We start from the raw sequence: 61,258 nt of genomic DNA on the forward strand, positions 1-61,258 counted from the left end.
ATTTGTGGATTTATGGGTGGCATATAGAGATTTTTAGGTTGCTTTTGTATCCTGCAGCTTTGCTGATTTTTTTAAGGTTGATTTTGTATTTTGCCACTTAACCAATTTTGTTAATCAGCTCTAGTAGTCTTTTGGCTTACTTTTTTGATTTTTTTCTAGATATAGGATTATGTCATCTGCAAATAAAGATAATTTTAAATCTATTTTTCTTATTTGAGTTCCTTTGATATACTTCTCTTGTCTTATTGCTCTGGCAAGAGTCATGAGGACTATATTGAAAATGAGTAGTGATAGTGGGCATTTTTGTTTCTGATTTTTAGAGAAAAATTTTGTGGCTTTTTATTTAATATGATGTTGTCTATAGGTTTATTGTATATTGCTTAATGGTGCTGAGATATATTCCTTATATTCAAATTTTTTGAGGTACTGGAGATGTAACCCAGGGGAAGTCTAACTTTGAGCATCACCCCTATTCCTATTTTTTATTCTTTAGTTTGAAACAGGGTCTCACTGAATTGCAAAGGGTCTCACTAAGTAGCTGAGGCTGTCCATGAATCCATATTCTCTTGTCTCAGTTTCCTGAATGCTGGGATTACAAGCGTGTGCAATCATGCTTGGCTTTTTTGCAATTTTTTTAGACAGGAATAAGTTCTGAATTTCATCAAATGCTTTTTCAGCTATATTGATATAATTATGTGATTTTTGTTTTTAGTTTTATTTATGTGGTGAGTAACATGTATTGATTTGCGTATGTTGAAGCAGCCTTGCATTCCTGAAATGAAGCCAACTTGGTCATGGTGTATAATTTTTTGATATGGTTTTGAATGTGCATGGCTAGTTTTGTTTAGATTTTTTGCATGTATGTTCATTAATGATATTGGTCAGTAATTTTCTTTTTTTGAAATGTATTTATTTGGTTTTGGTATTAATGTAATGCTGACCTCATAGAAGGAGTTTGGAAAAATTCCATCTCTTTTGATTTCAACGAATAACTTGTGAAGCATTGAGTTTAGTTCTTCTGTGAAAGTTTTGCAGAATTCAGCTTGGAACCTGTCTGGACCTGGGTTTTTCTTTGATGACAGAATTTTTAAAATTGATTTTTATATTTCCTTGCATGCTATTTATTAGTTTAGGTTTTCTACAGCCTATTGGTTCAATATAAGTAAGTTCTAAATGTTTAGAAATCTGTCAATCTTTCATGTTTTCCAGTTTATTGAAATATAAATTTTCAAAATAATTTCTGATGATCCTCTGAGTTTCCCCACAGTCTGTGATGATATTTCCTTTTTAATTTCTGATTTTAATAACTTGGGTTGATTCTCTTTGGTTTGATTGGCTAGGGGCTTATCAATCTTGTTAATCTTTTCAAAGAACCAGGTTTTTTATTTGTTGATGTACTGTATTGTTTTTATATTGTTTCATTTAATTCTGCTTTGATTTTAATTATTTTCTGCATTTTGCTAGCTTTAGAATTAGACTGTTTCTGTTTTTCTAGGTCCTTGAGAGTTGTCATTAGGTTATTTGGTGACTTTCTGATTTTCTGATGTTAGCACACAGTGCTATAAATTTTCCTTTTATCATTGTCTTCAAAGTGTCCCATAGATTTTATTATGTCATGTTTCTGTTTTCATTTAATTCCAGGGATTTTTAATTTCTCCCCTTATTTTTTCTGATCCATTCATCATTCAAGAGTATATTATTTAGTTTCTATGGTTCTATGCAATTTCTTTTGGTCTTCCTGTTGTTGATTTCTACTTTCCTTCCATTGTTATCTGAAAATATGCAGGCAATTGTATTACATCCTTTGAATTTTCTGATGCTTGCCTTGTGGCCCAGAATGTGGTCTATTTTGGAGAAAGTTTTATGGGCAGTTAAGAAGAATGTATATTTAGCTGTTGCTGGTTGAAAATATTTGTATATGTATATTAGTTCCAATTGGTCTATAATGTTCTTTAGGTCTTAAGAATCTTTACTCATCTTTTGTCTTGATAATAGATCTAATGGTGTGAGTGGTGTGTTAAAGCCTCCCAATACTTTTGTATTTGGAACTATTTGAGACCTGATGTCCTGAAGAGTTTGTTTTAAAATTGTGGGTATGGCCACATTTGGGGAGTCAATGTTTATTATTATTATATCTTCTTGTTATATTGTTCCTTTTATTAACAAGAAGTGCCCCATTTTCTCGTCTGATGTGTTTAAGCTTAAAGTCTGTTTTCTTAGATATCAGCGTTGCTACTCCTGCTTGATTTTAGTCTTTATTTGCATAGTGTATCTTTTTTCATCCTTTCATTTTTAGCATATGAATATCTTTGGCTGTAAGGTGAGTTTCTTGCCAGTAGCATACAATTGGATTATGTTTTTTAATCCACATTGCCAGTCTATGTCTTTTATTTGGAGAGATAAGCCCTTTGAGGTTCAATGTTATTATTTTAAAAGAATTTTATTGGTGCATTGTAGTCATATATGTTTATTTTAATTATTTCTTTTGGTGGTGCTGGGGATGGAATCCAGGGAAATTCTATCTTTGAGATAACTACCAGCTCTGTTTTTTTTAGTATTTAATTTTTTATTATTTAAATTTTTATATTGGTGCATTGTATTTATTCATCATAATGAAGCAAAAACGACATAAATGCACACATCACCCAGCCAGGCCCCACCCAGTCCCCACCGCTCTCCCTCCCCAGCCCTCCCTCTCATGCTTGGCTTAGTGGTTGCCTATGATATGAATAAGTACATGGTGCAACTTAAAGAGTTTCCTTCTTCCCTCCTCCAATTCCCACTTTAAAATAAGATGTCACTGAGTTGTGAAGGACCTCGCTAAGTAGTTGAGTCTGTCTGTGAACCATGATCCTCTGGTCTCCACTTCCTGAATGCTGGGATTATAAGCATGCACCACCACTCCTGGCATTTTGTGTAGTCATATATTTTAATGGGGTACAAGATGGTACAGGTATACATGCTCACATTGCTTACTTAGCCCTTTCTCAATTCTCACTCCATTTCTTCCTCTCTTCTTTCTTCTCATGTTTGGCTTACTGGTTGATGTTTATATGTTTATACATGTATGTCATGTACATTAGGGATTTTTCCTCTTCCCTCCACCCATTTCCCCTCCCCAGTTAGGTCAACTTATTAGCTTATCTACATTTTCACCTTTTTTGCCTAGAATTCCTCCTAAGACCCTTTTTCTCCCTAGCTTCTACATATTAGAGAGCACCCAATTTGTACTTTTTGTGACTGACTACAGTGTTACTATTGATATATAATTTTTGTTTTCTGTCATTTGTGTTTTATATTTTGTTTGATGTAATGTTATTTCTCCTTTTTTTAGTTTCCCAACTAGTGGAGTCCTCTGGTTCTGGAATTTTCTTCTTTTTTCTTCTTCATGATTTATTTCTTTAAGTAGTTTTTCTAGTGCTGGCTTAGTAGTCATGAATTTTTTAAATTTTGGATTCTCCATCAATTTTGAATGATATATTTGCTGAATATAGCAGTCTTGGATGGAAGTTGTTTTTTCCCAGGTTCTGGAGTACTTCATATCAGTTTCTCCTAGAATTCATGACTTGAGTTGTGAGGTCTGGAATGATTTTTGTTTTGCTCCTGAATGTTACCTGTTCTTTTGTTCTCATTACTTTTAATATTCTTTCCTTAGCCTCTATGTTAGTTACTTTGATCATTAAGTATTATGGGGAGGTAATTTTTTTATCTTGTATTTATGGTGTTCTGTATGTCTCCTGCATGTGGATGTCAAAGTATTTTTGTATATTTAGAAAAATTTCTGAAATTATTTCTTTGAAGTGGTTTATGATTCTCTTGATTTGTACTTCTAGCCCTTCTTCAATGTCTTTTATCTGTAAGTTTGGATATTTTGTTTTGTTCCATAATTGTTGGGTGTTTAGGTTGTTTTGTTGTAATGCTTCTATATACTGTTGACTGTGCTTCAATTCATTTATTAACTTCTTCATTTTATTTAAGGCCTCTTTATGTTTTTTTCATCTTGTGGTACTGAGGATTGTTCCCAGAAGAATTCTACTTCTGAGCTACATAACAGCCCTATTTTTTATTCTTTATTTTGAAACAGGTCTCTCTAAGTTGCAGAAGGCCTCACTAAGTAGCTGAGGTCAGCTGTGTACCTGTGATCTTTCTATCTCAGACTTCTCTGGTTCTTTCTTAACACTTCAAGTTTATCTTTCACTTCCTGTATACTTTACTTGAGTCCTTTAATCATATTGAAATTCACAATTTGGAATTTTTCTCTTTATATTTCTTGTAGATCAGTATTGGTGATTTCCTTTGTGTTTGAGTTATGTAAGTTTATTGTTTCCTCATTGTTCCATGTTTTCATATTTTCAGAGTTCTTGTGTTGGTGTTTCTGTTGTCTTGACATATTCCTGTTTGTGTGTGACTTCTGTGATTATTTGTTATCCCTTTATAATAAGGTCTATGCTGAAGATATATATTGGCCCATACCAATCTGATCCAAATACTCAAAACTTTGAGTTTGTCTCTCATAGTCTTTAACTAGATATAAGTCTTACTGCAGGCAAACAGAAGAATCTGGTTGGCTGAAGTCTACTATGGTCTCCTAGTCCAAACTTCACAGGGACAGAGACTATGATGCTATTCAGGGCCTGCAGTCTACTGGTTGGGATGTAATGCATTCCAAGAGACTACTGCTGCTCTTTTGATTGTGAGCCCATGATACTGCAGAGTGCTGACCTCTGGCCTTTATGACCAGTGGGCTTAGGCTCAGCAAAGCCAGCAATTGAGAAATTTCAAACTTATGGTCCAGCTCCCTGAGCTTTGATGGCCTCTGGGACACCATTACATATCTGCTTGTTATGATCACACGAGGTATTTTCAATCACTAGCTTACATGCATGCCAGATACAAACTGTGCTGACAGAGAGAGTATTAATTCTTAGCTTTCAGCTACAATCAAGTGATACCTTGCCAGGTCTCTATACTCTTGGTGTGTTCTGGCCAAGATGGTTACTCTCTGCTCAAGGTCTAAGGTTTAGCAAGAAAATATTTCACAGTTCCAAACTGGGAGCTTGTGTGGCTCAGTTCCTTAGCCCTAGGGACATCACCCTTGTGTTGGGTGGTCATACTCCCAGGGGCTCTTGCTGCCCTTGGATGCTGGCGCTTGTGTGACCCAAACACAGCCAGGTGCAAGTTCAATGCTTTTGGAGCCTGCAACTCAACAGGCTGAGCTATGTTGCCCTGGTACCATGAGTCAATGTCCCACAGTGATCTCAAGAGACCCTACAATGGCCCCATGAAGTGCAGTTCCTCCCTCTCTTTCTCTAGAGGCTATTAATTCATGTTTCTGTTGTGTCAGATAATAGTCCCCACTTACACCTTTACAGGGGTAATTTACAAGGTCTTAAACACCCCATCAGTTTATTTCCTTGCCACATAAGTCCCTGTGGCTAGAAACATAAACTCCAGATGGAAAGTCTTGTTAACTTACCATGTTGATAGATGCTGTTCCAGTTTACTTCCAGAAGAGATGGGCTCTGCTGCAGCCATGGTGTCCAGCTGAACCATCTGTTCTGCTGTATCACTGTTGAGCATGGAGCAGAAGGCCAACTGCTTTTGCTGATGGTCTATAGCTATCAGCCTTACAACAATCCACAGTTTTTTCTTGAAGGTCTCCAGTAGTGGTGGTGCTGGCAGCCACCTGCTCCTCCAGCCTGGCATTACCAAGATGGGACTACCTCTGATCTCTGTTCCCCAGGTGGGATGACCATTATATTTTTTAAAAAATCACCAAATTTTTGCATACTTCTTACATTATCATTCATGTATTTATTTTTAATGAGAAAACCTTTTTGAAATGTGACTAACAGGTCACAAAATACACCAATTAAAAAAATATATATAAATAGAGTTGCATAACCAGCACATGATCAATAAAATGAAAATTTCAACACATGAAGAGAACTGGTAACTCATTAGTAATGGTTTACATTTTCTCCCATTTCTACCTAAGCCCCCAAAAACCATGCATGTAATCTGTCTTTGTAGATTATATAATATGTAGTTATTTCTCATGGGCTTAATCCAGTTCTCAAAGTTCATCTTTTGTGTTGCATATATCCAGACTTTTTTTTTAAAGTTTCCAGTTTAATTTGTCTTGCCAATGATTTATTAATTATGGCACTAAAAGAACAAGAAACCATATCAGAAACAGGCAAGTGGGATTGCACCACATCAAACCCAAAAGCTTCTGAACAACAAAGGAAAACAGCATGAACATGCAGTTTTCAAAAGAAAGAAAATATATCTACAGCATCTATTTGTTGAGAGGTTAATATCTAAGGAACCCCTGCAAATCAATAAAAATAATATGACAACAACAGCAACTAAAAATCAAATTACTCATTTAAAAATGTGTATAGGACTTGAACACATATTATTTCTCCAAAGAAGACATAAAGTGGTTAAAGAGTATACAAAAAAGTAAATACCATTAATCCTTAAAAAATGAAAATTAAAGTTTGTGTATGTTTATATCACTTTAAATCTCACTATGATGTGCAATTAAAAAGCACCAATAAAGTGCCAGGCATGGTGGTGCACACTTGTAATCCCCGTGCTTGGGAGACTGAGACAGGAGGATTGTGCAGGTTTGGAGCCAGCTGCACTGACTTAAGAGACCCTGTTTCCAAATAAAAAGTATAAAATTTATCTGGGAGTTTAACCCAGAGGTAGAAAGGTTTCCAGGAACCCCAGTACCAACAAAAAAAGCACCAATAAAAGTATATATAAAATAAATAAGTATACATACATACATATAAGGAAATGTATCAAAATATAGATAAATTAAAAAGACACAAGGGAGATACTACTTCACAGGATGGCTATTATAAAAAAAAGGACAAATCTTTACAGGCATGTAGAGAAACTAGAACTTTTTGTGCACTGTTAGTCTGAATGTAAGTTGTTACAATCATGATGGAAAAATATATTCTTCTACTTATCAGAAATAGAAGAACTATTTGATCCAGCACTCCTTTTTTGTGTATGTATCTCAAAAAACATTTCAAACATTTATTTTCTTTAACTTTTACTTATAAGTGGAACATATTGAAAATGGTATATATTTAGACTATGATTGGTGTCCTCCCTTCTCCGCTCCCAACAATGTGTGTCCAGATTAACCATGCTAAATTCATACTTTTACACATATTCAGATATAGCTCCTCAATCAATCAACCTCAGCCTTTTTCCTCTCCTATCCTTCCATTTTAGCTTTCCTGAGATTTCTCCTCCATTATCTGGAGTCCCTCTGGTATCTCCAATGCTGGTCCCTTCTCTTTCTGTGCTTGGATGATCTCACTTAACATGATGTTCTTCAGATCTTTCCATTTGCTTGCAAATGCCATGATTTTGTTCTTTTTTTATAGCTGAATACAATTCCATTGTGTGTATTTACTGTGATTTTGCAATCCATTTATCTGTTGATGGAGATTTAGGTTGTTTCCATGTTTTGGCTATTATGAATTGTGCTGCTATGTACATAGGTATGCATATGTTACTGTGCTTCTCTGATTTCAACCCCTTTGGAAAAATACCCAGGAGTGGTAGAGCTGGATCATATGGGGAATCTATTCCTAGTTTACTAAGAAATTTCCACACTGGTCTTCATAGCAGGTGAACTAGTCTGCATTCCCACCAACAGTGTTAAAGAGTTCCTCTTTCCCCACATCCTTGCCATCATTTGTTGTTATATGATTTCTTTATGCTTGCCACTCTGACTGGGGTTAGATGGAATCTCAGCGTGGTTTTGATTTGCATCTTCCTGATGGCTAATGATGTTGAACATCTTTTCATGTATCTCTTGGTCATTTGAATCTCTTCTTTTGTGAAGTATTTATTCAGTTCAGTTGCCCATTTCTTGATTGGGTTATTTGTTTTGCTAGTGTAGAGTCCTTTGAGCTCTTTGTATATTCTGGATATTAGCCCTCTATTAGAGTCGTGGCTGGTAAAGATATTCTCCCATTCTGTAGGCTTCCTTTTTAGGTTCTTCTTGGTTTGTTTCCTTTGATGAGAAGAACATTTTAGTTTGATGTCATCCCACTTGTTAATTCTTGCTTTAACTTCTTGGGCTTTGAAGGTCTTGTTGAGAAAGTTACTGGCTGTGTCTATATGTTGGAGTGTTGAACCTATGCCCTCCTCTAATAACCTCTCAGTCTCTGGTCTAATTTCTAAGTCTTTGATCCATCTTGAGTTGATTCCTGTGCATGGTGAGAAGTAAGGATTCAGATCCAACTTTCTACAAATGGATAGCCAGTTCTCCCAGCACCATTTGTTGGAAATGCTGTCTTTTCTCCAGCATATGAGTTTGGCCCCTTTGTCAAAGATTAATGACTATAGGTGTGTGGGTTTGTTCCTGTATTTTCTATTCTGTTCCACTGGTTGGTCTGCCTGTTGTTGTGCAAATACCATGCTGGTTTTTTTTTTTTTTACTACTATTGATCTATAGTATAATTTGAAGTCCAGGATTGTGATAGCTCCTGCATGGTTCTTATTGCTGAGAATTTTTTTTTTTTGCTATTTTGGGTCTTTTCTTTCTCCATATAAAATTACTGACTGATTTTTCTAGGTCTATGAAGAATGTTATTGGTATTTTAATGGGCATTGCATTGAATCAATAGATTACTTTTGGTAGAATGGCCATTTTGATTATATTTATTCTACCTATCCATGAGCATGGGAGGTCTTTTCATCATCCAAGGTCTTCAATTTCTTTCTTTAATGTTTTATAGTTTTCTTTATAGAGGTCTCTGGTTAGGTTTAATCCTAGATATTTCTTTTTTGGTGGTACTGGGGTTCTTGGAAGCCCTTGTAACTCTGGGCTACACTCCCAGACCTATTTTATACTTTTTATTTGGAAACAGGGTCTCCTAAGCCAGGGTGGCTGGCTTCAAACTTGTGTGATTCTCCTGTCTCCACTTCCCAAGAGCGGGGATTACAAGTGTGCGCCACCACACCTGGCATTGTTTTAGCTACTATATGATTTTAACTACTATAGATACCTGGTGGGAGTGGAATCATTTGCTATATGTTGTTTTTTGGTGAAAAGCTGATTTTGTGTAACATGATGTCTTCAAGGTTCATTCATGTTGAGATATGTGTCAAGATTTTCTTCTTTTTCAAAGGTTGTGTACGCCATGCCCAGTGATTCCTAGATATTTTATTGGATATGAGGTTATAGTGAATGGAATTGTTTTTTTTTAAATTTCTTTCATTGTGAATTCATTGTTGGCATAAAGAAGAGCGACTGCTTTCTTTAGGCTGATTTTGTATCCTGAAACTTCTGAATTGGTTAATCAGTTCCAGAAGTCTTTTGGTTGAGTTCTTTGGGTCTTCTAGATAAAGGATCATGTCATCTGCAATAAGGATAGTTTTAATTCCTCTTTTCCTATTTGAATTCCTTTGTTTTCTTTCTCTTGTCTTATTGCTGTGGCAACAGTCTCAAGGACTATATTGAAAAAGGAGTGGTGATAGTGGACATTCTTGTCTTTTTCCTGATTTTAGAGGAAATTCTTGCAGTTTTTCCCCAGCCAATATGATGTTGGCTTTGGGTTTATTGTATATTGCCATAAAGATGTTGAAATGTGTTTCTTCTATTCCAATTTCCTGCAGTGTTTTTTTTTAAACATAAATGGGTGTTGGATTTTGTCCAATTCTTTTTCAGCATCTATTGATATGATCATGTGGTTTTTGTTCTCAGGTCTATTCATGTGGTGAATAACCCATATTGATTTGCATATGTTGAACCAGCCTTGCTTTTCTGGGATGAAACCGACTTGGTCATGGTGTACATTTCTCTTGATATGGTTTTGAATGCATATAACTAGTATTTTATTTAGAATGTTTGCATCTATGTTCATTAGGGATATTGATCTGTAATTTTCCTTTTTTGAGGTATCTTTATTTGGTTTGGGGATTAATGTAATAGAAGGAATTGGGAGAATTCCATCTCTTTCAATTTCCCAGAACAATTTGTGTAGTATTGGTAATAGTTCTTCACTGAAGGTTTTGTAGAATTTGATTGGAAACCATCAGCGACTGGGCTTTTCTTTGATGGTAGAGTTTTGATTGCTGTTTGCCGGGGTCCAGCCCTAGCAAGAGTCAAGGTTCGTGTGTTGGTGAGAGGAGAGCCGAGGTCGAATGAGGGAAGATCTGTCACACGAGAACAGATTCAAATTTCTCTGCTTTATTCAGGATTTGTTACAATTTTTATATTTTCTTTTTTGGCAGAAAAGCAAGGGCATAGCCATGCAAGCAGGAACTCCAAGGACAGGGTGTCAGACATTTAAACAATCACAGAAAGTATGCTTTGTCTCACTTCGCAAGGCTGACTTGAACTTAATCTTATATATTGGCCCAAACCAAGGTCAGTTTGCATTTAATCTTTGGCCCAAACTTTATCCTTGGGAAAAAATCTTTGCTGCCTGAGTCTCTCACAAGCTGCTGCCCATCAGTTTTAGTTATAATGCTTATACATAAAATTCCAATTATACATATTGATCCAAATAATCCTAAAATAATTTTTTGAAGAAGGAAATGCTAGACATACATCATGGGGGATCTACGCCTTTGCGGGTCTCCTGATTGAGTTTTCTCAAGATCTGCATGAGATGCTGTAGCAGCTGTTTCTATTTCTTTGCTTGCTATTGGTTGGTTTAGGATTGCTATGACCTCTTGGTTCATTTTAGGTAGGTTATCAATTTCTTCCATGTTTTCCAGTCTATTAGAGTATAAATTCTCAAAATAGTTTCTGATAATCCTTTGAATTTCCCCTCTGTCTGTGGAGATGTCTCCTTTTTCATTTCTGATTTTAATAATTTCAGTTGATTCTCTCTTTCTTTTGGTTAGGTTGTCCAGGATTTTGCCAATCCTATTAATCTTTTCAAAGAGCTATCTTTTTGTTTTAGATTCTTTGAATTGTTTTTTTTTTTGCTCTCTATTTCATTTATTTCTGCTCTGATTTTAATAATTTCATGCCTTATTCTGACTTTGGGATTAGACTGTTGCAGTCTTTCTAGGTTCTTGAGTTGTGTCATTAGGTTGTTTACTTGGCGACTCTCTGTACTTCTTATGTGGGCACTCAATGCAATAAGCTTTCCTCTTATCACTGCCTTCAAAGTGTCCCATAGATTTTGGTAAGTTGTTTCTCTATTTTCATTTATTTCCAGAAATTTATTTATTTATCCCCTAATTTCCAATCTTACCCACTCATCTTTCATTAGTGTATCATTCAATCTCCATGTATTTAAGTAGTTTCTTTTGAGTTTCCTGTTGTTGATTGCTACTTTCATTCCATTATGGTCTGAAAAGATGCAGGGAATTATATTACATCTTTTGAATTTTCTGATGCTTGCTTTTTGGCCCAGAATGTGATCTATTTTGTACAAGGTTCAATGGGCTGCTGAGACGAATGTGTATTCTGTTGTTCCTGGTTGAAATATTCTGTATATGTCTATTAGGTCCATTTGGTTTAAAATTTTCTTCAGTTCTGAAGAGTCTTTACTCATCTTTTGCCTTGAAGATCGATCCAGTGGTGTGAGAGGTTTTTTGAAGTCTCCCAATATTATTGTATTTGACTTTATTTGAGATCTGATGCCCTGGAGGGTTTCTTTTACAAATGTGGCTGCACCCACATTTGGAACATAAACATTTACTATCATATCTTCTTGGTGGATTGTTCCTTTTAATAAAAGGAAGTTTCCTGCTTTGTCTCTTCTAATATGTTTTAGCTTAAAGTCTGTTTTGTTGGATATCGGTGTTGCTACCTCTGCCCATTTTTTATCTTCATTGGCATGATATTTTTTTTTCTATCCTTTCAATTTCAATCTGTGAATGTCTTTGAATAAGGTGAGATTTTTGCAAACAGCATATGTTTGAATATGCTTTTAAATCCACTTTGCCAGTCTATGTTTTTGGATTGGTGAGTTAAGTCCTTTGACATTCAGAGTTACTAGTGAAATATGATTTTTGTTTCCTGTCATTTTGTGTTCTAACTTCTGTTTGGTGTAATATTATTTCTTCTTTACTTAGATGCCCTGCTGATCAAATTCATCTCTTCTCTGGGTCTGTAACTTGCTTCTTTTTTCTTCTTTATGGTTTATTTCTTTATTTTCTCTACTTTTGACTTTGGATTTATGATTTTTTTGTGTGTGGTACTGGGGTGGAACCCAGAGACTTGCTACATTTGTGCTATACTCCCAAACCTAGTTTATATTTTATTTGGAAACAGGGTCTCATTAAGTTGCTGAGAGCCTCACTAAGTAGCTGAGGCTGGTTTTGAACCTGTGAGATTCTCTTATCTCAGCCTTCTAGGACCAAGCATTACAAATATGTGTCACCATGCCCGGAGAATTCATAAATTTTTTAAGATTCTGCTTATCTTGAAACACTTTTGTTTTTCCATCAATTTTGAATAATAATTTTGCTGTATATAGCAATTTTTGTCAAAAGTTGTTTTATTGCAGGGTCTGGATCATATCATACCAGTCCCTCCTGGCATTCATGACTGGGTTGTATAGTCTGGGGTAATTTTTCTTATTTTGCCCTTATGTCACCCATTATTTTGTTCTCACTGTTTTTGAGATTCTTCCCTTGGCCTCTGTGTTGGTAATTTTGATTATTATATTGTGTGGGAGGTCCTTTTTTGATCTTGTCTTAATGGTTTTCTGTATGTCTCCTGAACATGTAGGTCTAAGTCTCTTTCCATGTTTGAAAAATTCACTGAAATTATTTCTTTGAAGAGATTACGAATGCCCTTGGTCTGTACCATTATCTCTTATTCAATGCCTTTTATTCATAAATTAGGATGTTTCATATTGTCCCACAGTTGTTGGATGTTTAGGTTTTGGTGTTGTAATGACTTCTGTATGCTGTTGACTGTGCTTTCAGTTTTAAATGTCTTCTAACAATGATTTTCTATTTTCCACTTCATCTAATCTTACACACTTTCTTTCTATTGCTGTCTTCATTTCATTTATTGACTTTCATTTCATTCCAGAACACTTTCAGGTTCTTTCTTAGTGTTTCCCTTTACTCTTTCATTTCCTGTATGCATGATTCAAGGCCTTTCATCATATTGTATATCAGGATTCAGAATTTTTATTCTTGTATTTCTTGTAGGTCAGTATTTGTGATTTCTGTTGTTTTTTCACTGATCCTAATTCTCATATTTTCAAGGTTCTCATGCTTGCTTTTCTGATATTTTGGCATCTTTTTTGGTTATTATGTCTAATCTAGTCTTAGTAGGAATTTAGAAGTGTCAGCAGGTATGCAGTACTTTTTCCAATGGTGAGGGTTGGGTAATGATGGAGGAACTGGGATGATGGGTGCAGGATTCGGGTAATAGAGGATATGATTAGGTTGAGGAAGAGTTTAAGTATAATAAGGTAGTATCTGGTTGAGAATGGGAGAAGATTAGATAGTAGAAATCTTGTAGTTAGTAGAATATTTAAATATGGAGATATAAAATACCTTGAGTATTAAACAAGCATATATAGTAAAGAAAAAATGTTTTGAAGAAAGTAAATAGGCTAGAGTGAAGAAGTTTATAAAAGGAGTGGGGGAGGAGCAAACAAACACGAGTAAAATAACAAAACAAGATACAAAAGCTAACTATTATTCATTGAAGACAAACAAAAAAAAAGCAAAAGAAAAAAAAAGAGTAAGAAAGAGAATAAAAGGACAAAAATAAAAAGGACTAGCAACCGTGTGAGACAACAAGTAAAGCAGACAACCAAACAAACAAAAAAACCAAATTCAAGGGCTGGGACATATAAATTCTTAGGATCTGTAATTTATTCATCTGTGTTCTAGGCTGTACTTTATCTTTTGAAAATATTTAATGCACCATTGAGCAAAGATGGAGTTTTCATTAGTTTCATTCAAGGTTCTACATGTATGTGAAATTGGCTTTGTCTTAGTGTTGTTCACATCTTTTACAGTTTTTTTTTTTCGTGGTACTGGGGTTCCTGGAAGCCCTTCTACCTCTGGGGCTACACTCCCAGACCTATATTTTATATTTTTATTTGGAAAAAGGGTCTCTTAAGCCAGCATGGCTGGCTTTGAATCTGTGCAATCCTCCTGTCTCCACCTCCCAAGTGTGGGGATTACAAGCGTGAGCCACCACGCCCAGCTCTTTTACAGTTTTACTAATTGTTTTCTGTTTCATATCCCAAATTGAGAATAGTTAACTTAAATTTCCTTGCTGTTATTGTAAAATTATTATTCCTTATATATTTGTCAGTTTTAAAAATACTAAGAACTAAATTATTTCACTTTTGCAACTTGATTACATTTGTTTCTTCTTAGTAAATAATCCATGTCTGATTATTTCTTTTATTTGTGTTCTTTTAAATATTTTAATTGTAAAATTTTTTCATGTGTTATCTTTTTGTTGTTGTTTTGTTTTTGGTGGTACTGGGGGTGGAACCCAGAGGCTTTCTACCTCAAGGCTATACTCCCAAACCTTTTTTATATTTTATTTGGAAACAGGGTCTCACTAAGTTGCTGAAAGCCTCACTAAGTAGCTGAGGCTGGCTTCGAACCCATGTGATCCTCCTGTCTCAGCCTCCCAAGCGCAGGGATTACAAGCGTGCGCCACCACGCCCAGCATCATGTGTTATATTAATGTTGCTATATTTGCTTCTCTCAGCAGCATTATTTTATTAAATTCTTTAGTTTTAAGATTATTGTGTAACTCAGGTGTGGTGGTGCATGCTTAGATTCCCAGCATTTGGGAGCCTGAGACAGGAGGATGGCAGTTTGTGGACAGCCTTAGCTACTTAGTGAATCCCTTTGCAACTCAGTGAGACCATATTTCAAAATGAAGAATAAAAAATAGGCCTGGGGATATCACTCAAAGATAGAATACCCCTGGGTTCTATCCTCAGTACAGAAAACAAAAAGATTGTTGTAATACTTATCACAAAAATGAATAGATTTATTGAGATATATAGTAAAGTGCCTACTCTTATTTTAATGTGTGAGTATGAAGAGGTTTTTCAGATGAGTTCACTAGGACAGTGACAAATCTGGCTGATCTGGGAGCAGGAAAAAAGAGTGAGTCTGTCAAAGAGTGATTTTGCCAAAGAGCGAGTTTTTATACTGTTCAGAAATCCAAGGCCTTCTCATGCATAGTGATTTGGAGGATTAGAGCTTAGTATGACTGAGCTAACTTTGCAATATTGTCATTTTTGCTGGTGTCTAAAGCTGCAATTTAATGGGCTAGAAGTCTCTGATGACAACAAGATATCTACTCTAAATTTATAGATACACTTTTTCATAAGTTATGAGTATTTAAGTATATTTATTTTAAAATTTATACATTGCACTATGATTTACTTTTTGATTGCATACAATATTTTTTATCATCTCTCAGGGTAACTTATAAGAAACATAAATGTCTGTGAACCATGGTTCTATGCTGTGTACAACGATTATAGAGTTGTTTTTCATTCTAAAAACTGGAAAATATATTTGGTTATATATGTATATATTATATATATTATAATATTATGTTATAATATATTATATATATTATTTTCACATCACTTTATGTTTTATTTTTTCTGGGTCTGGGTAAAAAACCCAAGGGCATTTGACCTCTGAGCTACATCCCCTGCCTTATTTTTTATTCTTTATTTTTATTATTTTTTTTAAAATACAAATTTTTAACTAAAAGTAAACGGTATGCATTTAAACTATACTTGGTGCCCTCTCCCCCTCGCCCCCATTTTCCCTTCTCTCCCTCCCTCCAATGATTGTCCATGGTAACCATGCCATATTTCAGCCAGGAACTACAGAATACACATTCTTCTCAGCAGCCCATGGAACCTTCTCCAAAATAGACCACATCCTGGGACACAAAGCAAGCACCAGCAAATTAAAAAGATGTAATATAATTCCTTGCATCTTTTCAGACCATAATGAAATAAAAGTTGAAATCAACAACAGGAAACTCAAAAGAAATTATTCAAATACATGGAGATTAAATGATACACTATTGAATGATGAATGTGTAAGAGCGGAAATTAGGGAAGAAATAAAGAAATGTATGGAAACAAATGAAAACAGAAACACAACCTACCAAAATCTATGGGACACCATGAAGGCAGTATTAAGAGGAAAGTTTATTGCATTTAGTGCCCACATAAGAACGACAGAGAATTACCAAGTAAAGAACCTAATGACACAACTCAAGGACCTAGAAACTCTGCAACAGTCTATTCCCAAAGCCAGCATAAGGCAAGAAATCATTAAAATTAGAGCAGAAATAAATGAAATAGAGAACAAAAAAAAAAAAAAACAATTCAAAGAATCAACAAAACAAAAAGCTGGTTCTTTGAAAAGATTAATAGAATTGATAAACCCCTGGCCAGCCTAACCAAAAGAAAAAGAGAATCAACTTATTATTTATTTTGAAACAAGGTCTCACTGAGTTGGAAAGAGCCTCACTAAGTAGCTGAGGCTGTCCACGAACCACGATCCTCTGGTCAAAGCCTCCCAAATGCTGGGATTTCAAGTATGTGCCACCACGCCCGGCTTATATTCACAGCACTTTAAACAAATGATGTGGTACTAACTGGAATCCTACATGAAATAAGATTAACATTTTGATCTTTAAATGAATGAGGGACTCCAGATAATGAAGATGAAAACTCAGCAAAGCTAGAATGGAAGGATAGGAGAGGAAGAAGGCTGAGGCTACATTTGAATATGTGTAAAAGTATAAATATAGCATGGTTAATCTGTTGGGAGAGGAGAAGAGGAAGTGGGGGAAGGGCAGTCTGAATGTATGCCATTTTAAATATGTTCCACATAAAAATAAAACTAAAAATTAAAATAAATGGAGATAATAAGAAAAAAATGAACGAGCCATCGTATTTATGGTAAAACATATTCAAAATTTCTTATGACCTAGACACATCCTCTAAGCATGAAGAGAAGAGGTCCCCTGTGTGAAAGAAGTACACAGAGACATTAAAAAAAACACATAATTATAATTAAAATATCTTTAGACACTAGAGGTCAATGAACATTTCGCATGGTTTACAAGCATCATGATTAGCAAAGTAAATCCAAGGAAGACTTTACTTTTCCAGCCACCTTCTTGAATGCACTCTTGACCTCCTTGTTCCTCAGGCTGTAGACCAGAGGGTTCAGCATGGGGATGACCATGGTGTAGAACACAGATGCCATTTTATCAGTGTCCATGGAGTGACTGGAGCTGGGCTGTAAATACATGAATGTAAGAGTCCCGTAGAAGATGGAAACTGCGGTGAGGTGGGAGGCACAGGTGGAGACGGCCTTCTTCTGTCCTTCAGCTGAGTGCATCCTCAGGATGGCAATGAAAATGAACAAGTAAGAGTTCAAGATAATCAGGAGAGTGAAAAATGTATCAAATGCTGCCAGGGCAAAGAGCACAATCTCATTGGTGTAGATGTCAGAGCAAGAAAGAGCCAGAAGTGGGGGAATGTCACAGAAAAAGTGATTGATCACATTGGAATGACAGAAAGAGAGATGGAAAGTGAAGGCGACATGGACACAAGACTGCAAAATCCCACAGACATAGGAACCAGCAGCCAGCAGGACACAGGTGGTGCGTGTCATGGTGGTGGTGTAATGCAGGGGTTTACACACTGCTGCGTGCCGGTCAAAGGCCATTGAGGCCAGGAGGAAACTTTCAATAGTGACGAAGGCAGCAAAGAACATCTGGGCAGCACAAGCATTGTAGGAGATGATCTTGTCTCCTGTGAGAAACTCCACCATGACCTTGGGAGCAACAGCTGAGGCATAAATACAGTCCACCATGGAGAGGTTACTGAGGAAGAAATACATGGGAGTGTGGAGTCTGACATCCAACAGAATCAACAGCACCATCCCCAGGTTGCCAACCAGAGTGATCAAGTAAATGATAGTAAAGATGATAAATAAGGGTATCTGCAGCTCCAGGGCATCTGTTAATCCCACAAGAATAAACTCAGTCACCTCTGAAACATTCTTCATCAGAATCATTTGGGAATTATCATGAGAAGCACCTGTAGCAAGATGAGAAAATTATGTTATTTGTACATCAACATGAGATTGAGCTATTGCCAAGTTCTCTTGAACATATGGGAGCTGACTGTCCATTGCAGGATTCTGTGTAAAAGAATCTGGACTGAATTCTGGGTAGAGGTGGGAAAAGCAAGGGTGTTCATCTAGTAGTAAACAGATGTGATTTGAAATGCCTATGTTGACCTCAGCTGCCACAGTAGTACACAATATGACCTTGGGCTTATTCAAATTTGCATACTATTTTACTTTCTCTTTAAAAAACATATTGGTGCATTGTAATTACATATCATAATAAGATTCAAAGTTATTAAACATACATGCAGAGAAATTGGTATACTTCTCTCTATGTCCCACTGGTCACTATTCTCTCCCTGTACATGTTGGTGAGATTTTTAGTAATAGCTTGATATATGGACATAGTATTATTTATACTTATTAACATAAAATGTAATCAGATATGGTATTCTTTAATACACAGAACACCACAGAACAATTTTTCAGTACCTGAAATATCTTTCAAGTGAACAGAAAGTTTAATTATAAGAAATCCTTATACAGAAACATGTGGTCATCTTTTGGCATATGCTACAGATTAAATCTGTCAAATGCATGTTCCATTTCTGATAGACACCTCTTCAACATGTTCTTGTTTGCTGAAGATGTGTAATGATGAGGAGGTGCCCATATCTAGGACATTCACACTCTCTCATTTATGAGGAGTTTAATTAGGGGTTATCTTTTAAACATTGACCCTATAAAATTTTTATAATCTATGCATACGTGGTACTGAGAATTGAACTCAGGGTCCTTCTACCTCTGAGATACACCCCCAGATGTCACCTGTCAGGTGATAGCTTACTGTGCTGACTGGTTAGAGTGTGTAAGTTTTTTCAACCTGAGACACAGAAATTTTGACTCTGGGCTTTTGAGTCACAATCATCTCTCTATAACCAAGGCAGATGTGCTGCAGCCCTTGTTTTAAGGAGAGTCAAGGTGAGCATCTCTTCCCTTCTCCCTCATAGGCTTATGTCATAATGGAAAAGAACTATGTTTGAGAATCATAAATAATACTAACAATTAAGCAAGGCCATCAGAGATATTGTTTCCACAGCCTACCTCGGCTTTTCTTGACTACTGCAGAATATCCAGCCCACAATATTCAATTTTCAAACATTGAATTTCCTAAAGAAAGTAGTCTAATTATTGAGATGAACAAATAGATGTTGGAAATTTCACAAACACTAACATTTATAAACATAGCTATAATCTTCCTACTGATATGCCAATAGCATATTCTAAATACAAGAAAATTAGCATCTCCCTTCTGAGCATAGCCATCATGCCAGGCATGTCTGTTTGGCATGCCACTGAGCATGGAGGGCTGGATGCAGTACTACAGGACAGTCAGGTGAAATAAGCTATGAATATAAAGTGAAATGATTATTAGAATCTGTGTGTCTAAGTGTATCTGTTTAGTGTTTTTGGCCTTTAATTTTTTATGCTTTTATTGGTGCGTTATAGTCTTACATCATAATGTAGTTCACAGTGGTGGTGACATTCATGCGTGCAACACTCGGTGGTTAGACACTCTTTTCCCCTTATTCTAACTATTATTGAATGTTCCTGTAATACTTACATTTTTCCTAGGGACAGAAAAATGAGGGCTTTTTGAAGGAATCTGAAAAACCTTCATGTCCAGACCTTTTCCCCATAGTCCATCATGAGTAAAGCGTCATACAGGAGCTCAATGTGGTTCAAAAGAAGCTGGGCTGTGGTCTCACAAATATGAAGGCAGAAGTTGCAACCTTTCTCCACCAGTCTCAGGGGAGAAGATGCCAAGTGAGTAGTTGTCCCTGGAGCCTGCTGATCCCCCACTGGCCCTCCTAACCTGACTCTTTTTGGAAACAACAAAGGATAATGCTTGCATTTTGGCTAAGTGTACTTATGAGGATTCTGAGGAATAAAAACATAGAGGGAAGAGCCTCCAGCCATCAGATAAACTCTGCTTCAGCTCATTCAGGCAACAGAAATAAAAAAACTTCTCTGAGATTCTGTCTTAGGTGAAGTTAGGATCTTATACAAGCTTTTCCATACCTATTTTTGTCTTGAAAGTATAATGATCTTCCCATGAGAGTTTTATTTTCATTCATTTATTCTATTTTTTAAAAAAAATCCATTTGTATTACAACTGCAGAACTTATTTGGGAATATTTGTTTCTCTTAAATACCATTAGTGTTTTATCTTTACATAATTATTACAATATAGGGTATAGTATAGGGTATAGTACATTACTTCTTCATCTGTATGTATGGTAGAATGATCATTGCATAAATCAGGGTAATTGACTTATTCCTAACCTTAAACATTTATCTTTTTTCATTGTGTGAACATTTAAAATAATTTCTTTTTGTTATTTAATTTGTACAATATATTATCTTCAGTTATAGTATCCCTACTGTGCAATTAGGTATGAAGATCAAGTTCTTTGTAAAATTAAAGAAATGGATGCATTTTTCTCTGTCTTCACTTTTTATCTTAAATTATTTTTTATTACTGCCATCAAGTGCATTGTATTTAAATAATTAACAGAAAAATTCAGCCATCAGCTCCAATGGAATCATGTGGAAAAGTGGCTTGTTGCTCAAGTGGATGGCTTGTGTGCAGAAGTCAGAAGTGGCCAAAATCCCAGATTCACTTTAGAACCTAAGACTTTGGGTGAGCGATGGTGGGGCAATTGCGGTGGCACAGTGAGCAAAAGGGCAGTTGTGCAAGCCAAGGCAGGTCACACCACTGCAGAGAAAAATGAAGATGACTTAGAATTGCCACCCTCACTGGGAGGCTCCAGCTACTACCAAGATTAGGTAGATGATTTTCATGAGTCAGATCCCCAGAAGCCCTGGTTAAGCCCTGGAGTGAAGCCAAGAGTAGGGATGAGGAGGATGAGGATAATGATGAAGAGGTGTTAGCCTTAGATATTGATCATAAATATGATGAAGATGGAGAGAAAGTGGAGGATGAACTCAAAGAGATTAATTTCAAAGAAGGATTAATAAATGAATGCCATAACTGGAGACACAATGATTTTCATTAAACAAACATCTAACACAACTAAGCAAAGAAAAACCAACACTACCTCAAACAAAAGTTACAACTCAAAATGTTAGAAATTAAAAATTAAAAAGAAATAAAAAATCACACTGAATGTCAATTGCTCAACTCCCCAGTAAAAAGACATAAGGTGGCAAAATGGATTAAAAATCATAAGTCATCTACAAATTGGTCTTCAAGCCTAAATTTATCAGAAGAAAAAAGCAGGATATTTGTCCTGGTAAAAGAAACAATCCCGCAAAAGTATATAGTCAATATTTATGCCCCAAATATAGGAACCACTTTTATAAAACAAACTCTTTGAAACATTAAGCCACACATACATACCAGTACAATAATATTAGAGGACTTCAACACTCCTCTTACACAACCAGGTTGATATTCTAGACAAAAGGTCAGTAAAGATGCCTCAGACCTAAAATCAATATGAACCAAATGGACCTATTAGACACATACAGAATATTCCACCCAACTACAGCTAAATTTACAACTATAAGAAAACTGAGAGAAACCACATAAACACATGGAAACTGAACATGACACTGCTTAATAAAGCATAGGTCATAGAAGAGATAGGGGAGACATTAAGAAATTCCTAGAAACAAATGAAAACAGACATAACATATCAGAATTAGAGATAAAAATAACATGATCATTTCAATAGATGCTGAAAAAGCATTCAACAAAATCTACCACCCATTTATTCTAAAAGCACTGCAAAGAACTGGACTAGAAGGAACATACATCAACATCCAAAAGGCAATATACAATAGGCCCACAGCCAACATAATATTAAATGGGGAAAAACTACCAGAGTTCCCCCTAGAAATAGAAACAAGACAAGAATGTCAACTATCACCACTCCTTTTCAATAGAGTACTTGAAAATTTAGTCAGAGGAATAAGGCAAAAGAAGAAAATAAAAGGAGTACAATAGAAAAAGAACAACAAAAATGATCTCTATTTGCAGATTACATATTAAACATAAAAGGCTCAACAAACTTAACAAAAAGACTCATAGAACTGATGAAAAAATTCAGCAAATTGTCTGGATCCAAAATCAATCTTTAAAACGTCAGAAGTATTCCTGCATGCCAACCATAAATCTATTGAAAAAGAAATCCAGAAAATACTTCCAAACATAATATAGTCACCAAAAAAAGTACTTATAAATAAACCTAACCAAGAAGGTAAAAGACATCTACAAGATAAATTATAAAACATTGAAAAAGAATCAAAGAAGACCTTGGAATATGGAAAGACCTTCCATGCTTTTGGATTGGAAGAATAAATATAATAAAAATGGTATTCTTCCAAATGTGATCTACAGATTCTATGTAATGCCATTAAATTGAGTGTCCAAAGTAGTTTTCAGCAACAAGAACCATGCAGGAGGCATTACAATAACTGACTTGAAACTATACTACAAAGCCACAGTAATAAAAACAGCATGGTATTTGTACAAAAACAGACACAGACCAATGGAGCAGAATAGAAGACTCAGAAACAAATATGCACACTGACAGCCAATTGATTTTTGACAAAGGGGCCAAAAACATACACTGGGAAAAATATAGCCTCTTCTTTTTTTAGTGTTTATAATTTTCATTATAGAAGTTTTTTATGTCTTTGGTTAGGTATATTCCAAGGAATTTTATTGGTTTTGAGGTTATTGTGAGGAATAAAATTGCTTTCTGTATTTATTTATTTGTGGATCTATGGGTAGCATACAGAGATTTTTAGGTTGCTTTTATATCCTGCAGCTTTGCTGATTTTTTTTAAGGTTGATTTTGTATTTTGCTACTTAGCCAATTTTGTTAATCAGTCTTTTGGCTTACTTTTTTGGTTTTTTTTCTAGATATAGGATTATGTCATCTGCAAATAAAGATAATTTTTAATCTTCTTTTTCTTATTTGAGTTCCTTTGATTACTTCTCTTGTCTTATTGCTCTGGCAAGAGTCATGAAGACTATATTGAAAATAAGTAGTGATAGTGGGCATTTTTGTTTCTGATTTTTAGAGAAAAATTTTGTGGCTTTTTAACTCAATATGATTTTGTCTATAGGTTTTTTGTATATTTCTTAATGATGCTGAGATATATTCCTTATATTCTATTTTTTTTTGCATTTTTTTTTAGGTACTGGAGATATAACCCAGGGGAATTCTGCCTTTGAGCTACACCCCCATCCCTATTTTTTATTCTTTAGTTTGAGACAGGGTCTCACTGAGTTGCAAAGGGTCTCACTAAGTAGCTGAGGATGTCCATGAACCCAGATCCTCCAGTCTCAGTTTCCTGAATGCTGAGATTACAAGCATGTGCAATCATGCTTGGCTTTTTTGCAATTTTTTTTAACAGGAGTAAGTTCTGAATTTGGCAAATGTATTTTCAGCTATATTGATATAATTGTGTGATTTTTTTAATATTCTTTAAAAAATTTTTATTTTTTTATTGGTGCACTGTATTCATACATCATAATGGGATAAAAAACTTGTGTAGACATACATGCACACATTGCCAAGTTATCCCCTACACTACATCACTCCCTCCCCCTCCATCTTTCCCATGCTTGGCCTAGTGGTTGACATCTAATATTATAGAAATTTATCCAAAATTAACAATGATAATCTCACATAAAAGATTCATTTGTCTAATATCAAACTTTTGATACACTTAGTGATAACTTTTCAATATTTCTTTTTGCTTTCTTTCTTACCAGAGGATTTTTTTTCTTATTTCCCCATCTAATTTGATAGATAGTTTTTCTGGGTAGAAAAGTTTTGGCTGGAAATTGTTTTCTTTCAAAATTTGGAATATGTTACTCCAAGCCCTTCTGGCTTTCATGACTTGGTTTGGAAAGTCTGGAGTGATTCTAATTTGTTTGCCTCTGAATGTCATTTGGACTTTTGTTTTTGTTGCCTTTAAGATTCTCTGCTTGGCTTCCACATTGGTCATTTTGACAATTATGTAGTGTGGAGAATCTCTTCTCTGATCCGGTCTAAAGGGAGTTCTATAAGTTTCCTGGACCTGTGTATTGATCTCTTCCTCTATGTTTGGAAATTTTTCTGCTATTATTTTATTTTTTTTTATTGGTGCACTGTATTCATACATCATAGTGGGATACAAACTTTTGTAGACATACATACACACATCGCCCAGTCAGCCCCCACCTGATCCCCACCCCATTCTCTCCCCATCCCTCCCTCCCATGCTTGGCTTAGTGGTTGACATCAAGTATTATAGCAATTATTCCAAAATTAAAAATGATAATCTTACATAACAGTTTCATTTGTCTGATACCAAGCTTTTGATGACTTAAAGATAACATTTCAATATTTCTTTTTACTTTCTTTCTTACTAGAGAATATTTTTTTATTTTTTTTTAGGTGAAACTATCATATATTTATGTATTTATTTTTCAGAAAAAAAATCTATCCTAATATGGAATATGGACTCTAGATACCCAAAATGATCTTGAAAAAGAACAAAGCTAGAAGATATATATTTTCTGATTTCAAACCATATAAAGCTACAATAATTGAAACAGTGTAGTACTATTCTAAAGGCAGATATATAAACCATTGGAGTTAAATAAAAGCCTAGAGCTAAATTCTTCCCTATATTGTCAAGTTATTTTTGACAAGGTTTCCACGAACATTTGGTGGTAGAAATAATAATATTTTAACTAAATATTGTTGAAACATAATAATTACATGGAAAAGAATAAAGTTGGACCCTTACCTAATCCCATATACAAGTATTAACTCAAAATAGATAAAAGACCTAAATATAAATCTTAAGACTATAAACTCTTTGATTTTTTTTTCTATGTTATAAATTATACATTTGTTTTTGGAGTGATCCTCTTCTAGGAGCAAGATTCTATTCTCCATGTGGTCTAATCAATTGTTTATTCTTTGAATTGAGGCCTTTACTTCAATGATTGCATCCTTTATTTCTTTTAGACTCTCTCTAAATTCTTTTCGAAGGTCCTGTATTATTTCTACAGTTATATTCCTGATTTGATCTTCTGGAGATCTCTGAATTTCTGTGTTATCAGGTTCTGATAATATGGGGTTGTGGGCATGCATTGCTCTATTGTTGTTCCTCTTTCCCATGATTTCAGAAGTTTGTGCCTTCCCTGGATCACTATGACTTCACTTAGGGTGCTCTGTATCTCCAGTCTGTGGTATTCTCATCTGTCTCTACTCCTTTACTGGGTTGTATCACAAAGTGTCAGACCCAGGGAGTTAATCGAAGCTGTGCAAGACCGTGGGGTGCGGGGCTGGGCATTTTCCCACAGGGAGCTGCAACTATGGTGTGGTATCTCTGCCACCGCTATTCCTTCACTGGGTTGGACTGAAAAATCTCAGACCCAAGGAGATTTTCAAAGTCCCTGGGAGTGCAGTACAGGGATTTCTCTTTTAGGTTCCGCAATTTCACTCATGGTTATTGTGCGTGTTGATCAGGAGCTGTTGAGGGCGTGGCAAATCGCTGTTGCTGCTGGCAATATGGTGCTGCTGCCATGCTGTCAGCCATGAGGCTAGAGATGCTGGCAATATGGCGCTGCTGCTACGCCCTTGGTCGTGAGGCTGGCATATTTCTTTTCTGGTTTTGAGCTCTGTTCTGTGTCCCTGGAAGGCGTGATGAGCTTGACCACTGGGAGTTTTAGATGTTTGCACTGAAGAAAGTGCTGAATTACACCTGAATAATCCACAGCCGCTCACCTCAGCTCCTTATTTACCTTTCCTCTCTGGAGCCTGGTGCTGTGAGGGAAGATGGCACAGGCGTGGCTCCGCTGCTGCATTGAGGGCTTGATTTCTGGTCTCTGGTTGTTTTTCTAATCTTATTTTTTTTTCTGTCTCTTGTTTTTACATTTTTTATTTCTTTGCTGATGGCATTTTCTGGCTATGAAAAGCAATGTTTTGTGGCAATAGAGATTGAGTTTTAGCAGGGCTTGTAAATGTTGCTTTCTGGGTCACCATTATCCCAGAGGTCCAATTTTTATTTTTAGTTCTATTTATGTGGTGAGTAACATGTATTTATTTGCATATGTTGAAGCAGCCTAGCATTCCTGAAATGAAGCCAACTTGGTCATGGTGTATAATTTTTTGATATGGTTTTGAATGTGCATGGCTAGTTTTGTTTAGAATTTTTGCATGTATGTTCATTAATAATATTGGTCAGTAATTTTCTTTTCTTGAGATCTTTATTTGGTTTTGGTATTAATGTAATGCTGGCCTCATAGATGGAGTTTGGAAGAATTCCATCTCTTTTGATTTCATTGAATAACTTGTGAAATATTGAGTTTAGTTCTTCTGTGAAAATTTTGCAGAATTCAGCTTGGAACCTGTCTGGACCTGGATTTTTCTTTGATGACAGAATTTTTAAAATTGATTTTTATATTTCTTTGCATGCTGTTTATTGGTTTAGGTTTTCTACAGTCTATTGGTTCAATTTAAGTAAGTTCTATATGTTTAGAAATCTGTCAATTTCTTTCATGTGTTTCAGTTTATTGGAATATAAAATTTCAAAATAATTTCTGATGATCCTCCAAGTTTCCCCACAGTCTGTGGTGATATCTCCTTTTTAATTTCTAATTTTAATAACTTGGGTTGATTCTCTTTTGGTTTGGCTGGCTATGGGGCTTATTGATCTTGTTAATCTTTTCAAAGAACCAGGCTTTTTATGTGTTGATCTATTGTACTGTTTTTTTTACATTCTGTTTCATTTATTTCTGCTGATTTTAATTATTTTCTGTGTTTTGCTAGCTTTAGGATTAGACTGTTCCTGTTTTTCTAGGTCCTTGAGAAGTATCATTAGGTTGTTTATTTGGTGACATTCTGATTTTCTTATGTTAGCACACAGTGCTATAAATTTTTCTTTTATCACTGCTTTCAAAGTGATTTTAGTATGTTATGTCTCTATTTTCATTTAATTCCAGGAATTTTTTATTTCTCCCCTTATTTTTTCTGATCCATTCATCATTCAAGAGTATATTATTTAGTTTCTATGGTTCTATGCAATTTCTTTTGGTCTTCCTGTTGTTAATTTCTAATTCCATTCCATTGTTATCTGAAAATATGCAGGGAATTGTGTTACATCTTTTGAATTTTCTGATGCTTGCCTTGTGGCCCAGAATGTGGTCTATTTTGGAGAAAATTTCATGAGCAGCTAAGAAGAATTTATATTCAGCTGTTGCTGGTTGAAAATATGTGTATATGTATATTAGTTCCAATTGGTTTATAATGTTCTTTAGGTCTTAAGAATCTTTACTCATCTTTTGTCTTGATAATAGATCTAATGGTGTGAGTGGTGTGTTAAAGCCTCCCAATACTTTTGTATTTGGAACTATTTGAGACCTGATGTCCTGAAGAGTTTGTTTTAAAATTGTGGGTATGCCCACATTTGGGGAGTAAATGTTTATTATTATTATATCTTCTTGTTATATTGTTCCTTTATTAACAAGAAGTGCCCCATTTTCTCGTCTGATGTGTTTAAGCTTAAAGTCTGTTTTGTTACACACCAGCGTTGCTAATCCTGCTTGATTTTAGTCTTTATTTGCATAGTGTATCTTTTTTCATCCTTTCATTTTTAGCATATAAATATCTTTGGCTGTAAGGTGAGTTTCTTGCCAGTTGCATACAGTTGGATTATGTTTTTTAATCCACATTGCCAGTCTATGTCTTTTATTTGGAGAGATAAGCCCTTTGAGGTTCAGTGTTATTATTTAAAAAAATTTTATTGGTGCATTGTAGTCATATATGTTTATTTTAATTATTTCTTTTGGTGGTGCTGGGGATGGAATCCAGGGAAATTCTATCTCTGAGATAACTACCAGCTCTGTTTTTTTTAGAATTTTATTTTTTATTATTTAAATTTTTTTATTGGTGCGTTGTATTTATTCATCATAATGAAGCAAAAACGACATAAATGCACACATCACCCAGCCAGGCCCCACCCAGTCCCCACCACTCTCCCTCCCCAACCCTCCCTCTCATGCTTGGCTTAGTGGTTGACTATGATATGAATAAGTACATGGTGCGCTTTAAAGAGCTTCCTTCTTCCCTCCTCCCATTTCCACTTTGAAATAAGATCTCACTAACTTGTGAAGGACCTCGCTAAGTACCTGAGTCTGTCTTTGAACCGTGATCCTCTGGTCTCCACTTCCTGAATGCTGGGATTATAAGCATGCACCACCACTCCTGGCAATTTTTGTAGTCATATATTTTAATGGGGTACAAGATTGTATAGGCATATATGCTCACATCGTTTACTTAGCTCTTTCTCAATTCTCACTCCATTTCCTCTACTTTCTTCTCATGTTTGACTTACTGGTTGATGTTTATATGTTTATACATGTATGTCATGTACATTAGGGCTTTTTCCTCTTCCCTTCTCCCATTTTCCCCTCTCTAGTTAGATAAACTTATTAGCTTATCTACATTTTCACCTTTTTTGCCTAGAATTCCTCCTATGACCCTTTTTCTCCCTAGCTTCTACATATTAGAGAGCACCCAATTGGTACCTTTTGTGACTGACTACAGTGTTACTATTGAAATATAATTTTTGTTTTCTGTCATTTGTGTTTTATATTTTGTTTGATGTAATGTTATTTCTCCTTTGTTTAGTTTCCCAACTAGTGGAGTCCTCTGGTTCTGAAATTTTCTTCTTTTTTCTTCTTCATGATTTATTTCTTTAAGTAGTTTTTCTAGTGCTGGCTTAGTAGTCATAAATTTTATAAATTTTGGATTCTCCATCAATTTTGAATGATATATTTGCTGAATATAGCAGTCTTGGATGGAAGTTGTTTTTTCCCAGGTTCTGGAGTACTTCATATCAGTTTCTCCTAGAATTCATGACTTGAGTTGTGAGGTCTGGAATGATTTTTGTTTTGCTCCTGAATGTTACCTGTTCTTTTGTTCTCATTACTTCTAATATTCTTTCCTTAGCCTCTATGTTAGTTATTTTGATTATTAAGTATTATGGGGAGGTCTTTTTTTGATCTTGTATTTATGGTGTTCTGTATGTCTCCTGCATGTGGATGTCAAAGTATTTTTGTATATTTAGAAAAATTTCTGAAATTATTTCTTTGAAGTGGTTTATGATTCTCTTGATTTGTACTTCTAGCCCTTCTTCAATGTCTTTTATCTGTAAGTTTGGATATTTTGTTTTGTTCCATAATTGTTGGGTGTTTAGGTTGTTTTGTTGTAATGCTTCTGTGTACTGTTGACTGTGCTTTTGATTTTGAATGTAATATCTTCCAAAAGCAATACCCTGTTTTCCATGTGGTCTAGCCTGCTAGAGTTGTTTTCTACCTTCTGTCTTCAATTCATTTATTAACTTCTTCATTTCATTTAAAGCCTCTTTATGTTTTTTAATCTTGTGGTACTGAGGATTGTTCCCAGAAGCATTCTACTTCTGAGCTATATCCAAGCCCTATTTTTATTCTTTATTTTGAAACAGGTCTCTCTTAGTTGCAGAGGGCCTCATCAAGTAGCTGAGGCCAGCTATGAACCTGTGATTCTCTTATCTCAGCCTTCTCTAGTTCTTTCTTAAAGCTTCAATTTTATCCTTCACTTCCTGTATACTTTACTTGAGCCCTTTATTCATATTGAAATTCACAATTTGGAATTATTCTCTTTACATTTCTTGTTGAACAGTATTGGTGATTTCCTTTGTTGTTGAGTTGTGGAAGTTTATTGTTTCCTCACTGTTTCTTGTTCTCATATTTTCAGAGTTCTTGTGTTGGTGTTTCTGTTGTCTTGACATATTCCTGTTTGTGTGTGAATTCCATGATTATTTGTTATCCCTTTATAATAAGGTCTATGCTGAGGATATATATTGGCCCATACCATTCTGATCCAAATACTCAAAAGTTTGAGTTTGTCTCTCAGAGTCTTTAACTAAATATAAGTCTTACTGCAGGCAAACAGAAGACTCTGGTTGGCTGAAGTCTACTATGGTCTCTTAGTCCAAACTCCACAGGGACAGAGGCTATGATGATATTCAGGGCCTGTAGCCTACTGGGTGGGATGTAATGATTCCAAGAGACTACTGCTGCTCTGTTGATTGTGAGCTTGTGATACTGAAGAGTTCTGACCTCTGGTCTTTATGACCAGTCGGCTTAGGCTCAGCAAAGCCATCCATTGCGAAGTTTTAAACTTTTGATCCAGCTCACTGGGCTTTAATAGCCTCTGGGACACCACTACAAATCTGCTTGTTATTAAAGTCTCCCACTATTATTGTATTTGAGTCTATTTGAGATCTTATGTCCAAGAGGGTTTGTTTTACAAATGTGGCTGCACCCACACTCAGGGCAAAAACATTTACTATCATTATATCTTCTTTGTGGATTGTTCGTTTTAATGAAAGGAAGTGCCCTTCTTTGTCTCTTCTGATGTGTTTTAACTTAAAGTCTGTTTTATTGTATATCAGTGTTGCTATTCCTGCCCGTTTTTGGTCCCCATTGGCATCATATATCTTTTTCCATCCTTTCACTTTCAGTCTGTGGATGTCTTTTGCTGTAAGGTGTGTTTTTGCAAACAGCATATATTTGGATAATATTTTTTAATCCACGTTGCCAGTCTGTGCCTTTTGAGAGTTTAGTTCTTTGACATTCAGTGTTATTAATGAAATGTGTTGTTTGTTTCCTGTCATTTTGTGTTCTATCTTCTGTTGGATATAGTATTATTTCTTCATACTTAGATGCCCTGCTGATCAACTTGATCTCTTCTCTGGTTCTGGAGTCTGTTTCTTTTTTCTTCTTTATGGTTTATTTCTTTAAGTATTTTCTCTAGTGTTGGCTTATAATTCAAGAATTTTTTGAGGTTCTGCTTATCTTTAAACACTTTTGTTTCTCCACCAATTTTGAATAATAGTTTTGCTGGATATAGCAGTTTTGGTTGGAAGTTGTTTTCTTCCAGAGCCTGGATCACATCATACTAGCCTCTCCTGGCATTCATGACTTGGGATGTAGAGTCTGAAGTGATTCTTATTGTTTTGCCTCCATATGTTACCCATCCTTTTGTTCTCCCTGCTTTTAAGATTCTTTCCTTGACATCTATGTTGGTCATTTTGATTATTATATGACGTGGGGATGTTCTTCTTTGATCTTGTCTTAGTGGTGTTCTGTATGTCTCCTGAACAGGAAGATCCAAGTCTCCTTCCATGTTTGAAAAATTCTCTGAAATTATTTCTTTGAAGAGATTATGGATGACCTTGGTCTGTACTTCTATCTCTTCCTTAAACCTTTTATCCATAAGTTAGGATGCTTCATATTGTCCCATAGTTTCTGGATGCTTAGGTTTTATTGCTATACTGACTTCTGTATGCTGTTGACTGTGTTTTTAGTTTTGAATGAACTGTCTTCTAACAGTGATATTCTGCTTTCCATTTCATCTAATCTTCTAGAATTTCTTTCTATTGCTGTCTTAATTTCATTTATTGACTCATTTCATTCCAGACCTCTTTGATTTTCTTAGTGTTTCTATTTCCTCTTTCATTTCCTGTAGACTTGTTTTAAGGCCATTCATCATATTGTAGATCAAGATTCTGAACTCTCCTTCTTGCATTTCTTGTAGGTCAGTATTCGTGATTTCTGTTGTCTCTTCATTATCCCTGGTTCTCATATTTTCAGTGTTCTCAGTCCTGTTTTTCTGATTTCTACCCATCATTTGTGAGTATTATGTTTATTCCAATCTAGTATTAGGAGTTTAGAGGTATTGGAAGGCCAGCAGTGCTTTTCCAATGTTGAGGATTGGGTGATGGGGGAGGAGCCAGGGTGATGGGTATAGGAGTCAGATTAGGTAGAGGATATGTTTAGGTTGAGAAAGAATTTAAGTATGATAAGGTAATATCTTCAGAATGAGAGAGAGAGTTAATTAGAAAGACTCTTGTAGCTAGTAGAGTAAGTATGGAGATATGAAGTACTTTGAATATTAAACAAGGAGGTATATTATGGGAAAAAGTTTTGGGGTAAAAGAGTAGATAGGTTAGTATGGGGAAGTTTGTAAGAGGGGTGGGGGAGGAGCAAACAAACATAAATAAAGTACCAACACAAGATACAAAGACTAACTATTATGCAATCAAAGAAAAAAACCAACCAAAAGAGGAAAAAGAAAAGAAAGAGGAAGAAAGAGGCAAAAAGGACAAGAATAAAATAAAAAGAACTAGCGACTGTGTGAAGCCAGAAAACAAAGCAAACTATCAAATATATATAAAAAAAACAAAAGTAAAAGAAGGATGGGGAAAAGAACAAAGCAGCAACAACAATAGCAAAACAAAAGCAATTAAAAAAAACAACAAAAACAGCCCTACTTATTTACGAGTATGGGGTTGGGTCCATATAATATTTGAATGTCTGATTGCTATGGTAGCTTTCAGAATATAATCCAATGTCTCTTAATTTGCTCTGTATTCTATTTTCAGCTTCTTATGCTAATCTCTGGGTGTTTGGACACCTTTATTTCCTTTGACAGCTTTGGGTTTAGGTGTCAGGATGTCATCTGTACAATTTCCAGGTTCTGCATATTTCCAGCCTGTAGTCAGCACCTCTGCACTTACCACCCTAGACTCTGGCCTGTGCTTCCCTACATCAGGGTGGAGGATGCCCAAAATAGACTTGGATCCTCCCCCTGAGACCCTGTGCAGGCATTGCTTCTTGATGACTTTTTCTGTGTCTCTGGAAATTCTAACTGGGCTGGCCCGTGGGGTCCCAAGATGCACCCTGGGAAAAGGGTTGCTGTAGGATCTCAGGGCACACAAAGTTAATGCCAGAGCACTGCCAGGTCCCAGGGTGCAGGCTGGGTGCATGGCTATTACTGGACCGCAGCGTGAGTGGGCGCAGATGCCTAGTGCCTGGTCCTGTGCTCAGGCAGTTTGTACAGGGCTGGAGCCTGACCAAGGGTTTGGGCTGGGTGCTCTAGACTAGAACTGAGTCTCCAGCTGTGGTACGGATGCAGACAGCCAGCGGTGGGTCAGTGGTGTGGGGTGGGCACACAAGGGTCCGGGGGTGCAGGTGTAGCATAGGGTCCAGCACTGGTCTCTGGCTCAGGCAGGGTGCACGACAGTGGCACTAGGGCCCAGGGAGTGCGTCGGGCATACACACTGGTGCTGGACCCGGTGCATGGACTGGGGGCCCGAGGATATATCACGGGCGCACAGAGCCATGGCTGCCCAGGAAGCAGGCAGGGCCTATGAGGTAAGTGCCCGGGCTCCTGCGGGGCACGTGGGCTAGGCGCACAAGGTGAGTGCTGATATTAGGGGTGTGGGTGGCATAGGAAACTAGTGGGGGTCCTGGGGCGCAGGCAGGGTGCATGAGGACAGTGCTGGGTTCTGGGGCAGGGGACAGGCACCCAGGGCCAGTGCCGGACCTGGAGTGCACATTAAGATCTGCAGCTTCTCTGGACGCACTCAGATACCTGGCTTCCTTGATCCAGGGGTCTGAAGGACTCACTGTGTTGCTGTGGTCCTGTCTTTGGTGAGCACACAGGCTTCTGTCTCAGGCGCTACTCACTGCTTAAGATGATGCTCTATACGCCGGGCATGGTGGCGCACACTTGTGATCCCTGCGCTTGGGAGGCAGAGACAGGAGGATCGCACAGGTTCGAAGCCAGCTGTGCTGGCTTAAAAGACCCTGTTTCCAAATAATAATATAAAATAGGTCTGGGAGTGTAGCCTGGAAGTATAAGGGTTTCTAGGAACCCCAGTACCACCACCACAAAAAAAAAAAAAAAAAGAAAAGAAAAAGAAAAAGAAAAAAGAAAAAAAAGTTAAGGCTTTATGTTCATTTTCAAACTCTTGGGTTATTTTGTCACGGTGATGTCAATCGTCAGCAGGTAATGCAGTTTGGGCTGGCAACCCGTGCTGTTGATGGCAGGTGGCCAGGTTGTGTCTACAGCAGGTCCGATGCCTGAACTATCTTTTTTTTTTTTTTTTTTTGCAGTGAGTTTCGAGTTCAGGGTTTCTGGATTCCTTCCACAGAGGTACCTGAATCTGTTTTGGTTCCTGAGATATATTTATTTTGTTGGTTAAGACACTGCCTTCTAAGTAGTTGAACTTTATGTCAGCTATTGAGAAATGCTGTGTCCCTCAGTCGCCATTTTGAATCTCTCCGTTAAATGTGATTTAAAAAAAAACATAAATGGACACAGCTCTTGGTGGGTTTCTCTTCACATCCACCCTCACCCCCTTCCTCCCTTCCTGCACGTGTTAGTGAAACTGGTAGTAGTACCTTCACATATTGTCATTGTATTATTTGAACTATTTCCTTTCTCAATTCTCTCTCTTCACCTCCCTAACTCCCAACCCCAAAACCCTTTTCACAATTCCGCAGGTCTCCCTCCATGTTGTCTAAAGTTTCTTATGTCTTCTCTTTTCTCTCCTGCTTCCACATGTGACAAAAACATATGGCCCTTGATCTTTTGAGACTGGTGGATCTCATTTAGCACAATATTATCATGTTCTATACATTTTCCTTCAATTTTCTCTTGTTTTATAGCATCAGTCATAGGACCATTCATTTATTCCCTCATTTCCCCAAGCAGGGATCCACACAGACAACTTGCTTCTGAAGAAAATTTCCATATAGGCAGGAGTTAACCTATATGATTAAAAATGGAGTGTTGGTAAGGATGAACGAGTGTTTCCATTGAACTGATCAGAGAAAATGATTCTCTGGTTCTATAGAATCATCCTTAATTCATTCCAATGAAAGACTTTTATAACAGAGAAGAAAATGCATCTTGATACTATAAATAGATGGAAAGACTTTTTGAAAAGAAATAATTTAGTCAGATAGAATTCTGTGTTCACCTACCAACTTCTTCTATATTTTGAGTTGGAAGATTCAGTCCTCTAGAATGTTAGACCTGAGTTGTAAGTCATTTATTCGATCATTGAACAAATGGATTTGAGAAATTTCTGTATGTCTAGCTCAATGATTGTCAACTGGAGGAAATTCTGCCTGCCATAGTAATATTTAGCAATATTGGTGTTGTCTTGATTGCTGTATTCAAGGGGTAGGGACTGATGCTACTGTCATCTACTGAGTAGAACCCAAGATCCTGTAGAACATTATACAGTGAACAGGACATCTCTCTTCCCCCACTTACCTGCAACAAAAAAATCACCCAACCCAAAATGTCAGCAGTACCTAGATCAGGAAATTCTAGGCCAGATTTTTGCTACACAAACATTATATTTATACATTAAGGAAAAGCAGACTTGGTGGTCACCCTTGTTTAACTTACACACCACTAAGAAAACTAAAAGAAAATCAAGTAGACACAAATGTATGTAAGATTGTAGCCATAATGGTTACAATAAAAGAAAGGCTGTAGGACACCTCAAAAAGAACCTTCCAAAAATTGCATTTGACTCTAAGAAGACTAAAGTCAGGGAGTCTTCCCTGAGGAAGTTGAATGAAATAAGGACAACGGAGAAGTAGCAGGTCTTTGGATACAGGAAAATGGGGAAGGAATTTCCAATCAGAGTAAACAGCAACAGCTTGTTAGAGAAAGAAAGGTCAGAAAAAGGGACTGAAAGAAAGGTATTGCTAGAGAAAGGAGTCAGGAGGAGGCTAGAAGTTAGGAAGAACTAATTAGACTTATATAGCTTTGTAAACTCTATTATGGTTCATCATTATTTCTTTTTTTCCTATTTGTACTCCTTTGATTTCCTTTTCTTGCCATATTACTCTGGCTAGAGTCTCAAGTACTATATTAAAAAAGGTGGAGATAATGGACATCCTTGTCTTGTTCCTGTTTTTAGGGGAAACTCTCAAAGTTTTTCCTCATTTAATATGATGTTAGCTATGGGCCTATTGTATGTTGCCTTTATAATGATGAGGTATGTTCTTTCTGTTTGAATTCTCTGCAGTACTTTTAGCATAAAGGGATGTTGGATTTTGTCAAATGCTTTTTCAGCATCTATTGAAATGATCATGTGATTTTTTTGTCTTTGGTTCTCTTTTTTATGGGTGTGTCATAATTTTATTATTACTGTTTTTATTCATTTACATTGTTTCAAAATTTTCATAATTTTAAAAGGCATTTTTAATTAGGTAGCTTATCCCTTAAGTTATATGTTTAGAAGTTAGAGTGATAAAAAAGAACATGAACAATTTAGGCTTCTTAATATTTATTTAATACATGGATTGATTTTCATATGCTTAACCAGCTTTGCATCCCTGGGATGAATCCTACCTGGTCATGTTGCATGATTTTCTCAGTGTGGTTTTGAATGCATGTTGCTAGTACTTTGCTTAACAGTTTCTCATAAAAGTTCATCAAAGATATAGGTCTGTAGTTGTCCTTCCTTAAGTTATCTTTATTTGGTTTTGGTATTAATGTGATGTTGGCTTCATAGAATGTATTTGGATGGTTTAAATTTCACTGAAAAGTACATGAGGCCAGTAAGAAGGTTTATGTAGAGATAAAATGATATGCTTTAGGATAAAGGAAACTTTAGGTCAGCTACTTCTTGTATTAATTCTCTTAAATTCTATAACTTTTAACCTTTGAATTTTACCTGTAAAACAGGGATAGCACTCAATTTTCAAAGTTTATATAAGCATTAGATAATATAATATATAAACATATAGCAATAATATTTTTTAGCACTTTGTAGCAATAAAATGTATTTATATATGTTTTAATATATGGAATAATTAATATTCAAAGACTAAAATAAGAGCAATAGAAGACTTAACAATTGTGTTAATTATAAAGCTTATTGTGTAAGACGATACATTTTTCTTCTCATCTTTCTCATCTCCTTGGTTCTCCTTTCTTGGCACTAAAAATACTACAGAAGTCTCTAACCATCTCAAATATCTTCAGCCCACCTGCCCTTGGGATCTCACTATCCTGCACTCATGTGTTTTGCACATAACACACAAAAAACTATATTAAATCTGGGCATGGTGACACATGCTTGTAATCCCAGCACTTGAGAGGCTAAGACAGGATGATCACACAAGTTCGAACCAAGCCCCAGCTACTTAGTGAGGCTCTCAGCAACTTAGTGAGACCCTGTTTCCAAATAAAATATAAAATAGGTCTGAGAGCCACCGTTCTGACAGGGGGATAATATCCAGAATATACAAAGAGCTCAAAAGACTCTACACTAGCAAAACAAACAACCCAATCAAGAAATGGGCAAATGAACTGAATAGACACTTCACAAAGGAAGAGATACAAAGGGACAATAGATGCATGAAAAGATGTTCTACATTACTGGCCATCAGGGAGATGCAAATCAAAATGACACTGAGATTCCATCTAACCCCAGTCAGAGTGGCAAGAACAATCAAATAACAACAAATGCCGGCGGGGATGTGGGGAAAGAGGAACTCTTTTACACTGTTGGTGGGAGTGCAAACTAGTTCAGCCACTATGGAGATCTGTGTGGAGATTCCTAAAAAAGCTTGGAATAGACCCACCATATGATCCACTCTACCACTCCTGGGTATTTTTTCCAAAGGGGTTGAATTCAGAGAACTATAGCAACATATGCATACCTATGTTCACAGCAGCACAATTTGTAATAGCCAAAATGTGGAACCAACCCAGGTCTCCATCAACAGATGAATGGATAGCAAAACTCTGGGAAATACACACAATGGAATTCTATTTAGACATAAAGAATAACAAAATTATATCATTTGCAAGAAGATGAAAAGTCCTGGAGAGCATTATGTTAAGTGAGATCAGCCAAGCACAGAAAGAGAAGGTACATATGTTTCCTCTAATATGCCCAAACTAGGGAACATAGAGAATACCAGAGGGGCTCTAGATAATAGAGTGTAAATACCAGCAAAGTTTGAATGGAAAGATAGGAGAGGAGGAAGGCTGAACTTGATTAATGAAGGTCTACATCTGAATATGTGTAAAATTATGAATATGGCATGGTTACCCTGGACAATCATTGGTGGGAGGGGGGAAGGGAAAATGAGGGTGGGAGGAGAGGGCACCAAGTATAGTTTAAATGTATACCATTTATGTTCAATAAAAATTTGTATTAACAATAAAAAATTAAAAAAATAAATATAAGTACAAAAAAAGAAAAAAAAAGAAAAAAAGAAAACAGGTCTGGGAGTATAGACAGAGGTAGAAAAGCTCTTGGGTTCCACCTCCAGTACCACAGAAAAAAGCCAAAAACTACATTAAATACTCTAAATCTGTGCAAAGAGATTACCTCTAAATAAATGGGAAACTTAAGTGCATATATTCATAGACAGACACTTATATCCATAGCACCAACTATAATTTTGTAAAGAAATGCAGCCAATTTGGTAGGATCAATAGTCAATTTAGAAAGATCAATGGCAGTATCTTTGCTCAATAAGAATTAAAGAAAATGCTGTGAAAAGATGAAACATGTTATGTGTATTAATTGAGGCACTATTAATAATATAATGCTATTCTAGTCCTAGGGACAAGAGACAAAATATATAATATGGTCTCACTTTTCCAAAGCAATAATTACTTAGGACAAAAGATGAATCCAGCCATGACAGTCTTCAGGGAATGATCCCTCTGAAATAGAGACTCAAGAGGACTTCCGGGAAGATGGCGACCGAGAAAAGCGGGGCTTAAGAGCCCCGCTAACAACAAATCTCCATTACCACAAAATCAGCGCCTTTCATAGCCAGAAAACACCATCACCAGTGAAACAAAAAATCACCAGGCTCCAGAGAGAAAGCGGACTGAGAACAGAGCCACAGAGGAGATACACCGGCCTCGCGCCCGAGGACGCGGCAGACGCGGCAGCAGCGCCATACTGCTGGCGGCAGCGGCGAATTCACCAGACGGCCACAGCAAGCCAAGGTGAGCCACTGCGGAACAGCTAGGCGAGATTTCTCCGCGCAGAGAGCATCTACAGCTCCCAGTGGCCGAGCTCAGCACATGCTGCAGGGATTCAGAGTAGAATTCAAAATCAAGAAGAAAAACGCCAGCCCCACAGCCGAGGGCGTAGCAGCGGCGCCATATTGCTACCGGCGGCAGCAGCAGCGAATTCAGCGAGGCCAGTATAGCTACATCTGCGTACTCAAGAACAGTGAGTCAAATTGCGGGCCACAGAGGAGAAATCCCTGGGACTTGACCCAGTGGGGGAGGGGCGGTGGCCGAGATATCACACCATAGGAGAACGTGCAACCTGGCACCCCCCAAAGTCTAAAGCAGCCTCTATCGACTCTCTGGGTCGGAGACTCTGTGATAAAACCCAGTAAAGGATTAGTGGGGTCTGAGATACTACTGACTCGAGATCCAGAACACCTTAAGTGAAGTCATAGTGACCCAAGGGAAGAACCCAGAGAAGGCACAAACTTCCGAAATCATGGGAAAGAGGAATAATACTTGAGCAATGAATGCCCACAACCCCACAACATCAGAACCCGATAAAACAGAAAATCAGAGATTTCTAGAAGATCAAATCAGGAAAATAACTGTAGAAATAATAGAGGTGCTTCGAAAAGAACTCAGAGAGAGCCAAAAAGAGATAAAGGATGCAATTAATGAAGTAAAGGCCTCAATTCAAAGCACAAACAACCGATTAGAACACATGGAGAACAGAATCTCGCTCTTAGAAGATGAGCAATCCAAAAATGAACTCATAGTTTCTACTCTAGAAAAAAATATCCGACAGCAGGAGTCTGATATTGAAGAAATATGGGCCCATTTTAAGAGAGCTAACCTAAGAATTATTGGAATAGAGGAGGGAAAAGAAAGTGAAACCAAAGGGATCAACAATCTCTTCAAGGAAGTAATAGCAGAAAATTTTCCAAACATAGAGCAAGAGGTTGATACAAAGGTCCAGGAAACTTATAGAACTCCCTTTAGACACGATCAGAGAAGAGGATCCCCACGCCATATAATTGTCAAAATGACCAATGTGGAAGCCAAGCAGAGAATCTTAAAGGCAACAAAAGCAAAGGGCCAAGTGACATTCAGAGGCAAACCAATTAGAATCACTCCAGACTTCCTAAACCAAGTTATGAGAGCCAGAAGGGCTTGGAGTAACATATTCCCAATTCTGAAAGAAAACAACTTCCAGCCAAAAATTTCCTACCCAGCAAAACTTTCTATCAAATTAGATGGAGAAATAAGAAGCTTCCATGACAAACAGAAACTGAAGGAATTTATGTCTGCAAAACCAGCACTAGAGAAAATACTCAAAGAGATTAACTACAAAGAAGAAATAGGTAACACTCACCAGAACCAGAGAAACAAGAGTTTCCATCCAACAGACAACTAAGATTGGTTATCTGTGGAGATTCATTATTTATGTTAGTCTTTTACCTATCTCTAAATTGTATTGTTTGCCTTTATTGTTGTTAATTTTTAGGATTTCTAGTTGGAATATTAATATACCTTCAGATATAGCATTTGGAAATATTTTATCCAATTCTATTAGTAACTTTTAACTCTGTTTACATTGTCTTTGGATATACAATATTTTCTTTTATTTTTTAGGGAGTTTGTATATTCTTCTGTTGCCTGTGCCATTGAAATCATATCCAAGAAATCACTGCCAATTTCAATGTTGTGAGGTTTTATGACCCAGATTTTCTCCTAAAAGTTTATAGTCTTAAGATTTATATTTAGGTCTTTTATCTATTTTGAGTTAATATTTGTATATGGGATTAGGTAAGGGTCCAATTTTATTCTTTTCCATGTAATTATTATTTTTTAACAATATTTAGTTAAAAGATTTTTATTTCCACCACCAAATGTTCGTGGAAACCTTGTCAAAAATAACTTGACAATATAGGGAAGAATTTAGCTCTAGGCTTTTATTTAACTCCAATGGTTTATATATCTGCCTTTAGAATAGTACTACACTGTTTCAATTATTGTAGCTTTATATGGTTTGAAATCAGAAAATATATATCTTATAGCTTTGTTCTTTTTCAAGATCGTTTTGGGTACCTAGAGTCCATATTCCATATTAGGATAGATTTTTTTCTGAAAAATAAATTTATAAATATATGATAGTTTCACCTAAAAAAATAGAAAAAAATATTCTCTGGTAAGAAAGAAAGCAAAAAGAAATATTGAAATGTTATCTTTAAGTCATCAAAAGCTTGGTATCAGACAAATGAAACTGTTATGTGAGATTATCATTTTTAATTTTAGATAAATTGCCATAATACTAGATGTCAACTACTAAGCCAAGCATGGGAGGGAGGGATAGGGAGAGAATGGGGTGGGGATTGGGTGGGGGCTGACTGGGAAAAGTGTGCATGTATGTCTACAAAAGTATGTATCCTACTATGATGTATGAATACAGTGCACCAAAAAAAAATTTTTAAATGAAATAGAGACTCAAGTAACATTTATTAAGAAACTTCCTGTTTCTCAAGAAATTATTGCAGGCACTGAGAATGTTATTAAAGCTAATAATACTTAACACTGGACTCTGACAAGCATACTCCAGCTCTTCTACATGGCATGGCTCCCAAATGAGAGGGAGTTCTGGTTTGGACTAATTATCTGGTAACAGGGGAGGAGATTCACAATCACCAACTTGCTTTCTTCTGGGAGATGGAATTTACCAGGCAAGACCCTAGATGGCAAAGCAATTTACTTCTTCTACAGTTTTTGTTTGTGAAGAAACATAAAGGCTCAGTCCCAGTGGGGAGGCCCCAGGATCACTGTCCTTCCTTCTCAAACCACCAGAGCATCCCGTCCTAAGTTAGGCTTTGGGGAACATAACTAAGGAGGCTGCTTCAGTATATTTTCTTTTGTCTTCTATGCTGAAGGTAAGAGGAAGTCTTTTCCTACCTCCCAGATTGGTAGTGTTCCTAGTTTGCACCTGTTGACATGTTAGACAAGTGAGTGGTGGATTTACAGGTAGAGACTCCAGGACTTCTGAAATCATTCAGACCTTGGCTTACAGTCTTTTTTAATTCACTTGGAAGCACAATTATTCTGACCAAAATAGTGGATCTCAGTCAAAGAAATGGTGAGGGATTGATTACTGTGAATTTGGATAAAGTTTAAGGGTTAATAAAACCCCTCTCCTCATATAGTACCTCATAATATCCTCTGCTATGAAGCAGATATTATTATCATACCCATAACAGATACAAGAAACAGAGAGAAGATATTTATTACACAACTTAATAGGTTTCATACATCGAATCAAGTGCTTTAAATACTTTATCTCATTTAATCCCACCACAGCCCCATTAGGTAAATGATATTTTTTACATCTTTTAAACATGAGGAAATAGAATCTAAAGTGAGATGATCTGCCCAGGGGATTATGCTAATAACGGCAGACTGAGAATGTAAGGTGGGTCTGTTTAGTGCCAAATCCACACTTCCCCTTTTTTACATAACACTAAGTAGGCAATGTCTGTGCTATGTTTGCCTCTATCTGGATTTCCAGAATGGAAAGAAATCATCTTTTTTATAACATTCTTGCCAAGTTGGGCTGGCAAAAAAAAGAAGATGAAAGCAGGATGTGGGATTTGACCTGGATGCCAGAGATCTGGGGGACATTCTGAGATGATGCCCAAGTCCTCCTACCTCTGTGCTATACATCATATTCAGTAACAACTTAGAAAAACAAGTAGATGACATGTTGATAGAACGTTCACTCTGCTAGAACCTAAACTCCACTATGTCATCATCCTTCCTAATTATTTTAATGTAACCATTCCTGTGAACTCTCCCGTTCCACACACATTTAAGAAAAATATTTTAAATGAGAGCATTTCAGAGCTTAAATGACAACAGATATCAAAACCATGTCATATGAAAAATAGCAAAAGAAAATGTGGGTATTCAAAGTTAAAAGCTGTTTAGTAACTGAAGTGTTTTATATAAAAATGGCCAAATTGTTTAGAACAGAATCACTATGTAGATATTTAACAGAACTCAGCTTCAACTGATCACTGGAAAGAACTTTCAGAGAATCACATTTTCTAACATGGAAACATGAAAGCCGGGAGGTTATGAGACTCAATGGGTATTGAAGGTGTTTTGTCATCCAGATATTGTCCTCAGCATGCAGGTATAAAATGAGGACTCAATCAGGCAATCATGAGGTCCCTTTCAATACTAAGAAGTCATGACCATTGATAGTCATGACCAATGATATTAATACTTTATTATAGAAACTAGAAAGAACCATTTAGATAATATGAATGGAATGGACTCTCATAAAATTCTCAGAAGACATCATCATGACATGGACTTCATTATACAGGTGACAGGCTAGACTTCAGAGGTCTGTTGGCTGTAGGCATTGAAATACTAGGCCTTAAGTGATAGAGGTTTTTTTTCCATCATGCAATTCAAATGTTGAATGTACATTGTTTTTCAGAAGGCCTCCTAAAAATAATTTTGTGTTGAAACAATTTTAAAGTAAAAATATAAAATTACATGTTTTTCACAGTATATCAATTTCAACTGTAATTACTGAGTTCTAAATGTATACAATATTAGGCTTGGCAATATGGGAAATAAAAATATAAATGAGGGAGAATGGTTGTCTTTGAATTTGCAAATAATAATGTTGGTTATCTTTTATTAGGCTGCTATTACTATGAATTAGACATTGTGATAGGTACCTTACTTTACTATCTGATTCAAATTTGCACTAGCCCTTTGAACTAAGTATAATTACTTATCCCTTTTTAAATAAAGAAACTTGGATTCAGAGAATTGCCTAGCATCATGGATCCAGGAGATAGAATTATTCAAATCCCATCATCTAATTTCAAAGCTTATTTCACACTGGTACACTGCCCCTCCACAAGCTACAGCAAAATGTATAATAGGCTAAGAGAGACTGGAAATAATGCAAAACATTGTTGAATTTCCTAAAAGGACAAAATCTAGACAACCATTGTTAGTTGTTAGAAAATCTAAAGAAAGCTATTCATGTTCTAGGTACTCTTCATATTTTTGACAACTTCTAATCACACTATATCCATGTTTGTGATATTGAGGTGGGTGTATATAAATGATATTAAGGGAATTAGTGATTTGGAAGAGAGATTTTTTTTTCAGAGATTATATGGCATATCAGGAAATGTTAAAATCTAACAAGTCAAAACAAGGCTACACTTCATCTCTTCTCCATCTTCTTAAACATGATTTGTTCTAGAAAACAAAGGTGAAATGGATGTTCTTTGGGAGTTGTGTCTATTCACTTAATGCTTTTAATAGACGTTGAATGGCTCCTTCCAAAGTTCACATTGGCTCTTTGCAGGGCAAAGAGACTAAATCATTGCACATTCACGCCGAAATTCACAGAGCTCTTGAATCTCCGACAGCTTTTGATTATATATTTTCTCACACCTCTAACAACCAGAAGGAAACTTATGACAAAATGCACTGTTTTCTTCCAGTTCTGTACCTCTCCTGATAGGATAGGCCTAGGAAAACAAGAAGGCAGCTGAGGACTTTGTTTCTGTCCCTTGTCCTTGACATTGTCAACTTCAGCCCATCGTAGCCTTTTGTGCTTTGGGCATTTTATTTTTTTTCTTCACTTCACACCACATCACGAGCTGAATGTTACAGACATATATCACTGACTGAACACCTCAAGACACACTGAACTGTATAAATAAGATTTGTTTGCTCTGTGTGTGTGTGTTTGTGTGTGTGTGTGTGTGTGTGTGTGTGTGGGTGTGTATGTGCCAGGAGAGGTGGTGCACACTTGTAATCCCAGCATTTGGGAGGCTGAGATAGGAGTTTGAGGACAGCCTCAGCTACTTAGTGAGTCCCTTTGCAACTCAGTGAGACCCTGTTTCAAAATAAAAATTAAAAATAGGGATGGGGGTGTAGCTTGGAGGTAGAATGTCTCTGTATTCAAACCACAGTACCACAAAAATTAATTAACTATTTAATTAATTAATGAGTTTTTAATACTTGTATTTGGGCATTGTAATTGTACATCATAGTGATGTTCAAAGTGGTACAAGCATATATGCAAGCAGCATTTGATGTGTTTCCCTCTGGATCCCACCCAATCCATCTCTTGCCAACCGTACTAGTGGGATTGGTAATGTTACCTGAGACATAGGTATCCATAGGTAATATGGACATGCCATTATCTGAACTATTTCCTTCATCCTAGCCCATCCCTGCACTACCTTCCCCAAGCCCCTTCCGCTAATCTACTGGTTTTTCTCTTTATTTATTGAAAATGCCTTTTGTTTCCTATTTTCTCTCTAGTTTCCACAGAGGAGAAAAACTTAAATGACTAAGTGAAATATATAAATAAATGAATGAATGGCTTTTCTCCCCAATATGAATAACTCCTATTACCAAGAATTCCCTGAGGCTTTCTTGTGAACTACTTGAAAGAATTTAATTTTAATTCCACTCCTTTGAAAATTGTTCCCAAATTCCACCCACACTCTCTGCCACTGTGGCTCAATAGTTTCTTTTAATAGACCCAACTCTTGAAGTTAGAAATTGAGGTGTAAATATCTTGGTTGAAAGATATCATAGAAATGCCTTAAAATAAGAAACTAGCCCTAAACCTTCTTATTTCTACTTCCAGCCTTGAGTAGTAAAATTCAATTCATGGCTCAAAGTGTAAATACATCTTCAAGGTGGTAATACATCACTAGTAGGAGACTTTCTTAGGTCCTTATAACTCTCCTGCTTGAGAGCAAGCAGGTATCTCCATGACCTGGGAAAATCACTCAGTGTTGATGGAATTCGTGTTCCTGGCCTATCCCTCGAGCCCAAAGCTGCGTATCCTGTCCTTCCTTGGAGTCAGCCTGACTTACACACTCATTATCACTGGGAATGTCCTCATCATGGTGTCCATCCAAACAGAAGCCCGCCTGCACGTGCCCATGTACTATTTCCTGGGCAGCCTTTCAGGGATAGAAGTTTGCTACACTGCTGTCGTGGTACCCCACATCCTGGCCAACATCTTAAAGTCAGAGAAGACCATCACTCTCCTGGGCTGTGCCACGCAGATGGTTTTTTTAATTGGCCTTGGCAGTGCGGATTGCTTCCTCTTGGCCGTCATGGCCTATGACCGGTATGTCGCCATTTGTCACCCGTTGCAGTACCCTCTCATCATGACTCTGACTCTTTGTTTTCGCCTGGTTGTGGCATCTGTTGTCATCGGCTTATTCCTGTCCTTACAACTAGTGGCCTTCATCTTCTCTCCACCATTCTGCAAGGCTCGGGGCATTGAGCACTTCTTCTGTGATGCGCCCCCAGTCATGACTCTTGTGTGTGCCAGCAGCCACATTCATGAGCAGTCAGTGCTGGTGGCAGCCACGCTTGCCATTGCCGTGCCTTTTCTCTTCATCGCCACCTCCTACTCCTTCATAGTGGCTGCAGTGCTCAAGGTTCATTCAGTAGCTGGACGCCACAGGGCCTTCTCCACCTGCTCCTCCCACCTCACTGTGGTACTGCTGCAGTATGGCTGTTGTGCCTTTATGTACCTGCGTCCCAAGTCCAGCTACCACCCCAAGCAAGATCAGTTCGTCTCGCTGGTGTACACGCTGGGAACCCCACTGCTCAACCCCCTCATCTACACACTGAGGAACAGTGAGATGAAAGGGGCCATCGGGAAAGTGCTCACCAGGAATCGCCTTCCCCGAAAGAGCTAGGACACTGGAGGCACAACCTTTCAGGCCAGGGTTTGGTTCCAGTGCGTGTGTATCCCTAAAGAACTGAGATTTCTCTCAGTTGATGTTCAAATGAATCTATTACAAAAGCATTCTAAATTATATAAATACTCTTTACCTATATGCACAAAATGCTCTGCATTTTTATACCATTTGTCTTAGTAATTGCTCTTCTAGCGCAGAAATATATAAGTGAATGAACATTAGGTAATGCAAAATAGCAAGTATGAGAATTTCTAGCATGCAGCCGGAAAGATGGCTTGTTCAATAGGTTTTAGCTTAAAAATTATAATGACAGGGTTATGTGCAGCAGTTGTGAGCAAGGAGCCAACTGGGTACACTCTAACGATAGCAGCAAGCCATTGTCACTCCTGGACCTGAAAGGTCAAAGGGAGGCACAGTATTATCAGAAACCTGTCCGTGCAGGATACAGGAGGGGAAAGCTCTGGGAGGAACTCTGGCTTTTGGAGGAAAAGCCTCTGTTCACAGAACTGCAGCCATGCAGAAGAAGAGAGCAGAGAGGTAAATATCACTACTGCTTTCTGCTCAAAAAACTATTTGTCACTTGTCTCCCACTATCCAAACCTTCCTGAAGCAATAAGGCCAGAAACACAGGTGATTCTTTCCACAGAGGTCAGGGACATTGAGAGCTAGGGACCAACAGAGAATAACCAAAAAAGTTGTTTATTATAGTAGTCATTGCAAATATATATAATCCAACTTCTCATAATAAAATATCAAGTAAGCAATTACTGTAAGAAAAAATATGATTCTACCTTAAATTTGTTCTAAACACTAATAGTATAGTTAACATTGTTTAGTGTGCTAGAAATGTTATAGTATGTATGTATATAAAATGCATGCATGTTATTAATCTTCAAAACCCTGTGAAGTCAGACTATTATTCTTATTTTATATACAAAAGCAACTTTTTGCTATGCTATTTTTTTACTGTTACTTTGTGTTATAATTTGAAATCAGGTGTGATAACTCCAGATTTATACCTATTACCCAGAATTGCTTTGGCTATTTTGGGTCTTACGTTTTTCTATATGAATTTTAGGACTTTTTCTAGCTCTGTTGAAATAACATTGGCATTTTTATTGGGATTGCATTAAACCTGTATATCACTTTTGCTAGTATGGCCATATTGACAATATTTATTCTGTCTATCCAAGAACATGGGAGGGGTTTCCATCTTCTAAGAGTTTGTAAAATTACTTTCTTTAGTGTTCAATATTTTTCATTATAGGGAGTCATTCACCACCTTGGTTAGATTTATTCCAAAGTAAATTTTGAGGCTATTGTGAATGGAATTGTTTTACAGATTTCTTTTTCAATTGATTGATCGTTGGTATATACAAAAATCTATCAATTATTAAAGTTGATTTTGTACCCAGCTACTTTGTTGAATTTATCAGCTCTAGGAGTCTTCTGATTGAATTTTTTGCATCTTTTAAGCATAGAGTCATACCATCTGTAAACAGAGATAATTTTTCCTTCTTTCCCTATTTACACCCCTTTTATTTTGTTCTTTTGTCTTATTACTTTGGCTAGAATTCCAAGTACAATATTGAATAGAAGCTACCTCCCAGCTATACCCTAAGCCCTATTTTTTATTCTTTATTTTGAAACAGGATCTCACTAAGTTGCAGAGGGTCTCACTAAGTAGATAACAGGCATTCTAGACTTACTTTTGGTTTTAAAGGGACACTTTCAGTTTTTCCTATACAGTATAATGTTAGCTTTGGTTTTTGATATGTTGCCTTTATGATATTGAGGTAAGTTCCTTTTTATTTCTAATTTCTTTGCATTCCATTTGACTCCAGTTAAAATAACAATCATCAAGAATACAAATATTGCTGGTGATGATATAGGAAAATAGAAACTTTTATACCCCATTGGTGGAATTATAAACTAATACAACCACTTTAGAGATCAGTGTAGAGGTTTCTGAAAAACTTGAGAATGAATGAAACCACCATAAATTCCAGCTATACCACTCCTCTGTATCTTTCTAAAAGAACTAAAAGCAGAATACTATAGAAGTGTATGCACATTCATCTTTATATCAGTGCGATTCACAATAGATAATAGATATGGAACCAACCTAGGTGTCTATCAACAAGTAAAACATGAATAGAATACTAAATAGAATAAAATGTGATATATGTGCATAATGAAATTTTACCCAGCTATACAGAACAAAGCTATATCACTTTCACAAAAAATGGATAAAATGTGATAATACTATGCTAAGTGAGATCAGACAGTCTCAGAAAATAAAGGGTCATATTTTTATCTCCTACATAGGAGGTAGGGATAGAATAGGAAACAGAAGGGACTTCAGATAAATGAGGAGAAAGAAGAGTATTAAGGTGGGAAGGGGAAAAAGAAGGATTGATGAAGGAAACAGTTTAAATATTGTTATATCCATATATGAATGTATCACTAGCAATCTCACAACATATACAAGAGTGGGGGAAGGAGTGGGATCCGGTGGGAAAAATAAAAGAAGTTTTCAGAGGACATGTCCAGAGAGTAGATGTAATATCTACATGTAACTATAGATTAGGAAGTGAGTCCAGAAAGCATAATGGGCTGTAATAAAGGGCCATTCGCTGATGTAAGGACAGATGATACAGCAATTTATCCAGTTGAATTAAAAATTGCTATGGAATAATGACCTCAATGTGCTTTCTAGTCCTCTTCTTTTATTTTTCTTCTTTCTTCTTTCTGGTGGTACTTGGGTTCCTGGAAACCCTTCTACCTCCGGGCTACACTCCCAAACCTATTTTTTTAATATATATTTTTATTTGGAAACAGGGTCTCTTAAGCCAGTGCCACTGGCTTTGAACCTGCGCTACCCTCCTGTCTCTGCCTCCCAAGCATGGGGATTACAAGCGTGCGTCACCACACCTGGCTCTAGTCCTCTTCTTTTTGAATTGCATTGTCTGCTCTCATATAAATAGGAATGCTAACGAGAAAGTCCTAAATTCTGAGCCTAGATTATCAAAATTTTTTGGCACTGGGGTTTGTTTTTTTAATATTTTATTGGTGAATTGTATTCATACATCATAATGGGGTTAAAAAAATTTGTGTAGACATATATGCACACATCACTCAATCCCTACCCAATCCCCACACCATTCCATCCCCGTCCCTCCTTCCCATGCTTGGCATAGAGGTTGACTTCGATATTTTAAGTACATTGTGTACGCTGGAGAGTTTCCTTTTTCCCTGCTCTCAACCCGTCAGATAGGTATTCCTGAATCTAATGGTAAATTTGTTCCCATTCTTCTAAGGATTCTCCATACTATTTTCCAAAGTGGTTGCAGTAATTTGCAATCCACCAACAATGTCTTAGAGTTCCCACTTCTCCACATCCTTGCCAGCATCTGTTGTTGTTTGTGTTTAGAATGATTGCCATTCTACTTGAAGTTAGGTGAAATCTCAGGGTAGTTTTGATTTGCCTCTCTCTGATTGCCAGTGATGTTGAACATTTTTTCATGCATTTATTGGCCATTTGAATTTCTTCTTTTGTGAAGTGTCTTTTTAGTTTGCTTACCCATTTTTTGATTGGATCATTTGTGTTTTTTGTGTTGAGTTTCTTGAGTTCTCTGTATATTTTAGATATTAGTACTCTATCGGAGAAGTAGGTGGCAAAAATCTTCTCCTATCCTGTTGGCTCTTACTTAAGGTTCTTGATAGTTTCCTTTGCTGTACAGAAGCTCTTCAGTTTCATACAATCCCATGTATTGATCCACCTTTTAGTTTCTGGTGCTTTTGAGGTCTTGTTGAAAAAGTTTGTTCCTGTGCCTATGTGTTGCAGTGTTGGAACCTATGCTGTCTTCAAGGATCCTCAAGGTCTCTGATCTAATTTCCAAATCTTTGATCCATCTTGAACTGACTCTTGTGCAGGGTGTAAAAGTGAAATTAATTTCCAATTTTCTGCATATGGTTAACCAGTTTTGCCAACACAATTTGTTGAACAGGCTATCTTTTTTCCAGTGTATGTTTTTGTCTCCTTTGTCAAAAATCAATTGGCTGTAAGTGTGTGGATTTGTTTCTAGGTCTTCTATTCTGCTCCATTGGTGTATGTATCTGTTTTGTGGTAAAGGGTTTTTATTTATTTATTTATTTATTTATTTATTTATTTATTTATTTGGTGGTACTGGGTTTCCTGGAAGCCCTTCTTCCTCCGGGCTACACTCCCAGACCTATTTTATATTTTTGAAACAGGGTCTCTTACGCCAGCGCCGCTGGCTTCGAACCTGCGCGATCCTCCTGTCTCCGCCTCCCAAGAGCGGAGATTACAAGCGTGCGCCACCACACCCGGCAAGGGTTTTTATTATTTATTTATTTTTTTATTTTTTTTGGTGGTACTGGGGTTCCTGGAAGCCCTTCTACATCCGGGCTACACTCCCAGACCTATTTTTATATTTTTATTTGGAAACAGGGTCTCTTAAGCCAGAGAGGCTGGCTTCAAACTTGTGTGATCCTCCTGTCTCCACCTCCCAAGCGTGGGGATTACAAGTGTGTGCCACCACATCCGGCAGTGGTAAAGGGGTTTAAACCCAGGGCCATTCTACCTCCAAGCTATACCCTAAGCCTTATTTTTTAATTTATTTTTATTTTGAAACAAGGTCTCACTAAGTTGCAGAGGGCCTCACTAAGTAGATAGGCTGGCCACAAACTTGCAATCCTCCTGTCTCAGCCTTCCAAATACTGGGATTACAAACATGCACCACCATATCCAGCTTATATTGTCATTTTTTAAATTGAGACTTTTTTCATTGTTTTGGAACAACCTATGTCTTACTGAATGTTCTATGTGCTTTGAAAAGAATGCATATCGTATAGATCTTGAGGTATGTCAACAAGATTGAGTTAGCTAAAATCAAGATTGATTTTAATCTTCAACATCTTTTCATATTTCTGTCTTCTTGTTTTATTAATTACTGGTAAAAGTGAGTTGAGATTCACAACTATGATTTTGTGTTTTTCAATATTTCAGTTTGGTCTTGACAATTTTTCTTTCCTGTATTTGAAGCTCTGTTATTAAATGTGAAAATATTTTGCTTTCTTAAATCTTGCTGATGAACTATTTAGTCATTAAGCAATGGTCTTATTTGTTTTTTCTTTTTTTTCAATATATTTTTTATTTTATTTTATTATTTTTTAAATTTTTATTGGTGTATTATATTCATACATCATATAGGGGTAAAAAACTTGTGTGTACATATATGTACACATCACTGATTTACCCCTACTCAATTCCCACCCCATTCCCTCCCTGTCCCTCCTTCCCTTGCTTGGCTTGGTGGTTGACTCGATATGTTTAAGTACATTGTGTGCTTTAGAGATTTTCCTCTTCCCCCCTCCTTTCTCCTCCTTTAGGTTGCCTTGTTTGCTCTTCTACAGGATTTCCTTTTTCATCTAGAGTTTCTCCTATGACCCATTTCTCCCTAACTCTCACATATTAGGGAAAACATCTGATTTCTTATTTTTTGTGACTGACTAATCTCACTTAGCATAATGTCCTCCATTTCTGTCCATTTCCCTGAAAGTGATGTAATTGAGTTTTTTTAATGGCTGAGTAAAATTTCATTTTGTACATATTCCACATTTTTGTAATCCATTCATCTGTTGATGGACATCTTGGCTGGTTCCATAGTTTGGCTATGGTGAATTGTGCAGCTATGAACATAGATACACATGCATTAGTTTGGTAGTTTGGTGTCCTATCTTTTGGTTAGATACCCAGAAGTGGTTTTGCTGGATCAAATGGTAGATTTGTTCCCATTCTTCTGAGGATTCTCCATACTGTTTTCCAAAGTGGTTGCACTAATTTGCAATCCCACCAACAATGTCTTAGAGTTCCCAATTCTCCACATCCTCGCCAGCATCTGTTGTTGTTTGTGTTTTAAATGATTGCCATTCTAGTTAGAGTTAGGTGAAATCTCAGGGTAGTTTTGATTTGCATCTCTCTGATTGCCAGTGATGTTGAGCATTTTTTCATGCATTATTGGCCATTTGAATTTCTTCTTTTGTGAAGTGTCTATTTAGTTCGTTTGCCCATTTTGTTATTGGATGCTTTGTTTTCTTAGTGTTGAGTTTCTTGAGTTCTCTGTATATTCTAGATATTAGTCCTCTATCAGTGGTATAGGTGTCAAAAATCTTCTCTCATTCTGTTGGCTCTCGACTGAGGTTCTTGACAGTTTCCTTTGCTGAACAGAAGCTCTTCAGTTTCATGCAATGCCATGTATTGAGTTGCCTTTTAATCTGTTGTGCCTTTGAGGTCTTGTTGAGAAAGTGTTTATCTGTGCCTATGTGTTGCAGTGTTGGACCTATGCCCTCTTCAAGGAGCTTCAAGGCCTCTGGTTTGATTTCCAAGTCTTTGATCTATCTTGAACTGACTTTTGTACAGGGTGAGAAAGTGGGATTAATTTCCATTTTTCTGCATATGGTTAACCAGTTTTGCCAACACCATTTGTTGAACAGGCTATCTTTTCTCCAGTGTATGTTTTTGGCCCCTTTGTCAAAATCAATTGGCTGAAAGTGTGTGGACTTGTCTTCTATTCTGCTCCATTGGTCTATGTATCTGTTTTTTGTCAGTACCATGCTGTTTTTATTACAATGGCTTTGTAGTATAGTTTAAAGTCAGGTATTATGATTCTTCCTGCATGGTTTTTGTTGCTGAGAACTACCTTGGCTCTTCTGGGCTTTTTGTTATTCCAGATAAATTTAAGGACTAATTTTTCTATGTCTGTGAGAAATGATCTTGGTAGTTTAATGGGCATTGCATTAAATCTGTAGATCACTTTTGGAAGGATGGCCATTTTAATGATATTTATTCTGTCAATCCATGAACATGGAAGATCCTTTCATCTTATAAGAGCCTCTTCAATTTCTTTTTTCAGTGTTTTACAAGTTTCTTTGTAGAGATCTTTTACCTCCTTGGTCAAGTTTATTCCTAAGTATTTTTTTTGTGTGTGCAAAATTCTGAGAGTGGAAGTGTTTTCTGAATTTCTTTTTCAGTGGATTTATGGTTGGTGTACAGGAAAACTTCTGATTTTTTAAGATTGATTTTGTATCCAGATACTTTGCTGAATTTGTTGATCAGTTCTATAAGCCTTTTGGTTGAGTTTCTTGGGTTTTCTAAATATAGTATAATGTCATCTGCAAATAGTGGAAGTTTGAGTTCTTCTTTTCCTATTTGTACTCCTTTGATTTCCTTTTCTTGCCTTGGTGACAGGGGACATCCTTGTCTCACTCCTGTTTTTAGGGGGAATTCTTGAAGTTTTTCCCCATTTAATATGATGTTTGCTCAATGGTCTTATTTGTTGCTAGTTATACTCCTGGTCCAAAATTCAGCTTCCTTTGATATTAATACATCATTTCTTTATTATTAGTATCTGCATGATTCTTATTGTTTTTCCTTTTATTTATATATGTTTCCTTATATATGAGATTTACCTCTTGTTAAGAACATATAGTTCATTCTTTTTCTTTTTAATGCAGAACAACTGGATATATATATATATATATATATATATATATATATCCATCTTCCCTTTTGCTGTTTATTGATCTCTTGTCTTTTGAATTATTTTTTATGGCTGCACACTTATCAGAACCTAATATAAATTACCATGATGCCTATACATAAATATGTAGGAAACTTTCAAAATTATGATTCTATTTTATCCTTCCATGTTTGTCCTATTATTTTTTTTACCACATTTCATTCATAAATTTAATAATAGATTAAATTTTTGTCTTAAATCTTAATAGTTTTTAATTTTTAAGTAGTCTCCATTTTCTAACTTTAAATAATGTTTTGACTGGATGTAGAATTCTAGGAGTATTCATATTTTTCTTTGATTATTCAAAAATATCACATTGTCTTCTGGTTCCCATTGTTTCTAATGTGAAATCACTTGTCTTCTTCATTCTTATCCCCATATAAATATAAAATAGCTCTTTTTATTCTTGCTTTCCAGCCATATTACTATAATAAAACTAAATAAGGAAGAAGGCCCCTGTATTTAGTTACATTCCCAAGTTCAAAGTATATTGACACTATCCTACCATCCTGAAAGTCTCACCCCATCCAAGCATCAATCTCAAAACTTTATTTAATATCTTCAGCTCAAGTGCCTTAAATATTATCATCTAAGCCATATAAATCAAGGTCTAGGTGAGACTGTGAGACTCTGTCTGTGAATTAGCTGGGACAAAATTCTCCTTCATCTGTGAACCTAAAAAACTAAAAAAAGTAAAGGTAATTCAGTGGTTAGACAGACTTGGATAATCATTACAGACATTCTTACTCAAAAAGAAGACAAAATAAAAGCAAAAAAGGAGAAAAGTGCTCTAAAACAATTTTTATAATAAACAGGAAAAACTCCATCAGTTTCCAAAACCTGATAATAATCCTCTGTAGGTCATATATCCACTTTCTGATTGTGCAGCTCTGCCTTCTGGGCCAAGAATTCCACTCTCAGGGGCCAAAGGCATCACTCTCTAGGCCTGTGGCTCTGTCTTCAGAGTCACCTTTGCTTTCCATAGAGGTAGCATGTGCTTTTGTCTGAGTAGTCATCATCCTGTTTCCTGCTTATAGGCTTTGGGTAATTTGACAACTTTCTTTTGTTTTTACTTTTATTTCTCCCCCTTTCAATACAAGCTATGAAAATTTCTGCTTCCATTAAATTGAAAGAGATGAAATTCTTCCAAACTCCTTTGGCATCACATTAGTACCAAAACCAAATACATATCCCTCAAGAAAAAAAAAGTCAGTTAATAATGGATTAACATAGATGCAAAAATTCTAAATAAAACACTACCTATGCATATTCAAAACTATATCAAGAAAATTTTACACCAAGTTGGTTTCATCCCAGGAAAGCAAGGCTGGTTCAATATATTTCTTAAAAATCTTGGACTTCCGGGAAGATGGCGACCGAGAAAAGCGGGGCTTAAGAGTCCCGCTAACAACCAATCTCCATTACCACAAAAAGAGCGCCTTTCATAGCCAGAAAACACCATCACCAGAAAAACAAAAAAACCACCAGGCTCCAGAGAGAAAGCGGACTGAGAACAGAGCTCAGGGCCACAGAGGAGACACACGCGCCCGAGGACGCGGCAGCAGCGCCATACTGCCGGCGGCAGCGGCGAACTCAACGGACGGCTACAGCAAGCCGAGGTGAGCCGATGCGGAACAGCCAGGCGGGATCTTTCGGCGCAGACAGCATTTAAAGCTCCCAGTGGCTGAGCTCAGCACACGCTGCAGGGATTCAGAGTGGAAATCAAAACCAGAGAAGAAAAAATACGCCAGCCTCATGGCCGAGGGCGTGGCAGAGGCGCCATATTGCCACCGACGGTGGCAGCAGCAGTGAATTCACCGAGTCCAGTACAGCTACATCTACGTACTCAAGAACAGTGAGTCAAATTGCGGGCCACAGAGGAGAAATCCCAGTATTGTGCCTCCTGGGACTTGACCCAGTGAGGGAGTGGTGGTGGCAGAGATATCACACCATAGGAGAGCGTGCAACCTGGCACCCCCCATAGTTTAAAGCAGCCTCTATCGACTCCCTGGGTCGGAGACTCTGTGATACAACCCAGTAAAGGAGTAGTGGGGTCTGAGATAATACAGACTCGAGATCCAGAGCACCCTAAGTGAAGCCATAGTGACCCAAGGGAAGAACCCAGAGAAGGCACAAACATCCGAAATCATGGGAAAGAGGAATAACACTGGAGTAATGAATGTGCACAACCCCACAACATCAGAACCTGATAAAACAGAAAATCAGAGATTTCTAGAAGATCAAATCAGGAAAATAACTGTAGAAATAATAGAGGTGCTTCAAAAAGAACTCAGAGAGAGCCAAAAAGAGATAAAGGATGCAATTAATGAAGTAAAGGCCTCAATTCAAAGCACAAACAACCGATTAGACCACATGGAGAACAGAATCTCGCTCTTAGAAGATGAGCAATCCAAAAATGAATGCATAGTTTCTAATCTAGAAAAAGATATCCAACAGCAGGAATCTGACATTGAAGAAATATGGGCCCATCTTAAGAGAGCTAACCTAAGAATAATTGGAATAGAGGAGGGAAAAGAAAGTGATACCAAAGGGATCAACAATCTCTTCAAGGAAGTAATAGCAGAAAATTTTCCAAATATAGAGCAAGAGGTTGATACACAGATCCAGGAAACTTATAGAACTCCCTTTAGACAGGATCCGAGAAGAGGATCCCCACGCCATATAATTGTCAAAATGACCAATGTGGAAGCCAAGCAGAGAATCTTAAAGGCAACAAAAACAAAGGGCCAAGTGACATTCAGAGGCAAACCAATTAGAATCACTCCAGACTTCCCAAACCAAGTTATGAGAGCCAGAAGGGCTTGGAGTAACATATTCCAAACCCTGAAAGAAAACAACTTCCAGCCAAAAATTTCCTACCCAGCAAAACTTTCTATCAAATTAGATGGAGAAATAAGAAGCTTCCATGACAAACAGAAACTGAAGGAATTTATGTCTTCAAAACCAGCGCTAGAGAAAATACTCAAAGAGATTAACTACAAAGAAGAAATAGGTAACACTCACCAGAACCAGAGAAACAAGAGTTTCCATCCAACAGACAACTAAGATTGGTTATCTGTGGAGATTCATTATTTATGTTAGTCTTTTACCTATCTCTAAATTGTATTGTTTGCCTTTATTGTTGTTAATTTTTAGGATTTCTAGTTGGAATATTAATATACCTTCAGATATAGCATTTGGAAATATTTTATCCAATTCTATTAGTAACTTTTAACTCTGTTTACATTGTCTTTGGATATACAATATTTTCTTTTATTTTTTAGGGAGTTTGTATATTCTTCTGTTGCCTGTGCCATTGAAATCATATCCAAGAAATCACTGCCAATTTCAATGTTGTGAGGTTTTATGACCCAGATTTTCTCCTAAAAGTTTATAGTCTTAAGATTTATATTTAGGTCTTTTATCTAGTTTGAGTTAATACTTGTATGTGGGATTAGGTAAGGGTCCAATTTTATTCTTTTCCATGTAATTATTATTTTTTAACAATATTTAGTTAAAAGATTATTATTTCCACCACCAAATGTTCGTGGAAACCTTGTCAAAAATAACTTGACAATATAGGGAAGAAGTTAGCTCTAGGCTTGTATTTAACTCCAATGGTCTGTATATCTGCCTTTAGAACAGTACTACACTGTTTCAATTATTGTAGCTTTATATGGTTTGAAATCAGAAAATATATATCTGCTAGCTTTGTTCTTTTTCAAGATCGTTTTGGGTATCTAGAATTCATATTCCATATTAGGATAGATTTTTTTTCTGAAAAATAAATATATAAATATATGATAGTTTCACCTAAAAAAACAGAAAAAAATATGCTCTGGTAAGAAAGAAAGCAAAAAGAAATATTGAAATGTTATCTTTAAATCATCAAACGCTTGGTGTCAGACAAATGAAACTGTTATGTGAGATTATCATTTTTAATTTTGGATAAATTGCTATAATACTAGATGTCAACCACTAAGCCAAGCATGGGAAGGAGGGATGGGGAGAGAATGGGGTGGGGATCGGGTGGGGGCTGACTGGGCGATGTGTGCATGTATGTCTACAAAAGTTTGTATCCCACTATGATGTATGAATACAGTGCACCAATAAAATAAAATTAAAAAAAAATTAACAAGGTCAAAAAAAAAAATCTTGTTTACCATGTATGTCACAGAGATTGACTCTGTTATTCAGGGGTCCTTCCCAAAGCTTTCCTGGGTAATCCCATCTCTCTTTCTGGCTTCTGCTGAGATGACTGAGGGAATATGTAAGTCACATACCTAATTTCTTCTAAGAGTCTTCTCTCCATATGGATTAAAAAGTCTGAATGTCTGATCGTTCCAAATGCTAGCAATAGATTTTCCAGCCACATCTTTAGCTTTCTCTCCAAAGCAAACTCTCCCAACTGTGAATCCCCTAATTTTATCAGCTTTTGCAATCCAAATAGTCTGAGAATTACTTAACAGTCTTCTAAAATTCTAAACATGAAAATCCAGAGTAGTTGGTTAACCTACTTGACTTCATAACATAGCCCTTTGACATCTCAGGTTAATGTTGAAAAGTCACGTGTTAGTCCCCTACATTGTGCAGTTCTAAACTTAATTTATACTCCCTTCATCTCATGATACCCTACAACAAAGCTTTATTTTATGGAAATAAAACAAAAGCGACTTCCAAGCCCATTTACCTTACTGTATTACTTGTCTCTGTTCAATTATATCCTTATAACAGTTTGATATTTTGCCAGCTTTTCAAGGCTTTTAAGAATATGGTTTTTATATCTTTTAAAATATTATCTGTCACCCTGCATTTTAAATCCTACTAGCTTTCTGGTCACACATGGCATTCTAATTGCAATAACCCCTTTTTAGTTATATAATTAAGTAAAAGGTTATCATGGAGGCTTACAGACAGGCAATAGAAAAGCTTTCTTGAATATCATGAGGCTGACCTCAGCTTTCCTGGGTTTGCAAGCTGGCTCTGCCTCTTTATAGCTAAAGAAAATCACACAAAATCTCTGTGCTGGCATTTCATTTGTAATCAAATGGAGGTGGCAATACAACTGCCTGATAGGGTCATTTAAAAATCAAATAATACATGTCTTATTAAAAATAGCCCTGAAAACATAGGACACACTATTGTTGTTGATACTCTTATTACTATTTAGGGTCTTGGGAGGTAAAATCATTGGAAAGAAGATGCTGTGAAGGTCAAGTTACAAAAGGTCCATCCAGCACTTTCTCATCTTGTGTAAATCTACTCCCTTGGAATTTTCCGCTGAGTTTTTCAATTAAATTTTAAAAAACATTTTAGTTCTATACTTTATTAAATCTAGAGTATTTTAGAGGCTAAAATAAAAAGATATATTTAATGAAGAGAATTTTTTTTTCTCTGAGATTTGCCAAAAATGTAAGATATTTGATGCCTTGGAGTAGAATAGTTATTTCATTTGGAAATGCTTTAGTAGAAAACAAATATAATAACTAAAAAAACCAAACTATAAACTTTTTGCCCCCAAACAAAATAAAGTGATTTACAAAATATTGACATTAAAGAAAACATACCTAAAAAGTTTTACCTGTATTAAGATCTTCATACAAATGAAGTAGTGAAAACTTAATAGCTATCAGCAAGGATTGAATACTCTGTCTTTGGATGGAAGGAATGGTTTCTGTGTACAGTGATAGGGAAAATTGTTGCTATTCATACTGGGCATAACCAGCCATAGCCATTTATTATGAACTATTGGAACCAGTCAACATGCATAAGAGTAATATCTGGATGGTTGTTTCTGAGGACAAAGAGAGGTTATGCCTAGAAGCCATATTTCCCTTGAGGGACAAGGTATTCACAGAAACAGCAGTCATACAGTGGATTGGGACCTGTGAACAAAACTTCATCCTTTGATATAAGATATGTTCTGAACTATGAACTTCATCCTCTGATATAAGATATGTTCTGAACTATGAACTTCATCCTTTGATATAAGATATGTTCTGAACTGTGAAATTCATCCTTTGATATAATATATGTTCTGAACTGTGAACTGTGAACCTCAAAAACACATGTTAAGACAACAGTAAAGCAACTCAAGTAAAATGGCAACCCAAAACAACAATAAAAAACTCCTGCATTATAACCTTTGTAACCAACGTTTACAAACTATCCTTAGAAATTCATTGCCACAAAAGATGCTCAATATTTCACAATAAATGAAAGCAAGAAAAATATAATAGTAGAAAAATGTGAAAATAAGTTTATACAAGTAAAAATTATTATAAAATGCAACAAATGTATAATGAAATAAAGGAGAAAATCATATATATACAAGAACTGTGAAACAAAAGTTCCAGTTAGGAATTAAAAGTATACCAATATGGAAAAGGAAAAAATAAGATATGGAAGTAAAATGTTTTCCATTTTACTTTACAACTGAAAAATGGACAAATAAAATGAAAAATGAAAAATGGGCAAATTAAAAATAAAGGAGGCAAAAATAGTCAATTGCATTTTTAAAATTCTTAATAGATGGCATAAACATTTGACAAAACAACTTGAAAGTTAGCAAGTTGAAACAAGTTTTGAGCAAACAAAAAGAAGATGTAGGGATCAGTAAATATAAGATAATTTAAGAAAGGAGGAAAAATATGGCTGAGCAGAGAAAGGTTACACTTCCCATGCATTCTGTAGCTGGAGGAAAAAAAATGCGAAAGCTTCCCCCCCAATAAGGGGAACTTCTGTTTGAAGAAAGACAATCTGGATTCAACCAAATTGGAAGCTACACAGCAAGCTGGAAGTTAAAAAGAGACACTAGCTCTTAGTCAATGAAGACACATAATGAAGAAAG

At 36.4% G+C, this 61,258-nt stretch overlaps 2 protein-coding genes across 2 annotated transcripts; one reads left to right on the plus strand and one right to left on the minus strand.

Annotated features, from left to right (window-relative positions):
- Positions 1 to 17,106: 17,106 nt before the first annotated feature.
- LOC308260205 (olfactory receptor 5B12-like) lies at positions 17,107 to 18,057 on the minus strand (the record flags this gene model as incomplete). Its single annotated transcript, XM_080691515.1, has 1 exon — positions 17,107 to 18,057. The coding sequence occupies one exon, from the start codon at positions 18,055 to 18,057 to the stop codon at positions 17,107 to 17,109; it is 951 nt and encodes a 316-aa protein (XP_080547641.1).
- A 27,799-nt stretch (positions 18,058 to 45,856) lies between these two features.
- LOC308279677 (olfactory receptor 10W1-like) lies at positions 45,857 to 46,801 on the plus strand (the record flags this gene model as incomplete). Its single annotated transcript, XM_080719795.1, has 1 exon — positions 45,857 to 46,801. The coding sequence occupies one exon, from the start codon at positions 45,857 to 45,859 to the stop codon at positions 46,799 to 46,801; it is 945 nt and encodes a 314-aa protein (XP_080575921.1).
- Between the last annotated feature and the right edge of the window lie 14,457 nt (positions 46,802 to 61,258).

Source organism: Muscardinus avellanarius (genome assembly GCF_963383645.1).
Source record: "Muscardinus avellanarius genome assembly, chromosome: 1".
Lineage (NCBI taxonomy): Eukaryota > Metazoa > Chordata > Mammalia > Rodentia > Gliridae > Muscardinus > Muscardinus avellanarius.